The sequence below is a fragment of the Halichoerus grypus genome, chromosome 7 (assembly GCF_964656455.1).
Source record: "Halichoerus grypus chromosome 7, mHalGry1.hap1.1, whole genome shotgun sequence".
NCBI classification, from domain to species: Eukaryota; Metazoa; Chordata; class Mammalia; order Carnivora; family Phocidae; genus Halichoerus; species Halichoerus grypus.
In genome coordinates, this window is record NC_135718.1 from 98926103 (window position 1) to 98998191 (window position 72089).

The 72089-nt window shown below is 38.2% G+C and overlaps 1 long non-coding RNA gene across 2 annotated transcripts; it reads left to right on the forward strand.

Annotated features, from left to right (window-relative positions):
- Positions 1-7221: 7221 nt before the first annotated feature.
- LOC144382487 (uncharacterized) lies at positions 7222-36805 on the forward strand. 2 transcript variants are annotated; one of them, XR_013449483.1, is made up of 4 exons: positions 7222-7366; positions 32832-32927; positions 35802-35873; positions 36412-36805. It is a non-coding gene; the product is annotated as an uncharacterized LOC144382487 (long non-coding RNA). The 2 variants fall into 2 exon arrangements; XR_013449482.1 differs by lacking the exon at positions 32832-32927.
- The last annotated feature ends 35284 nt before the right edge of the window (positions 36806-72089 follow it).

Below are 72089 nucleotides of genomic sequence, written 5' to 3' on the forward strand. Positions count from 1 at the left end.
TGTATGGCCTGGGAAGCAGGGACCTCCTTAAATGCCCACAGACCTGTCCTTGTACTTAACATCCTGTTCTGTAGTTGCCTGTTAAATTGCCTGCCTCCCTATATAGACTGTAAACAGCATCTTGTACATCTTTGTATCTCTTAGGGCTAGGACAAGGTATAACACATAGAAAGCACACAACAAATGGTAGCATGCTTTGGTAAGCATTTTAAAAATAAATAAATGAAAGGCCATACTCTACCACATACCCTAGGGACAAGCTCTTCACCTGTGTCTCCTTGACTCCTATCTCTGTCTTGTCAAGTTGAAGGTCATTCAAAATTTATGCTCCTTGAACATTTCCCAGGAGACATTTCCTCTGTGCCTCTGGAAACCTTTCCCTCCTCAACTTTTTTCCAGTTTTTTTTTTTTTTTCTTTTTTCTCCCTGTGATTTTTGAACAGTTGCTCTGTCTTGTGAGTTTTCCCTGGGGTCTAAGCCACTGTTAATTCCATTTGGTTAAATTTCCACTTTGGATATTGCATTTTGCATCTCTAGAAATTTCATTTGGTTCTTTTTATATCTTCTATTTATCTCCTCACTATGTTTGGATTTTCTTTACATCCTTGAACATATGGAACATATTTATAGATGTTTCAACGTTCTTGTTCACTAATTTCATCATCTCTGTTGTTTCTGGACCTCTATCACCATCTTTGTGACATTTTTATGTACTCCTGTAAGGGAGAAAATTGAGGCGCGAGTTCTTCCATAAACATGCCCACTGCTTTCCTTATTCCCTCCCACCCCTCCTAAAACGTCACTCCTTCCCACTGCTTTTGACCCCATTCTTTCACATCTCCTGATATGTTCTCCTTGACCCTTTCCTCCTGGTCCTCAACTTTTTAATGGCTGTTTTTCTTTTGGCATAAAGATATTTTATACCTTCCTTGTCTTAAAACAAACTAAAATCAAATAAAACCTTCTTTGACCACCGTGTCCCCCTCTAGCTACTACCTTGTGATCCAGCTTCCCTTCACAGACAAGGGTCTCCAGAGAATAGTCTTCCCTATCCTCACACGGCAATGGCCCTTGCTATCTGCAGGGCCTTCCCACGCTACAACCACGTTTTTGCCCCTCCCCCATCCCGTGGCAGCACTTTGGCAGAAGTCAGCAAGTTTTGCTAAATTCAGCATATGGTTTTGGGTTCTTATCGTGGTAGGTTTAGGGATAGTTGCTTGCTTCTTCCTGCCTAAAATTCCATCTTCCCTTGGCCTCATTCTATTTTTCCTCCCTTTGCTCAGGTCCACTGTTTTTTTTTCTGTTTCCTTTATCTTTCAACACTGTTTCCACCGTAATGACTCCCACATCTGTAACCCAGACCTTTTGGGGCTGTTCTTTACAGGTGATCCAAAGACCTTATATTCACAAACTGAATTAATAGTTTACCCTTGAAATTTGCCCTCAACTGTCCCTTGGGTTGCCCAAATGAGGATTCACTGTAGTGGTTGCTGTGATGTGCCACCCAGATTCTCCTTCAGGATTGAAAGACGTACTTCCCCCACTGCTGAAGAGTTGTTGCTGGGCAGCCCTATAAGGCCTCTTCAGAGTTGCTTGGGTTGAAGAGAATTGCCTTGCTGAAGGTTGTACTGCTTTCTTGGGGCAGTCTTCATTCAGTGAACGACTGATACAGAAATATAAAATTCCAGCCTCTCCTCAAACTCAGGCTACTCGAAGGGCCATCTCAGTTTCAGAGCTCTTCATAGGGCTGGCGAGGCCTTCACGAGACTGCATCCGAGCCCAGCTTCCTTCTTGCAAAACCTGGTTTATTCCTTCTCCTCCCCTCCCCTCCCCTTCCACAGGTGTTAATGCCAAGAGTACTTCCTCGTAAACCTCCCATACACTAATCAATTCTGAGCCTATTTTGTGGGAACCCAACCTGTGATAGCCACCCTACATATCTCAATTTCATTTATTCCCTCATCCAATCGAATACCAAGTGATATAGATACCAAGCTTCGTAGTATCTACAAGGATGTTTTTTCCCTCAATAAATCTGTTTTCTGCTCTGAAATTTGTTTTCTCCAGCCACTCCCTCTGACACAACTTTACTTCAGATGCTCGTATATGTCTCAACAGTACTACTCCTGTAGCCTCCTAGTTAGTCCCTTTGCCTCTGGTCTGATCCTCCACCAATTGATCATTCAAGACTGCTCCCCATGGGATCTTTCCAGGATGGAAATGTAATCTAGCAAGTCATTCACTAAATAAGAACTTTCAATGGCTCCCCATGGCTGGCATTCATTTGTCTGTTCAGTAAGTCAGCCAGCGTTTACTAAATGCCCACCATGTGCCAGGCACTGTAATTCTGGCAATGCAAAGTTGAAGGAAATGAACAGAGTCCCTGCCCTCATGGAGCCTCTAGTAGAGGACAAATGATAAACAAAGGTATGTGTGGTAAACAAGCAGAAGCACAGTGGGCTTACAATCTGGTCAAGGAGAAAGACATGGATCAAACACTTGATCATGTAGGTAAACCAAAATAACATCTGTTATAAGCTCCACATAAGAGATTCATGGTGTTATAAGCACTTATGAGAGAAGTTCGATCTCATCACAGAAGCCAAAAAGAACTTTCCAAAGAAGTGACTTTTCGGGTAAAATGGAAGTGCTTTAGCTTGGAACACAAAACTCTGTATTCTGATCCCAACCTTCATTTATTTTTTATCAGTTCTTCCCAGACCCGCCTACTGCAATCCAGTCATCCTCCACTCACATCATATGGAGACTTGTGTGCTTCTGCTGTTCTACCTCGCATGCCTTTGTGACATTCACTTTGTTGTAATTCCTCTCCCTTCGGCACCACCACCTTCATAATCAAGTCGTCTCCTAATCATCCTCTAAAAACAAATACAATCATTACTTTCTCTAGGAAACAGTTCCTAATCCCTCAGTGTGACTCTGATGTTGTTCCTTAGCAATATTCTTTGCCTATATTCATATCTCTATCAAGTTTAACATGATACTTAATGCTATATATTTAAGTTTCTTGAGAACAGGATCACGTTTGAGGTTATATTCTCTATGCCTCATGTGGTATGTGACACATAACAGATAACATTTGTGACTGAGTAAATAAAATGAATGAATGAATGAATGAATGGAATTTGCAAACATATATGACCTCAGTTGTCCCTTTAGAAACTTAATCTAAAAGTTTAGCACTAAATCAGCTACACAGTGAGTATGATAAATAAAAGTCTTTAAGCAAGCAAGCTTCAGGCTTCCTTTAAACTTTTGAGAAGTGATTGTGTATTCTTAGATTCAATTTAGTCATTTAGACAGTCAAAAACAGATAAGCCATCCATTTTCCAGTCTAATTGTTTTGGTCACCTCATGTGTTGGTTTTTTTGATGATCCTTTCCATTTCCATGCAATGTATCAGTCAGCAGTTAATCCAGGGATTTACTGCAAGAGAGTCCAGGTTCAAATACTGTATTTATGCTTCTGTATTTTATAGAGCACAGCTTGATGGGATCCCAGCTGCTACAGTCCATCCACCAAATGATGTTAATTTCAAGGAATGAAGGGAAGATAATCTAGGTACCATTTGGTTCTTAGCTGGAAAAAGATTGACAATAAACAGGCCTTTCTAGATCAAATTGTCAAACTAATATAAGTAAATCACTGAATTTACATGGAATTCACCCCAAAATTTGAAGGAATTCAGGGGTGACATTCTAAAACTATAGCCATTCTCCAAAAAACATTACCAACAGCTCCACAGCAGAAGGTAGTCTTCCCTCTACAGGACATTTTCCAACAAGGGACTGAAGAGTTGTCTCAATTCCATATTGAGGAAGGACATAGAATCTCTGATAAATGGAGAAGACTTTGGAGAAATAAGCAAGCATAACCTCCTGAGAGAAAGGTAGCCTGTTTCCTGCCAGGGAAAACCTTGGCTAACTAAATTATTTAAACTTTTTTTTTGGATGGTAAGTTGAAAGGCAGAGTAAGAATAACCAAAGGATATATTTTAATAAAAGTTCCCCCCCCAAAAGCATTTGGATATTTCTAAATTTTAACAATTAATAAAATAAGTGGTATTATTGGAGGAGCTTAGGGAAAGTGTCCACAAATAGAAAAAAAATCACCCAAATCCTCATTTTATCCACCTTGCGTTTTATCTTACCAAAACACACGTCAGATCATGCCTCTTCCTTGATTAAACTTTTAGTAGTTTTTCATAATAAAACATAAGAAAAAACGGGAGAATAGGAACAGAAGTACTATCTATGAAATACTAGCATATCTACGTGCCATTTCATTTAGCTTTCAAAAGCCAATGGTGAGGCTAATGCTGTGATGCTATTCCCATTGTATAGACGGGTAAACTAAGGCACAGTGATGATAAAATATTTGCTCTTATTCCTATGGCCAATAATAAGAAGAGGAACATGAATTTTAACACAGGAGTGATTGCAGTACATATTTTTGGTATTGTAATACAATGATATTTCAGAACAGGCATGTAACCCCCTTCTGCCCAATGAAACATGAGGAAAAGTCTACTGCAAGGTGAGGGCAGGGCTTAAGAGAAAGGCTTCATGCTATGCGTTCTTCCCTAGAGCATTTCCTTCTGAAAATCCAATGTAGCAGACTCAGTTAACATCAGGTATCAGGCAATCATGTACTTCCAGAGGTGAACCTGACTGGTAATCAACTGGGGTAATTCATTTCTCCAGAGATATATAAGAATGGGCATGTCGCACTGTTTTGCCCAAAAAGTTATGAGGAAAATTCTGTTTGGAGGGAGGTAATGGTCCAGGGAAAGATTTCATTTTGCATTTAAAAAAGAAAGCATGAGGAAAAACTACTCTTTCTTATGTTTAGATTTGCCATCATCATGTGATGCTTACAGCTGTGGCAGCCATCTTGGCACCATGAGGTTAGTCATCCTAAAAAAGATATGCCAGCGTGCTGAGGAAGGCATGGTGGAGCTACAGAAAGAACCTAGGTCCTTGGCTCAGTCGTTAAGCATCTGCCTTCGGCTCAGGTCATGATCTCAGGGTCCTGGGATCGAGCCCCACATCGGGCTCCCTGCTCGGCGGGAAGCCTGTTTTCCCTTTCCCACTCCCCCTGCTTGTGTTCCCTCTCTCGCTGTGCCTCTCTCTGTCAAATAAATAAATAAAATCTTAAAAAAAAAAAGAAAGAACCTAGGTCCTTGATTGTATAGTCAAGCTGATAAATTTACCAACTTAGCACTCCTTTAACTCTAGATTTCTGTTATGTTTAAAGCGTTTTGGATTTGGCCTTTTATTACCTCCACCTGGAATGTCCTAACTGATAAAACTCTTTATTTTCATCCTTGCAGATACTGGTGGTCTCTTCCCTAGTCCATGTGTATATGTGTGTGTGTCTGTTGAAAGGACAATGAAGGAAGGAGAATCAAGCTTCCTATCAAAGTCCTTAGGAAGTTAATAGTTTCAAATAATTATAAATCTGTAGAGAAAAATTTCAGATGAGTTTTGAGGACCAGAAATTCAAAACTGAGAAAGGATAAGTACTACATAGTAGAATGGAAATATCTTCAGTATGAAGTGTGTATGTGTATTTTCCCTCCTCTTTTATGGTTCATTTTTATTAACAAATCAAAGACCAAAAAACCTCTAACTAAAAAGTTATTGGGTAGTTTTCTTTCAGGGTTAGTTTTAGGGCAAAATTCAAAGGCAGTAGGAGCTTCCAAGCACAAGCATCTTCATATGGCATCTCCTTTCATGCTCAAAGTCAACTTACTTCTCCACTAGCACAGAAAATGCAAATAAAATATGTCAGAACTGGAGATACCCCAGAGTAGACATTTGTTGATTGTCTCCTCAGAAGTCCCCCTACTCCTTTCCCAACTGTCTCTGATTTCCATTTAAAGATTCATGTATTCCAAGGAAACTGAATCCTGTCTCTGTGCCAGATTTGGAGCATGTATGCCCTACATTCAGGCAGTAAATACATTTCATCCTCCAGGCCATTGTGATGATTAAAGCGGCCAGTTTGCTATCTGAGCTGCTTCAACTCTGGTAACTTTCAAAATGATTGTTGGCATTCCAGTGCAAACACATTCTCTCTTTCCTGTTACATGAAGTACCATGGAGCTCTGAGACTTTGGCCACCATCTTGGAACCAGCTTCAGGGTGAAGCTGATATCAAAACTGAGTCGTTGGTGACATTGTTGAGCATTAAATTAAACCTTATCTGAAGCCAGATCACTTATGGAATTTTCCATTTCATGATCTAATACATTTCCTTTATTTTGAAGCCAATTTTAATTTTTTTTTTTTTTTTTGTCATTTACAACCTAAAGCCTCCTAAATGATGCAATCTGTTGGAATTACCCGGTGCTTTCTTCCCAACTGACAAAGAGAATTGAGAAAATGAGGCCCACAGAGGGGAACTGACCTATCCAAGTTCAAATAGGTGCATAGTTGTGATCTGGTACTAGAAGACAGACTTCCTGTCTTCTGGTCTGTTCGTTTCTCATAAACTTCTTGGCCCACAAAACTATATAGATTGATGCTATTTTCTAGCTAAATTAGGATGCCTGGCAGCCTTTCACTTACAAAACTAGTGAAAAATCTGTTCTTATCTGTGGCTACTTACACTCTTTGGATATGTAGCATTAAGAAGTTTTTGAGTCTGTGGAATGAAATCATAATGGGCCACCCTGCTTTTCTAATCTCTTCTTAAACCTATATGTTATTTGCATTACTGAGTGTCTCCCTTGTGAGGCTAGACACAAGGTATGTGGCAAGCTCCTCAGAGTATTTCCATAGCAACCAGCAGGCATACAGAATACTTTGCTGAAACACAGGGTTTAGGAATAGGTATAGAGTCCCAAATCTGAATCCCCCCCAATTGCACACATTTTTCCTTATGTGTATACATCTATGTGTATATGTACACATGTGTATGTGTGTGTGTGTGTAAGTGGTAGACATCAAAGAATATAACTTGAGCATCTCTGTGACTAATCCTCACTCACCTTCTCTTTCCCTTCCTCGCTCTCTCCAGTGCATCACTTTACCACGGGCATGATGTTTTCAAGTCCCCCCCCACCTTGAGACATGTCACCATTATTTGAAAGGAGAAAATCTTCTGTCTCTTTTAGCCAAGCATGTGTCATGTGTAGTGGTTGCTATGGAAATGCCTGAAAAGAGATCTCAAAGTAAAAAACAATCTTTTTGTCTAAGCAACGAGTATGGAATGAGTTACTTTCTGAAGCAATGTCTTACCTGTCATTGACGTGTACACCAGAAAGCTTGGATTTTCTAACCAAAAGCTTGGATTTTGTAACCATGCCAGCAAAAGGCATTGTACTTCCTGAAGCCCCAAAGGTGAGTCTGAGGCCCTGCTTCTTTCACAAGAAATTATTTCCCCCAGGTGACTTATCGTTCCCCACCTTATTCTCAGAAAAAGAACAATCTTCCCCATTTCCCCTAAGCACTTAAATATAAACTATTCTTTTTTTTTTCATAAATTCAACAATATTTGTGCTAGCCCTGGAGAGCAGGACATTAACAGGGAGGCTACATATGAAGTTCCTGGTAATGCCTGCCCTGCGAAGAGAGAAGGAAGGGGGTGGGGCTGTGGTGTTAACAACAGTTTTATTTCTTGAACAAATCATTCTGAAGTAAATGTGAAAATGGTTAACATTTTTAAAGTTTCTGTTGTTGATTACACGAGTTTTTGCTATTCTTGGTTCTCTTTTGTATTTTTCAATGTGAAAAACAGTTTGTAAACACAAAAGGAATTCTGACCAGACATCTGACTAATGTGTACTGAGTGGTAAGGTGAAGGGAAGTGAAGGGGGTCAGTGAGATTGGACCATTCTTGCAAGACATTTGGTAGGAAAGGGGAAGAGAAAGATGGGCTGGCAGAAGGATCAGGGCTGAGTCCTATGCTCTGGGAAAGACATGAGCATATTTAAATGCTAGTAGGAAGGATCTCATTGAGAGGGAGGGTCTGAATGTGCAAGAGACAGAAGAGAAGTTGTTCATAAAAAGATAAAGTGGAAGGGCCAAAGCACAGAGGGAGGAACTGGAGTTGGGGTGCACAGGAGGCATCTAACCTTACATGAGTAAGTTCAGAGTTAGTTTCTATGGTGGAAAGCGGAGGGTCTTCTGGTTAATGGGTTTTTGTGGCAAACATGCACACGCACACATGCACACACACACACACACACACACACACACATATAAAACTTTATGGAGGTTAGAGGTCGATTGTGGTAGCTCCTTATTGCTAAGCTTACAGCAAAGGTGATCTCACTGCTGCAGTAGTATCTCCTGGCTCTGCTGGCCCCGGAAATGCTGCAGCTTCTGTGTCCTGCCCTCTCGTTGCCTCTAGAATCCAAACATTTTTCTTCCCCCCATCTCTACAACCACTGTTTTGCTTCAGGGCATCATCATCCTTTCTGTAGATTATCTAAACAAGTTTTCCTAACTGACCTTCCTATTTCCAATCCAGTTTGCACAGTGAAACAAGAATTCTACTGCTGAAACACAATTCTATTAAAAGAATTCTTGTGGTTAAAACCCCTGCTGAGTTTTCTTCAAGATGAAAGTCAGCCTCCTACAGCCAGCCTACAACACACTTCATAATCTAGATGGAGCCTGCCTCTCTCATCTCTCCTCATGGCATACTCTTTCCCAGAATCATATGGAAATGCTACACCTCAAATTTCCCCATGTCCTCTCTTGTCTGTGGGCGTCTGCACTTGTCCCCTCTGTCCTGTTCACTTCTTCCCACTTCCTAACTTTCACCCAGATGACACAGGATTTAGATGGCTTTCTTCTTCTTTCTTCTGGCTTTCTTCCATAAACCTCTCCTGATCCCCCAGGACTAGAGTGGTTGCCTCTTGAAAGGGCACCAAAATCGTCCTCTGTCATTGATCTCTGTCTTTGTCGTTAATCTCTGTCTCACTCTGGATTTGTATACATACTTTAAGACAAAATCTGTGTCATGTTTACCACTGTATACTTAATATCTTGCACAGCGTCTGGCTTATGATAAGCATTTAGAAATTATTTGTCAGCTAAATGAATGAATAACTGAATGAATAATTCTTTTTCAGAAAGTGAAATTGTCACTTAGGATGATCAAGGTCTTTGCCTAAAGTCCCTTCTTAAGTAAATAAATAGTAAATTTGAGTCTTGAGGTTTCTTGCCCTACCCTTCCCCTCCTCTCTTCTCTTACCTGCATCATCTCTTGCCCTGGTAGATTTCATCCACATGGCTAGCCATCTATATATTGATGACTAACAAATGTATATTTTCAGCCCACAGCTCTTTTCAAGTCTCCAAAGTCACATCCAGTAGTCTAGTCAACATTTCTTCTTGGGGATTTCAAGCTTAACATCATCTGACTAATTTAGTCTCTTTTCAAAGCCTCATTGAAAGTCTGATTGACCCGACATGGATCAGGTGACTATTCTTGTTCCCAAACAGTGATTATGGTTACATGAACACAGAACGATGGGAACACAGAGAGAAATGGCCCAACACTGGCAGGAGGGTCAGAAGAGACCTCCTAAAGAAGTTATATGGAAGAGAAATACTTGTAACAGAATTCTCAACATTATCCCTCCATCTTTGGATCCAGGAAATCAGTTGGTCAATTAAGAGCACCATCCTCAACTTGGTTGGAAGACATCCCTGACTTTGAAATAGGAACATTTGACATTCCAATGTAGACTTCTCCAGAAGAGCCATCCCATCATCCTATCTTGGCTCCCAGCTCAACCCCTCTGCAGCAAGTCCTGACTCCAAAACCCTGTGGGAAACTAAACTACAAGATCATAGCTTGAAAATAGAGTGTGCATCTGGTGTGGATTGTTGTTTTGGTTTAATTAGGACTTGCTGTTTCCTGAATTCCTATAATTTCATTTGATGAATTGTGTTAGTTACTTGTTCTGTAGTCTTTGAACATGTGGCATTTATCAGGGGAAATGACTCCCTCTTTCCCCTTTGAAAAGCATCTTTTGCTGCATAAAAAAGGGCAAATACGTTTGGTTTTTTGTGTTTTAATTTGTTTGTTTGTTTGTTTTTTTGCTATCTGTAAAATTACAAATGCTGTGATAGACATTAGCTTCTCTGTAGGAATAAGGGCCTGGCTCCAGTATGCATTTACCACGTCCAGTTCAACACACTCCAATGTGCACCTATGTGTGCACAGCACAGCGTGAGTTATGAAGATGAGTAAAACAGTCTTTACTCTTTCAGGATTTCCCAAACCAGTTCAGGAGACAGATCCACTGACAAGTAAGTACAATACTAGACAGACCAAGATAAGAGCCGTAATAGAGATAATTATCCCTTTCATTTGTTTATCCTGGTTCAGTTTACAAAGAAATTCCATGTACATTACCTCATTTGACCTTCACAAGAGCTCTATGAGGTAGGTGTCATTATTGTCATTTTAGAGTCCTAGATAAGCAAGGCTCAGAGAGATTAAATGTCTTGCCCATGTTCCCACAGCTAGTAATTGGCATATGGGTCTTGTAAATCCCATTCTAGTACGATAGAAGGACAGGGGTGGGGGAGAATAGTTTAAACTGAAGCAATACAAGAAAGTCTCATGGAAGAGGTGTGATCTAAATTGAGAGCCTCTACCTTCTGGATTAGAAATGAAAAGGAAAGGAATTCCAGAGAGAGGAGAAATCTAGAAGTAAAGAAATCTGTGAGGTGGGTAGTTTGGGGATCTATGACCTTCCAGTTGGTACCATCATAATTAATGGAACAAATATAAACTGAGGACTATATTAAGTACTTTTACACAAATCAAAAGAAAGCTGTTCTTACCCTCAAGGATTATGCAGTATTCAGGGAAACAGAAACATAAACCAAATGAGATTAATACAAGAGAATACTTAAATAGTGGCCCTACTGTGAGATACACATAAGTACTATAGAAGTACAGCTTTTATTTTTGTTTGTTTATATTTCATTTTGTTGCTGTATTGATTGGCTGCAGGGAAGGTGGTTTTAAAAAGTGTGTGGAGATTAAATTGCTCTAATGAAATCAATGTTTTAGGGAGCTATTAGACATTAAGTCAGGCTTTGAGAATGAGAGCTATTTAAAAGCTCTGAGTAAGCCAGGGCTGCCATGCTCTGTGCCCAGCAAGCGTTCTCGGGGTGGATGTGGGGGCGAGCCATGCTGCCTAGCAGTGCTCACTGGGCTTGAAGAGAGATTGGCGCATTGGAGGAAAATGAGGTGAGCAATCTGTGTGAGGTGCTGAGCTGTGCTGATTCATGCACCTTGACACAAACTAACCCCTTGGAAGAAAGGGGGCAAGAGAAACTGGAGGAAGATTGCTGTCTCTGGAGGCAAGGCTGGCCAGAAGTGTAGCAACTGAATATTGACGGAGTCAGTGTATTCCTGGCAGGTTGCTGGCACACATGGAGCACAATTCACTTAATCTTTACCTAGGCTTTCTGAAATAGATCAGACAGGTATCCTAAATGCATTTTACAGGCAGTAAACACTTTCAAGGGAGTTACATAACCTACTCCAAGTTGCATTATCCGGCTGCAGCAGAGTGGAATTTCAAAACGAGGTCTATCTGATCTCCAAACCCACAGCAAGGGTGTATTAACAGAATAAGAATTTTATATTAAGTTTTCTTAGTTCATTATTTTATTAGTGTGGCAGGGATGTCATGTTCAAGTTCCCAAAGTTTGGGGAAATTATAAAGAGTGTTGTGATCAGATTTGGGAGACTGTATGTGGCATATGTGTGTGTGCGTGCATGTATGTGTATACACATGTGTGTGCGGGGGCAGTACCTAGAGGGATATATTTAGTTAAAAAACACTTTTCATTTTTTTTTTTTAAACATAAGATGAGAAAAGCCCATTTGTGCTCTGGTGGGAAGGATAGTAAAAGATTGGTGATAGGAGAGAGAGGGAAGGCTAAGGAGGCAAATTCTGACCAAGGTCAAAGGCATGGGTCCCAGAGTACAAGTGGAGGAAAGGAGATTCTTCTTCCACCTCAGAGGAGGGAACAAGGTGGCAATAGGGGAGGTGTGGGGACCTCATAGTGGCACTTCCAGTGTCTGCCTTTAGCTAGGTTTATTGTTATTATTGTTGTCTTTTTGTCTGTTTGCCTCCACTTAACCTTTTTGTTTCATTTTTACAGCTTTATTGAGGTATGCTTGACATACAATAAATTGTACATATTTAAAATGTACAATTTGATAAATGTTGACTTACACATAAACCCCCGAAACCATCACCACAAGCAAGACAATGAACAGAATAAGATGACTTATTTGCCATCAACCACCTGAGTTTTTTTGTGTCCCTGTGTGATTTCTCCTTCTAGCTCCCCACCCCATACCCTAGACTACTTAGGTGAATGCTGATCTATTTTCTGTCACTGTGAATTTGTTTGCATTTTCTAGATGTTTATATAGATGGACTCATACTACATGTACTATTTTTTGTCTGGCTTCACTTATTCACTTTCACTCAGCATGATTACTTGAGCTCATCCACTGCATGTATCAGTAGTTCATTCTTTTTTAGTGCTGAAGAGTATTCCATTGCATGAATGTACCACTATTATTTTATCCATTCACCTGTTGAAAGACATGGTGTACTTTTCCAGTTTGAGGTTATTACAAGTAAAGCTGCTCTGAATATATTCATGCACAAGTGTTTTCTGTATATATGTTCTTATTTCTCTTGGGTAAGTGCCTGAGAGTGGAATGACTGGAATAGATGGTAGGTATATGTTTAACTTTTGATGACACTGGAGATTTTTTTCCCCCAACGTGCTTAAACCATTTTAGACTTCCACCAACCAAGTTCCCATGCTTCCTCTCCATATGGACACATGCTATGGACAGTCTTTTAAAAATTGTAACCATTCCCTTCTTCACATCAAAAACTAAGGATGTACTGTATGGTGACTAACATAACATAATAAATAAATAAATAAAAATTGTAACCATTCTCATAAATGTGGGATCTCATTGTGGTTTCTATTTGTAAGTCCCAAGAGACTAATGATATTGAACATCTTTCATGTGCTTATTTGCCATCCATATATTTTTTTTGGTGAAATTTTGTGTAGGTCTTTCCCCCATGCTTTTTATTTTCCTTGTTATTGGGTTTTGAGATTTCTTTATGTATTCTGAATACAAAATCATAATCAGATATTTCATTTGCAAATATTTTCTCTCCAATTGTACCTTGTATTTTAATTTTTTTAACAATGTCTTCCACAGAATAAAAGTTTCTCATTTTTATGAAGTCCAAATTATCAATTGCTTTCTTTTATGAATTAGTTATTGGTGTCATATCTGAGAAATATTTGCCTAACTCAAGTTCACAAAGATTTTCTCTGGTTTTCTAACAGAAGATTTAATAGACTTAGTTTTACATTTAGGTCTATAATCCACTTTGAGTTAATTTTTGTATATGCTAAGGGATTTGGATCTAAGTTCCTTTTTTTTTTTTTTACATTTAGATAATCAGTTGTGTCAGCACCATTTATAGAAAAGGCTACCTTTTTCATTAAATTCCCTTTGCAATTTTGTCAAAAAACCATTGCCCATGTATATATGGGTTTACTTCTGGACTCTGTTTCATTGATCTATTTGTCTATCTTTTCATCAATACTACTTTGACAACTATAGCTTTATAATAAATCTTAAAATCAAGTAGTATAAGTCATCTGACTTTGTCCAAAGTTGTATTGGCTATTCTATGAACTTTCATATATATTTCAGAATCAGCTTGATAATTTCTGTAAAAAAGACCTCCAAGATTAATGGGATCCTATGAAATCTATACTTCAATTTGAGAATAATTGGCATCTTTTTAAAACTTTATTTTGGAATAATTATAGATTCATAGGAAGCTGCAAAGATACTACAGAAAATCTTTTGAGTGTCCTTCAGCCTGTTTACGCCAATGAATGATTACATAATTGTAGTACAATATCCAAATCATGGATATATATTGGTACCAATATAATATTTGGTACCATAAGTATGTGTAGTTCCGTCTTTTTATAACTCATGCGGGTTTGTGTAGCCATCACCACAACCAAAATACAAAATTAGTCCATCACCACAAAGATCTCCCTTGTGCTACTCTTTTATAGACATATCAACTCACCTCCCCTACCATCTCTGGCCTCTGGAAATCACTCATCTGTTTTCAAACTCCGTAAAATTTTTGTTTTGAAAGTGTTACACAAACGAATTAATACTGTATGAGACTTTTTAAAAGATTTTATTTTTTTCAAACAGTTTTAGGTTTACAACACATTTGAGAGGAAGGTTCAGAGATTTCCCACATATACTGTGCCCCCATATGCATAGCCTTCCCCATCATCAACATCCCTCACCAGAATGGTACCATTTTTGTGAAGGCTGAATCTACACTGACACATCATAATCACCCAAAGTCGATAGTTTACCTTAAAATCCACTCTTGGTGTTGTACCTCCTATGGGTTTGGACAAATGTATAATGACATGTACTCGTCATTATAATATCACATGGAGTATTTTCACTGTCCTAAAAATCATCTGTTCTTCTTATTCATCTCCCTACTTCACTCCCTCCACTTCTGGAAACTAATGTTTTTATTGTGTCCATAGTTTTGCCTTTTTCAGAATGTCATGTACTTGGAATCATACATTATGTAGGCTTTCAGATTGGCTTCTTTTACTTAGCAATGTGCTTTCAAGTTTCCTCCATGTCTTTCCATGGCTTGATAGGTCATTTTTTTTTATTATTATGTTATGTTAATCGCCATACAGATAGATCATTTCTTTTTAGCACTGAATAATCTATTGTTTGGTTGTTACACAGTTTATCCATCCACCTATAGAAGGGCATCTTTGTTGCTTCCAGGATTTGGTAACTATGAATAAAGCTGCTATAAACATCCATGTGCAGGTTTTCTTGTGGACAAAAGTTTTCAACTCTTCTAGGTATATATCAAGTACTGCAATTGTTGGATCGTATGGTAAGAGTATGTTTAGTTTTGTAAGGAACTGTGAAACTGTCTTCCAAAGTGGCTCTACTGTTTTGCATTCCCACCAGCAATGAATGATAGTTCCTGCTACTCTGCTTTCTGGCCAGGATTTGGTGTTGTCAGTGTCCCAGATTTTGGCCATTCTAATAGATGTGTAGTGGTATCTCATTGTTGTTATCATTTGCATTTCCCTCGTGACAAATGATATGGAGCATCTTTTCATATGATTATTTGCCATCTCTATTTCTTCTTTGATGAAGTGTCTATTCAGATCTTTGACCCACTTTATAGTTGAGTTGTTAGATTTTTGTCAAGTTTTAAGAGTTCTTTGTATATTTTGGATAACTGTTTTATCAGCCACATCTTGTTTTTTGTGGGTTTTGTTGTTGTTGTTGTTTTGTTTTTTCTTTTCTCCCAGTTTGTGGCTTCCCAGTTTGTGGCTTGTCTTCTAATTCTCTTGATATGTTTCACAGAGCAAAGTTTTTAATTTGAATGAAGTCCAGCTTATCAATTATTTCTTTCATGGATCGTGTTTTTCATGTTGTATCTAAAATGGGGATCACCATATACAAGATCATTTAGGTTTTCCTCTATGTTACCTTCTGGGGGTTTTATAGGTTTGCATTTTACATTAGGTCTGTGATCCATTTTTGTGAAGGATGTAAGTTCTCTGTCTACATTCACTTTTTTTGCATGTGGATGTCCAGTTGTTCCAGTACCATATGTTGAAAAAAATCACCTTTGCTCCATTGTACTGCTTTTGCTCCTTTGTTAAAGATCAGTAGGCTATATTTATGTGAATCTGTTTCTGGACACTCTATTCTGTCCCATTGCTCTATTTGTCTCTTTTTTCACCAATACCACACTGTCTTGATTAGTGTTGCTTTATATTAGGTCTTGAAGTGGAGTAGTATCAGTCCTCCAATTTTGTTCTTCAATATTGTGTTGGCTATTCTGCAACTTTTGCCTCTCCATATAAACTTTAGAATCAGTTTGTCAATATCCACAAAACAATTTGCTGGGATTTTAAAATTGCATTTAATTTATATATCAATTTGGGAAGAATTGACATCTTGACAATATTGAGTTTTTCTATACATGAACATGGAATATTTATTTATTTATTTAGTCCTTTGATTTCGTTCATCAGAATTTTGTAGTTTTTTTCATATAGATATTGTATATATTTCCTTGATTTATACCTAAGTATTTCATTTTGGAGGTGCTAAATACATGTTATGATTTTTAATTTCAAACTTAGTTATTCATTTTGTATATAAAGTAATTGACTTACTGTATATTAACCTTGTATCCTGCAACCTTATTATAATTGCTTATTAGTTTCAGAAGTTTTTTTGTTGATTCTTTCAGATTATCTAAAGAAATATGACGTTTGTAAACAAAGATAGTTTTATGTTTTCTTTCCCAATTTATATACCTTTTATTTCCTTTGTCTTGCTTTGTTGCATTGGCAAGGACTTCCAGTATTTCCAGTACTGCGTTGAGAAAGAGTGGACATCATAGCCTTGTACCTTATCTTAGTGGGAAAGCTTTGAGTTTGTCACCTTAAGTTTTATTACCTGAGATAAATTGCACTTGGTTGTGTTATATAATTCTTTTTATACAGCAAATCTCAGATATATTGCAGGTTTGATTGCAGACCACTGCAACAAAGCAAATATTGCAATAAAGTGAGTCAAATGAATTTTTTTTGTTTCTCAGTGCATATCAAAGTTATGTTTACACTATACTACAGTCTATCAAGTGTGCAATAGTATTATGTCTAAAAAACAATTCTCATACCTTAATTTAAAAATATTTATTTGCAAAAAATTCTAGCCATCATCTGAGCTTTTAGCAAGTCACAATCAGCAATCACTGTAAATTATATACTATATACCATACAAACCATACACCATAACAAATACAATAATAATGAAGTTTGAAATATTGTGAGAATTACCAAAATGTGACATAGAGACATGAAGTGAGAAATGCTGTTAACAAAATGGTGCTGATAGACTTGCTCGATGCAGCGTTGCCACAAACCTTCAATTTGTAAAAAATGCAATATTCGTGAAGCACGATAGAACAAAGCACAATAAAACAAGGTACGCTTGCTCTTATTTGGATCCAGGATTTTTTCTTTATCTTTGATGATATATCTTGGTATAGTTTTTTGGCATTTATCCTGTTTGATGTTTGCTTCCTAGAGCTGTGATTTGATGTTCAGCATTAATTTGGGGAAATTATTATTAGTCTTTATTATTTCAAATATTTATTCTGTGCCTTTCTCTCTTTCTTAACCTGATATTACCATTGCATCTATGTTATACCTTTTGTAGTTGTCCCACAGTCCTTGGATATTCTGTTCTGTATTATTTATTTTCCAAATATTTGGGATTTTCCACAGATCTTTCTGTTATCTATTTGATTTAATTCATTTGTAGTCATAGTACATACTTTGTATTATATATGAATTTTTGCAAATTTATTGAGATTTTTTTATGGATCAAAATATGGTGTGCCTTTTTCTTTGTGCATTTGAAAACAGTGCATCATCTGTTGTTGTCGCCTGGAGTATTCCATAGATTTCTAGATTTATTTATTTGAGAGAGAGCATGAGCAAGAGAGCACAAACAGCGGGAGAAGCAGATGGAGAGGGAGAGGCAGACTCCCCGCTGAGCAGGGAGCCTGACATGGGGCTCAATCCCAGGACCATGGGATCATGACCTGAGCTGAAGGCAGATGCTTAACCGACTGAGCCACCCAGGTGCCCCTAGAGTGTTCCATAGATTTCAATCAAATCAATAGCTGATAGTGCTGCTCAAGTCTTCCATATCCTTACTGATTTTCAACGTATTTGTTCTATCAATTATTAAGAGTGGGATGTTGAAATCGCTGACTATACTTGTGGATTTGTCTCTTTTCACTTTTAGTTCTTCCAGCTTTTGAAGCTCTTCATTTAATTTGAACGTTTGTTATCAGATGCATAAATATTTATGATTTTTACATCCTCTTGAAAATTTGACTCCCTTTCTATGAAATGGAACTTTCATCCCTAGTAATATTCTTTGCTCTGAAGTCCACTTTGTCTTATGTTAATATAGCCACCCCAGTTTTCTTCTGAGCAGAGTTTATAAGGTAAATCTTTATACATCCTTTTACTTTTAACCTATTCATGTCTTTACATTTAAAGTGGATTTCTTATAGGAAGCAAATAGTTGAATCTTGCTTTTTAATACAATCTGATGACCTCTGCTTCTTTTTATTTTATTTTACTTTTCTCTTTGTGTAGAGTTGACACACAATGATATATTAGTTTCAGGTATGCAACATGGTGATTTTACTTCTGTATACATTATCCTATGGTTATCATAAGTGTAGCTACCATCTATCACCATACCACACAATTACAATATCATTGACTATATTTCCTATGCTGTGCCTTTTATTCTCATGGTTGATTCATTCCATAACTGGAAGCATGTATTTCCCACTCCCTTTCACCCATTTTGCCCATCCCCCCACCCCTCTCCCCTCTGGCAGCCCTCAGTTTATTCTCTGTATTTATAGGTCTGATTTTGCTTTTGTTAGCTTGTTTATTCATTTGTTTTTTAAATTCCACATATGAGTGAAATCATATGGTATTTGTCTTTCTCACTCTGACTTATTTCATTTAGCATAATACCCTCTAGGTCCCTCCATGTTGTCACAAAGCACAATTTCATCTTTTTTTGTGGCTGTGTAATATTCCATTATATATTTTGAATATTATATATTATATATTTAATACATATTATATATGATATATAATGGAATATATATTATATATTCATTTATATAATATATAAAATATATAATGGAATATATATACATTTTATATATAATGGAATAGTATATATATCATAGCTTCCTTATCTGTCTATTGATGGACAACCTCTGCTTCTTAATCAGCATCTCTAGCTGATTTACAGTTAATGTGTATTGATATGCTTGGTTTTCATTCTAACATAATGTCATTTGATTTCTTTTTATCTCATTTGTTTTTTCCCCCATTTCTCTCTTTTCCTACCTCCTTTTGGATTAATTTTCCTATGATTCTATTTTATCTCATTTGTTAGCATTTAGCTATAAATTTTCCATTTTTTGGTTATAGTATTCACATTTATAGTATTTATAGTATTCACATTTAAACTGTCAAAGTACGAATTCTAGTAATATTGTATCATTTCATATAGAGTATTACAAATGGAAGTATCCTCCCACTTCTCCCCGCCCAGGCTTTGTAGTTCTTATTTTGTACAATGAAGATTTGCTCTACTGTCTTCACACTTGCATTGTTTCCAAATAGAAGTCTTCTGTCCTTATCTTTTGTTCTCTGTACATAATACACCTTCTCCCCACTCCGTGGGTATTTCCACATTTTTCTCTATGTCATTAGTTTGAAGCAATTTGATTATGATACACAGAGAAGATTTCTGCCATCAGGAAGACCTGATAAGAGGTTGTGTATGGTTGCAGTCCATATGTGGCACAGGGAAGGCCCCAGTGGTCATGCAGAAATGAGATGAGAAATGCTACCAGCAAATATTTGGAATAAGAGCTGGCATGAAGATGAGAAGGAAAAAAGAAAAAAGAAAAAAGAAAATGGGGAAGAATTTTTTTTCCTCTCCAAAACAGAAAAGATTGATGTTTAGTTCTCTGTTATATCAGAAGTGTAGGCATGAGAAAATAGTGACAAATCAGGGTGGATTTTTGTTTTATGCAAAGAATAACTTTTCAATAATCAGTGTGATAAAAATATGTTAATTAAGAGCTTAGTACCTAAAACCTTCACGAAGAAAAGAACTCACTTTCACAAGTTTGCAAATATTTACCTTCCCAGAGATTGTAGATTACACTAGATTATCCCCTGAGCTCTTCTTTCTGAGAATCTATCAATTTATGAAGACAAATACATATGAAAAATATTTCTTGGGGTGACTTAAAGGATCTTGGAAATCAATATAAGCTGATATTGCAAGTGAATTTCAAAAGAGTAAGGTCACAGGGATCCTATTTCACCAAGGGGACTTTCATTTTAGACCTGCTGTATTCTGTCTGTGTGACCTTGAGCAAGTCACTTAACCACTGAAACCTTAATTTCTTCAACTACAAAATGAATGTAATAAAATTATTGTTCCTTATCCAAATAAGTGGAGCATTACAAGATCAGATAGCACAATGCTTGTAAAAATACTTTGTCAGCTATAAAAGACTATGCAAATATTAATTCTAATTATTCAAATAAATTAATTAATGTAGCTTAAGGGGGAAGTGAAGGTTCATGAATGCACCAAATTTATAGCATGCAATAGATATGTAACAAAAATAAAATAGAGAAGAAATTAAATCAGACCTAGAAAGGATTGAGTCCACTGGCTGCTTTCAGGTGGCAACTTATATACACCATTCCACAAACATATAGTCTTTGAATTGCCAATGCTACAGTCATCCATTTCTGGTATGAATAGAAGCAGATAAGACAGGAGGAAAACCATTCTCTTTAAAAAATTTGATTTATTCCTATTCCCCAAATTATGATAGGAGATTGGTTGACTATGCATTCCACACACAGAAAACAGGAGTTTTTACTCAAACCAAGAAGGACGTAAAATTTTTTTCCCCTAGGTCAGCAATACTATTGTGATGAAATACACTGTATATAAAAGTTTGACCCCTGGGGCAGAGCAAGATGGCGGAGGAGTAGGAGATCTGGATTTTGTCCGGTCTCAGGAATTCAGCTGGGTAGGGATCAAACCATTCTGAACACCTACAAACTCAACAGGAGATCAAAGGAAAGAATAGCAACAACTCTCTGAACAGAAAAGCGACCACTTTCTGGAAGGTAGGACGTGCGGAGAAGGGAATCCGAGGCGATATTCGGGGAAAATAGACGGCGGGGGAGAGGGCCTCCATTGACCGCTTCTGGCAAGTGGTAGAGCAGTGGAGCACAAAATCAGAGCTTTTAGAAGTCGGCTCCACTGAGGGACGTCTCTCCAATGGCTAAGCGGGGGGTGGAATCCTCGTGGGACAGGGTGGTCTCAGGACCCTCAGGGTCACAGAAAGACCGGGGGTGCCTGAGTGCGGCAGAGCTCCCAGGTATTGGAGCGGGGAAGCCGGCTGCAGAGACGGAGCCGAGGAGTGGACTCTCAGCTCGGGGTTGCCATAAACCGTGATCCACGGCACAGTCGGGCCACCGTTCCTCCAGCAGGGACCCAACAAGCGGCAGATCCGGGGAGACTCCCCTTCCTCCCCCGGGAGGAGCGGCGTGGGAGCGCACCACAGGGATCTGCTGGGTTTGGAGACTCCACACCGAGTCGGGTGCCAGAGATAGAAACGCTTGGTCACAGGCCGGGTGAGCACGGAATGTGGCCGGAGACCGGGGAGACGGGACTGACTGACTGCTTTTCTCTGGGGGCACACTGAGGAGCGGGGCCCCAAGTTCTCGGCTCCTCTGGGTGGAGATTGGGAGGCCGCCATTTTCACTCTCATCCTCCAAAGCTGTACAGAAAGCTTGCAGGGAACAAAAGCTCCTGAGAGCAAACCCGAGCAGACTACTTAGCCCAGACCGGGCAAGGGCGGGGCAATTCCGCCTCCGGCAAAGACATTTGGAAACCACGGCAACAGGCCCCTCCCCCAGAAGATCAGCGAGAACAGCCAGCCAAGACCAAGTTTACCGATCAATGAGAACGGCAGAACTTCAGCCAGCGCTAGGGGAATACTGCACATAGAACCCATGCCTTTTTTACCATGATTCTTTAGTCTTTCAAAGTTAATTTTTTTTTAACTTTTTTTTTTTTGAATTTTTCTTTTTCCCTATTTCAACCAACATCTTATCAATCCCTTTTTTAAAAAACATTTTTATTTTTCATTTTTAGAGTCATATTCTATCCCTTCATAGTAGTTACTCTTATTTTTGGTATATATATATATATATATATATATATATATATATATATATATATATAATGTTCTCTCTTTAAAATTTTGGGATACAGTTTATTCTGACAGACCAAAAAACATATATATATATAAGTTTTTCTTTCTTTAAAATTTTGGGAGGCACTTTCTTCTAACAGACCAAAATACACCCAAAATCTAGTGTGTGGCACTGATCTATGCCCCAGCCTGATCATATTTGATCATATTCTGTTTTTTTTTCTTTTGTTTTGTTCTGTTTTTGTTTGCTTTTATCTTTTTCTTTTTCTTTTTTTTGTATATATATATATCTTTTTCTTTTTCTTTTTTTTTTTCTTTTTTCCCTTTCTTTTCCCCTGGCTTCAGGTCTTTTCTGATTTGTTTAGAGTATATTTTCTGGGGACGTTGTTACCCTCTTAGCATTTTGTTCTCTCATTCATCTATTCTCCTCTGGACAAAATGACAAGATGGAAAAAATCACCTCAACAAAAAGAACAAGAGGTAGTACCAACTGCCAGGGACCGACTCAATATGGACATTAGTACGATGTCAGATCTAGAGTTCAGAATCATCACTTTAAAGACACTAGCTGGGCTTGAAAAAAGCATGGAAGTTATTAGAGAAACCCTTTCTGGAGAAATAAAAGAACTAAAATCTAACCAAGTTGAAATCAAAAAGGCCAATAATGAGGTGCAGTCAAAAATGGGGGCGCTAACTGCTAGGATAAATAAGGCAGAAGAGAGAATGAGTGATATAGAAGACCAAATGATGGAAAATAAAGAAACTGAGAAAAAGAGAGATAAACAACTACTGGATCACGAGGGCAGAATTTGAGAGATAAGCGATACCATAAGACGAAACAACATTAGAATAATTGGGAACCCAAAAGAAGAAGAAAGAGAGAGAGCGGCAGAAGGTATATTGGAGCAAATTATAGCAGAGAACTTCCCTAATTTGGGGAAGGAAACAGGCATCAAAATCCAGGAGGCACAGAGAACCCCTCTCAAAATCAATAAAAATAGGTCAACACCCCGACATCTAATAGTAAAACTTACGAGTCTCAGAGACAAAGAGAAAATCCTGAAAGCAGCTCAGGAGAAGAGATATGTAACCTACAATGGTAGAAACTAGATTGGCAACAGACCTATCCACAGAGACCTGGCAGGCCAGAAAGGACTGGCAGGATATATTCAGAGCACTAAATGAGAAAAATATGCAGCCAAGAATACTATATCCAGCTAGGCTGTCATTGAAAATTGAAGGAGAGATAAAAAGATTCCAGGACAAACAAAAACTAAGGGAATTTGCAAACACGAAACCAGGCCTATAAGAAATATTGAAAGGGGTCCTCTAAGCAAAGAGAGAGCCTAAAAGCAACATAGACCAGAAAGGAACAGAGACAATATACAGTAACAGTCACCTTACAGGCAATACAATGGCACTAAATTCATATCTTTCAATAGTTACCCTGAATGTAAATGGGCTAAATCAAAACACACAGGCTATCAGATTGGATGAAAAAACAAGACCCATCGATATGCTGTCTGCAAGAAACTCATTTTAGACCCAAAGACACCCCCAGATTGAAAATGAGGGGGTGGAAAACCATTTACCATGCTAATGGACACCAAAAGAAAGTCTGGGGTGGCAATCCTTGTATCAGACAAATTAGATTTTAAACCAAAGACTGTAATAAGAGATGAGGAAGGACACTATATCCTACTTAAAGGGTCTACCCAACAAGAAGATCTAACAATTGTAAATATCTATGACCCTACCATGGGAGCAGCCAATTATATAAGGCAATTAATAACAAAAGCAAAGAAACACATCGACAACAATACAATAATAGTGGGGGACTTTAACACCCCCCTCACTGAAATGGACAGATCATCTAAGCAAAAGATCAACAAGAAAATAAAGACTTTAAATGATACACTGGAGCAAATGGACTTCACAGACATATTCAGAACTTTCCATCCCAAAGCAACGGAATACACATTCTTCTCTAGTGCCCATGGAACATCCTCCAGAATCGATCACATCCTAGGTCATAAATCAGGTCTCAACTGGTACCAAAAGATTGGGATCATTCCCTGCCTATTTTCAGACCATAATGCTTTGAAACTAGAACTCAATCACAAGAGGAAAGTCGGAAAGAACTCAAATACATGGAGGCTAAAGAGCATCCTACTAAAGAATGAATGGGTCAACCAGGAAATTAAAGAAGAATTAAAAAAATTCTTGGAAACCAATGAAAATGAAAACACAACTGTTCAAAATCTTTGGGATGCAGCAAAGGCAGTCCTAAGAGGAAAGTATATAGCAATACAAGCCTTTCTCAAGAAACAAGAAAGGTCTCAAGTACACAACCTAACCCTACACCTAAAGGAGCTGGAGAAAGAACAGCAAATAAAGCGTAAACCCAGCAGGAGAAGAGAAATAATAAAGATCAGAGCAGAAATCCATGAAATAGAAACCAAAAGAACAGTAGAACAGATCAACGAAAGTAGGAGCTGGTTCTTTGAAAGAATTAACAAGATTGATAAACCCCTGGCCAGACTTATCCAAAAGAAAAGAGAAATGACCCAAATCAACAAAATCATGAATGAAAGAGGAGAGATCACAACCAACACCAAAGAAATACAAACAATTCTAAGAACATATTATGAGCAACTCTATGCCAGCAAATTAGATAACCTGGAAGAAATGGATGCATTCCTAGAGATGTATCAACTACCAAAACTGAACCAGGAAGAAATAGAAAACTTGAACAGACCTATAACCACTAAGGAAATTGAAGCAGTCATCAAAAATCTCCCAACAAACAAGAGCCCAGGGCCAGATGGCTTCCCAGGGGAATTCTACCAAACATTTAAAGAAGAATTAATACCTATTCTTCTGAAACTGTTCCAAAACATAGAAATGGAAGGAAAACTTCCAAACTCATTTTATGAGGCCACCATTACCTTGATCCCCAAACCAGACAAAGGCCCCATCAAAAAGGAAAATTACAGACCAATATCCTTGATGAACATGGATGCAAAAATTCTCATGAAAATACTAGCCAATAGGATCCAACAGTACATTAAAAGGATTATTCACCACGACCAAGTCGGATTTATCCCTGGGCTGCAAGTTTGGTTCAACATCCGCAAATCAATCAACATGATACAATACATTAATAAAAGAAAGAACAAGAATCATATGATCCTCTCAATAGATGCAGAAAAAGCATTTGACAAAGTACAGCATCCTTTCTTGATCAAATCTCTTCAGAGTATAGGGATAGAGAGTACATACCTCAATATCATAAAAGCCATCTATGAATAACCCACAGTGAATATCATTCTCAATGGGGAAAAACTGAGAGCTTTCCCCCTAAGGTCAGGAACGCAGCAGGAATGTCCACTATCACCACTATTCAACATAGTATTAGACGTCCAAGCCACAGCAATCAGACAACAAAAAGAAATCAAAGGCATCCAAATCGGCAAAGAAGAAGTCAAACTCTCACTCTTTGCAGATGATATGATACTTTATGTGGAAAACCCAAAAGACTCCACCCCAAAACTGCTAGAACTCATGCAGGAATTCAGTAAAGTGGCAGGATATAAAATCAATGCACAGAAATCAGTGGCATTCCTATACACCAACAACAAGACAGAAGAAAGAGAAATTAAGGAGTCAATCCCATTTACAATTGCACCCAAAACCATAAGATACCTAGGAATAAATCTAACCAAAGAGGCAAAGCATCTGTACTCAGAAAACTATAAAATACTCATGAAAGAAATTGAGGAAGACACAAAGAAATGGAAAAACGTTCCATGTTAATGGATTGGAAGAACAAATATTGTGAAGATATCAATGCTACCTAGAGCAATCTACACATTCAATGCAATCCCTATCAAAATACCATCCACTTTTTTCAAAGAAATGGAACAAATAATCCTAAAATTTGTATGGAACCAGAAAAGACCCCGAATAGCCAGAGGAATGTTGAAAAAGAAAAGCAAAGCTGGCGGCATCACAATTCCGGACTTCCAGCTCTATTACAAAGCTGTCATCATCAAGACAGCATGGTACTGGCACAAAAACAGACACATAGATTAGTGGAACAGAATAGAGAGCCCAGAAATGGACCCTCAACTCTATGGTCAACTAATCTTTGACAAAGCAGGAAAGAATGTCCAATGGAAAAAAGACAGTCTCTTCAACAAATGGTGTTGGGAAAATTGGACAGCCACATGCAGAAGAATGAAACTGGACCATTTCCTTACACCACACACAAAAATAGACTCCAAATGGTTGAAAGACCTCAGTGTGAGACAGGAGTCCATCAAAATCCTAAAGGAGAACACAGGCAGCAACCTCTTCAACCTCAGCCTCAGCAACTTCTTCCTAGAAACATCACCAAAGGCAAGGGAAGCAAGGGCAAAAATGAACTATTGGGACTTCATCAAGATAAAAAGCTTTTGCACAGCAAAAGAAACAGTCAACAAAACCAAAAGACAACCGACAGGATGGGAGAAGATATTTGCAAATGACATATCAGATAAAGGGCTAGTGTCCAAAATCTATAAAGAATTTATCAAACTCAACACCCAAAGAACAAAGAATCCAATCAAGAAATGGGCAGAAGACATGAACAGACATTTTTCCAAAGAAGACATCCAACAGACACATGAAAAAGTGCTCAACATCACTCGGCATCAGGGAAATCCAAATCAAAACCTCAATGAGATATCACCTCACACCAGTCAGAATGGCTAAAATTAACAAGTCAGGAAATGACAGATGTTGGCAGGGATGCGGAGAAAGGGAAACCCTCCTACACTGTTGGTGGGAATGCAAGCTGGTGCAACCACTCTGGAAAACAGTATGGAGGTTCCTCAAAAAGCTGAAAATAGAGCTACCATATGATCCAGCAATTGTACTACTGGGTATTTACCCCAAAGATACAAATGTAGGGATCCAAAGGGTATGTGCACCCTGATGTTTATAGCAGCAATGTCCACAATAGCCAAACTGTGGAAAGAGCCAATATGTCCGTTGACAGATGAATGGATAAAGAAGATGTGGTATATATCCACAATGGAATATTATGCAGCCATCAAAGGAATGAGATCTTGCCATTTGCAACGATGTGGATGGAACTGGAGGGTGTTATGCTGAGCGAAATAAGTCAGTCAGAGAAAGACATGTGTCATATGATCTCACTGATATGAGGAATTCTTAATCTCAGGAAACAAACTGAGGGTTGCTGGAGTGGTGGGGGGTGGGAGGGATGGGGTGGCTGGGTGATAGACATTGGGGAGGGTATGTGCTATGGTGAGCACTGTGAATTGTGCAAGACTGTTGAATCACAGACCTGTACCTCTGAAACAAATAATGCAATATATGTTAAGAATAAAAAAAAGAAGAAGATAGTAGGAGGGGAAGAATGAAGGGGGGGAAATCGGAGGGGGAGACGAACCACGAGAGACGATGGACTCTGAAAAACAAACTGAGGGTTCTAGAGGGGAGGGGGGTGGGAGGATGGGTTAGCCTCATGATGGGTATTAAAGAGGGCACGTTCTGCATGGAGCACTGGGTGTTATGCACAATGAATCATGGAACACTACATCAAAAACTAATGATGTAATGTATGGTGATTAACATAACAAAAAATAAATAAATAAAAATTGTGTTCCACGGGAAAGAAAAAAAGTTTGACCCCTAGTGGATAAATCAGGCATAAAATCTAAGTCATAAACTAAAGGCAAATATGAATGCCAAAGAGTTAGGAAGGAGATCCACCTAGCAGTATTCTTTGTATACTGAAAGAGCTTCATGAAACTATTTGGTAAGGCTGTCTGATTTTTCTGTAGTTCGTTTTTCTTATTCTCTGCAGAGCCAATATAAAATACACCCACTCTTAAAGATGCTTCATAGAAGTTTCCCAAATGAAATTTTTTTCCAATTCCTCTGGCAAATTCTAGTGATCATCCACCTACCATCTGACTCGTATTGAAGCATGATGTTCACCAGTCAGAAGAACACAGGATTGTGGCAGATCTTAAAGTTTATTCACCTTTATTTCTTGGCATTCTTCATGTTCTGTATGTCAAGTACTGCTCTGTGAACTTTACACATACTAACTCATTTAATGATTAATCATTTAATCATCCCAGTAACATTTGTTGAGCTTATACTGAGTTCTTATGAAATATTAGACCCTGTGCTTGCTGTAAAATTGTCCTTCCCTCAAGGAACTCATAGTGAATTAGGTGAAATAGACATATAACACAATGTATTATAATGATCTGTCTAAAAGCAGTGATTAAATATGCAGAAAGAGATACAAGCTGAGCTTCAAGCATGAGCCAGTTGGTGGAGCAGGGACAAGGGTGAGGGATAATGAGCCAAGAGTGAAGTGGGGCTGAGGTGGTGGTGAAGAGGATGTTTCAGGTGGGGGTGGGCAGGGGGAGAGCAGGAACAAATGCACCGATTGATAAGCAGTATGAGATGTATGGGAGCCACAAACAGCTGTGTTGCTGGAAGATAAAGACTGAGGCAAACAGTGCAAGTGATGAGGCTGAAAATATGGACAGGGTTATGTAAAGGAGCTCAGTCCTTGACCTGTGTGGAAAATGGAAGTCCACTAAAAAATTTTCGTCACAGGAATAAGAGGTCAGACTTATACTGTATGTAGTTCATATAATTTAGATAGTCTGGTGGCAATAGGAGGTACATGACTGGGAATGTACCATGAGTTTGAGCATCTACTATTAGAATAAATATAAGCCCAATAAGGAACAATATTATCAGTATAGTAAACTGCTGTATAGCTTCTTGAATCTACATTAATGATGAATTAACTATACCAAGGAAATCTTAGCTTTTTTAAACTTTATTAAACTTCAAAATTTCCTTCTTTGTTGTTTACTTGGATGAAGCCATGGTTAGGCCCATTTTTTGTTAAAGACTAAAGAGAATTGGAAAGAGTCAGACCTTCTGTCTCCTGGTCTTGTCTTGGCCATTGACTAGCTGTGAGTCATTGGAACAAGGCTCAAGTTCTTCAACCATTAAATAAATGGATTGGAATAGATGGTGCTTAAGTCCTGTTTAAACTCAAAGGTTCTATAAAGTAGTTTTTATTCTTTTTTAACAGTTTCTTAGTCTCCAAAGGGAGTGGGTGACACATATATAAGTACCTTTATATATCTTAACTCTTAGTGTTTGTGAGTAGGACAAGCGGTGTGAATATGTATGACAATTAAACCTCACAGATCTGCAACACGAACATTGTAGATTTAAACACACATACGGTACTCATACTAAATAGTACATAATACATTTTTGTATATGCCAGGATACTAAACTAGCTATCCAGAATATGCTTATGTGCCAACACAGTGAGTCAAATCTATATTTTTTAACTTAAAAAATTGTTTTGAATTCCTTTACTTAGCCTTGGAAGATGCTCTGATTAAATCTGTAATTTGGAAAAAGGTGAAAATTTGCTAATGGCTTTTGTCAAGAAAAAATTCAAGTAATTATTAACTAAAATTCTATTAACATTTAGGATTGTCAATAATAATAATTTCTTGAAATGTTCTATTGAGATAGAAAACAAGCAATGATTGCTATAAAATGGCAATATGTTTCAGTAGCATATTTAATTTTTATTATACAAATTTCATATCAGGAAGTTAAGTTGCACTTTGCTGAAACTTGATAATAATTGCAGGGACTTAATTAAGCCAAGAAATGATTATTCTTCATATTCAGATGTAAATAAAGGCCCTTTATGGTCCAGATTTATGATCTGGATTGTTCTTTCTCTTTAAGAGTATTCATACACAGGAACCAAACCATCTAAGCGGCTGGTCTTTGGTTCTGCTATTGGATGTTTTCAGCTCAGCTGACCTATCATCTACCACACAAATTACTGAAAAGGATAAAACAAAGGACTAACCATGACGCTGTCCTAAAATCAGGAATGTGATGCCTTGTCAATAACTTGGTGTCTACGTTTATTTTATAAAGGGGAATTCAATTATTCTATTGCCAATTATGTAGGCTGTCCGTTTGTTTAAAATAAAGACCTAATTGTTTATTTCCTCCTCTGGGTATCAACTGAAACTCAGGCAGTTTTCCTTGAACAGCATGAATGTATGTGGGCACATATGGACTGACACACACATTCTCTCCAAGAGAAAAGAGGGCAAGACTATACTTTCAGGGATCATTTCTATAGTTCGAAAAGAGGGCAAATTCCATGTGAGGAACCCATGGTGGGAAACAACCAAGTAACATGGACCCGGGTGTATGTATAGGCAATCATAAGCTTGCCAGTGACTGGCAGAAGATCAAGTGGAAATGCCTTCCTGGAAGAGAGAATGCCTTGTGCAAATATCAAAGTGTTGCTTCTGAGAGGGGCAATTTTTGTATTGCTGTTGGCAGGGATGGATACTCATTCAAACTGTTCAAAGACCCTACAGAAAGCTTGGCGTATTCTGAACTTGGCAGGAGCTGGTTGGGACTCTGGCATTTATCCCCTTCCAGTCCTTTAAAACTGACATGACGCCTCCCTGTCTCCAGTGTCAGACTGACTGGCCACTTGGGGTGGTCACTTTCAGGCCACTGTGACAGGAGCAGACCTCAGTGGTTTTGTATTCGGTGCAGCCAGGCGGCATCTGGAGCTGAAACACAGTGAAGACCGAGAGAAGCTGCCATTAGCTGGAAAGTTCCTACCACATTCAATTGCCTATGTTCAGTGGTCTCTCAAGTGGGGTGCCAGCTCCCAAGAGTAAAGATGATCCAATAGGGTGTACAATGAGATTATTAGGATGGTATTTACATTAACTTACATTTAATTTCTGCTTTGTGTATATTCTATGATACATACTATATTAGTACGATTGTACATGTATTATAAATAAACACATACATTTTTTGGGGGAATAACCTAAAACATTTTTATGAATAGGATGCATAGTCAAACACACTGGGCTTTTTTCTCAAGTTAATATATACATTTCTTGATGAGGCTCTTCCTTTGTTTCTGGAAAAGTTCCTCAGATTCCAGAGTCCTGTCTCTTGGCCACTCTTTCTCATTGTTATTGATCATCTTTTTGCAAAAATACCACCAACATCTATTCGTGTTCTATAATCTGTCACTGTTTTTTTTAGGAGCTAGCTCTTCAAATATTTAATTTTCAAAAATATAGAGTAAGGTACAATTTACTGGGGACTCTTAACTGAGTTTAATGATATTAGGAATTTGTAGGGGAAGTGAAAAATGATTAGGTATTGCAAGATGCAATATGTCCTGGACTACCTTAAGGGGCTTTATTTTACCTATGTACCAGCACTATAAAAATCAAGAATAAAATGAGAATGTGTGAGTATGGACAAAGTATTTGGGTAGTCCTAAGAATAAAAAAGTAAACAGAGTAAATGGTAAAAAAAAAAAAAATACAAAATTAAGCAAACACCTGATGCATATGAACACAAAACTCTCATGAGTAAGTGCTATTATTGGAAGAAATACAATAAATCTTCCATGTATTTTTGAAAATTATTAAAACAGAAAGATGTTTCAGTAGAATTCAATTCTATTTATCTGCACTGTTAGCTGAAATTGCCTCTATCACTGTGTGTTGAATCCTGCTACACTTTCCCCCAAAGGCCTCTCTGAGTTACCAGCAGAGTGAGGAGAGTCCTATGGTTGAAAAATATCCTAATCATTGTCTTTACATAAAATTGGAAAGGAATGGGAAAGGATGTGAAAATAAAACAAATTTAAAAAGAAGTCATCATAATAGAGTGACAAGATTATACATGATTTTTTCCTTAACATTTTTATCTGAATGTGCTATCACAATTGTCTAACCAAATAAAAAAAAAACAAGTAAAATTGAGATTTGGCAGTACTAATTGTGGTATTCGGCTGGTCAGTAAATACCTACATGTGAATTTAGTTCCAGCAGAGGGAAGACATGCCCAAAGGTATGAGCGTCACTTATCAGATATAGTATAAGTTTACATAGAACATGTGCAACAGGGGCACTTGGGTGGCTCAGTCATTAAACATCTGCCTTCAGCTCAGGTCATGATCCCAGGGTTCTGGGAGCGAGCCCTGCATCAGGCTCCTTGCTCAGCTGGAGCCTGCTTCTCTCTCTCCCACTCCCTCTGCTTGTGTTCCCTCTCTCACTGTCTCTCTCTCTCTCTCTCTGTCAAATAGATAAATAAAATCCTAAAAAAAAAAATGAACATCGGGGTGCAAGTGCCCCTTCTTTTCACTACACCAGTATCTTTAGAGTAAATACCCAGCAGTGCAATTGCTATGTTGTAGCTCTATTTTTAACATCTTGAGGAAACTCCATACAGTTTTCCAGAGTGGCTATACAAGCTTGCATTTCCACCAACAGTGTAAGAGGGTTCCCCTTTCTCCATATCCTCACCAACATTTGTTGTTCCCTGTCTTGTTAATTTTAGCCATTCTAACTGGTGTAAGGTTGTATCTCATTGTGGTTTTGACTTGTATTTCCCTGTGGCAAGTGATGTGGAGCATTTTTTTCATGTGTTTGTTAGCCATTTGTATATCTTTTTTGGAGAAGTGTCTGTTCATGTCTTCTCCCATTTCTTGACTGGATTATTTGTTTTTTTGGGTGTTGAGTTTGAGAAGTTCTTTATAGATCTTGGATACCAGCCCTTTATCTATAATGTCATTTGCAAATATCTTCTCCCATTCCATAGGTTGCCTTTAGTTTTGTTGTTTCCTTTGCTGTGCAGAAGCTTTTTATCTTGATGAACCCAATAGTTCATTTTTTTGCTTTTGTTTCCCTTACCTTTAGAGATGTGTCTTGCAAGAAGTTGCTGTGTCCAAGGTTGAAGAGTTTGCTGCCTGTCTTCTCCTCTAGGATTTTGATGGATTCCTGTCTCATATTTAGGTCTTTCATCCATTTTGAGTTTATCTTTGTGTATGGTGTGAGAGAATGGTCCAGTTTAATTCTTCTGCATGTGGATGTCCAATATTCCCAGCACCATTTGTTGAAGAGACTCTTTTTTCCATTGAATATTCTTTCTGCTTTGTTGAAGGTTAGTTGACCATAGAGTTGAGGGTCCATTTCTGGGCTCTCTATTCTGTTCCATTGATCTATGTGTCTGTTTTTGTGCCAGTATCATGCTGTCTTGATGATCACAGCTTTGTAATATAGCTTGAAGTCAGGCATTGTGATGCCCCCAGCTTTGGTTTTCTTTTTCAACATTCCCCTGGCTATTCAGGGTCTTTCCTGGTTCCATACAAATTTTAGGATTGTTTGTTCCAACTCTGTGAAAAATGCTGATGGTATTTTGATAGGGATTGCATTGAATGTGTAGATTGCTCTGGGCAGCATAGACATTTTAACAATGTTTATTCTTCCAATCCATGAGCATGGACTGTTTTTCCATTTCTTTGTGTCTTCCTCAATTTCTTGCATAAGTGTTCTGTAGTTTCTAGTGTACAGAACTTTTACCTCTTTGGTTAGGTTTATTCCTAGGTATCTTATGGTTTTTGTTGCAATTGTAAATGGGATCTATTCCTTAATTTCTTTTTCTTCTGTCTTATTGTTAGTGTATAGAAATGCAACTGATTTCTGTGCATTGATTTTGTATCCTGCCACATTGCTGAATTGTTGTATGAGTTCTAGCAATTTTGGGGTGGAGTCTTTTGGGTTTTCCACATAAAGTATCATGTCATCTGCAAAGAGAGAGAGTTTGACTTCTTTGTCAGTTTGAATGCATTTTATTTCTTTTTGTTGTCTGATTGCTGAGGCTAGGACTTCTAGTTCTATGTTGAACAATAGTGGTGAGAGTGGGCATCCCTGTCGTGTTCCTGATCTTAAGGGAAAAGCTCTCAGTTTTTCCCCATTGAGTATGATATTTTCTGTGGGCTTTTCATAGATGGCTTTTATGATATTGAGATATGTTCCCTCTATCCCTGTACTTTGAAGAGTTTTAATCAAGAAAGGATACTGTACTTTGTCAAATGCTTTTTCTGCATCTATTGAGAGCATCATATGGTTCTTGTTCTTTCTTTTATTAATGTATTGTATCACATTGATTGATTTGCGGATGTTGAACCATTCTTGCATCCCAGGAATAAATCCCACCTGGTCATGGTGAATAATCCTTTTAATGTGCTGTTGGATCCCATTGGATAGGATCTTGAGCCAATAGGATCCAAGATCCTCACCAAAATACATTTATTGATTTTCATGTGCTTATTTCTTCTCTATGTATACAGAGGGTTACCCTGCTTTCAAAGCACATTTAATATCAAAAATCCATATTTGCCAAACAACCTAAGTGAAAGAAGAATATTGGCTTTATATGTAACTCCCCTAAAGCTCTTCCTTTAAACACAGAGCTCTTCCTTCATGTCATCGATTCATTTTACATGCTGTTTTTTCAGGAGCTCAGTGACTGAATAAGAGTACAGATCAAGATCCTCTCACGCTTTCACCCTTTGGCTCTGCATGTTTGTCACCATTTACCTAGAAATCTCCTTTCATATCCATCATCAAAAATCCATATCCCATTTCCTTCTCAATAATATCAATGTGGCAAGTGAAGGCTCGTTTTACTATTCTTCAACTTGAGATACACAAACTTCATTTTCTTCTCTGTAATTTTCTGCATATTTGTTTAGACATTAAAAAAACTCACTTTTCATGCTTGTCTTTACCAACAAAAACAAGCTAATTCCTTTTCTTTATCTACATGATCAATGGACATGTGAGCTTTTTGAAGCCCAATTCTGAGTGTGGACTCTGGTAAATTGAGAACTGTCATTCCTGTGTAGGAATATGGAGAAGATGAAGGTTTCACCAGGTTCATTAGCAGTGCCATGATCTTGTGCCTTCACAGCTTTGAAAAGTAATGCAATTAAAAAGATGAGATCCAGATATGACTAATGTTTCTGATCAGCTACCATAACGTTTGTTCTGATGCTAGGCATTTTCACATTTTCACATTAAACCAGAGTTTAATCCTCACAAAAAAATCCTAAGAGGTGAGATTAGTCCCATTCTACTCATGAAGACATAAATGCCCACTGATCATATATGGCAGAATCATAACTCAAGCTTCGAGCCCTGACTCCAACTCCCAACTTCCTGTGCATCCTGTCACATTTTCACTTGTAAACCACCAGCCCAGGTGGGCTTCAGATGCTTTTTAAAGCCCCTCAGGAAGGGCTCCCTGCTAGTCTGTTGATAGAGCAAAGTTAGCAGCCTCGGGGCTGCCTTCATCAGATGAGGACTTTCCTGTCACAAGCCTTAATTAACTGAATTCCATTTGTCCCTCCTTAGTGCTCTTGTATCACACTGGGTGTGGAAATCACTGCCATTCACAAATGTAGCATTCATTCACTTCCACTACTCAAGAGAATATCTGCCTGCCTTAGGGCTTGAAGTTCCCAAAGGTTAATTTAGGGTCATTGACAGTAGTTATTAAAAGTGGAAATGTGTCGGTACAAGAAGTTTAATAATACCAATGAATACAACACAATAGTACATCAAACATATACAAAAAATTAATTAAATGAATAAGACTATTATGTTAATTTTATACTTTATTTGTATACTTTATTTATATATTAATTATATAATTACTACTTTATATCATTACTATACAAATTATATGAATATTATCTTAATTGAATTAATAAGCCAATTATCTAGCAAGGTTCAGAGGTAATGTCATCTGAGATATTTGGGGTGTGGTATGCATTTGTTTTTATTTTAATTTGTTTTGTTGTTGTTGCTTTTGTGTTTTTTTAGAGAGAGAGAATGAGAGAGAGAGAATTACCAAGAAGGAAGAAATATGGGCCTACTTGAAGCATTTAGAAGCAGGTGAAGTATTCTGAGAATTTTAGACCTTGTAAAGGACGATTCAGAAACACCACTCCCCCCAAAACAGAACAACAAAATTTTAAAAATTTATTCTCATGGAAATTTAATCTAGTTTGGGTAAAGTCATATAATAACAAAAATGAACAGACAAGTTATATACATACACAGGATATTAGGAGGTAAGAATAAAATGCAGGTAAGAAGGTATGGAGGAGAATCAAGTACAGAAGGAGAGCAGGAATGCACTGCATCTAAGCCAGCCAGTGAAAAAGTTAGAAAACTCCTAAATTGTTTTCTGAAGAAAAACTTGGTAATTTTTTTTTTTAAAGATTTTATTTATTTATTTGAGAGAGAGAGAATGAGAGACAGAGAGCATGAGAGGGAGGAGGGTCAGAGGGAGAAGCAGACTCCCTGCTGAGCAGGGAGCCCGATGCGGGACTCGATCCCGGGACTCCAGGATCATGACCTGAGCCGAAGGCAGTTGCTTAACCAACTGAGCCACCCAGGCGCCCTGGTAATTTTTTTTTTTTTTTTACAGACAATTGTTCATTTCATTTGGATGATTAGATTTATCGTCATGCCCATGTGCTCAGAGAGGGGAGAAAAGACTCTGGAAGAGAAGAATGGGGGATACTTTTTTTTATAACTTATCAATCTATTTTCCCTTATTTCCCTTATTTTCCCTTCCCCAAAATACTAATCAAAGAAATTGCCCAATTTCACAGACTCTAATAAAACAGTAGAGCCAAGATTCACAATACAGCCCTGTGGTGCCCCATTTTTTTTTTTTTTTAACTTTGTCTACATAATGCTGTCTTCTTGAGAATGTTCATGTAATTTTATAACTTTCTCCAAAACTGACTAGAAAGAAGAAAAATGATCTTTTATTTAGCATAAACGTCAAATGATTTTGGCACAGGTACACTCAATACTTCTGCTATCCACTCCTTCTAGGCTATAGTGGTTCTAAGTTCTGTTGGCATTCATGGGAGATAGGAAGGAGGTAGAGAGTAAGTCACCACTGCCATCTTGGGTGTGCTGGCTGCTGTGGTGACACTCTTGCAGAACTTCTTCTGCTTGCATGCCCCCCACTATTCTTGTTCCAGTCAATAAATATTTTAAATGCATCCTTCTTTGAGAACTTTATAAACATGACCTATATTCATAGTTACTGTGTACATGAATCTCATCAGATCATAAATATTACTCCATCTCCTTGAAGTCTGGGTACTCGGCTGCTGAGGTCCCCCAGAAAGCCTCAATCATGACCCCTCATGATGCCCTATATACTTGTATGTCTCTGTGCTTTATGGACACAAGGACAGGGTATGTGTTGTTTATTCCCTTTGTTCAGGCAGCTAGACATGAATAACTATGGCCCTGTCATCATCATAGTGATAAAATAAGCAGCCTGAAGTCTGACACCTGAGCTCCCACAGGAATACCTGTGGTGGTATGGTAGGTGATGGGGGAGGGTCGAACAGGCAGGAGAGAATCAAAGAGAGATGTGTGTGTGTGATGTCAGGTAATGAAAGAAGTGCATTTATTGGCTCAAAGCCTGAGGGAGTATCACCTTTCTGTGTACAATAAAGAACAAAGTTTACTTAGTGAACTTGCCCTAATACACTGTGGTGAATTTTTCAAGATTCATAGTAGTGTTCCTGCCAGTAGAAATAGACTACATCCTTGAAATCAGGGAAAAGAGAAAGTTATGGCTTGTCCATTTTAGAATGAAAATTTTAAGACAGCAAGCCTACCTGATGGATAAAGAGTTTAAATGGTGGCCTTTTGGCAGAAGAGAGAGAGCACCTGAAATTTCTGACCTCTCTGGTTGGCATGGCAACAAGGAGACTAAGTTGCTCCCAGGTGGAAGCAGAGCCAGATGCTGGCAGCTCAGACAAGAAGCCTTTTCCTTCAGTGATCCAGGGGGAGAGTCCCACACATGCAGAGCTCTGTGGGGCCTCCCTGGAGACTCCCATTCCCTGCCTTTAATGTTTTCTAAGCAGAGCACATCAGCTCCATCCAGCTGCTCTCCTGGAGCCTGATTGCCTTGCACTCACATGCTGTATTAGTGTTCTAGGGATTCTACAACAAAGTACCACAAAATGGGTGGCTTAAACAACAGAAATTTAATGTCCCATAGTTCTGGAGGCTACAAGTCTGAGATCAAGGTGTTGGCGGGATTGTTTCCTTCTGAGGGCTGTGAGAGAAGGCTTTGTTCCAGGCCTCTGTCCTTGGTTTGTAAATAGACATCTTCTCCCTGTTTCCCTGTTTCTTCATCTTGTCTTCTATGTGTCTCTCTCTATCCAAATTCCGCCCCCCACTTTTAAAAAAGATTTTATTTATTTATTTGACACACAGAGACAGTGAGAGAGAGAGCACAATCAGGGGGAGAGGGAGAAGCAGGCTCCCTGCTGAGCAAGGAGCCTGACATGGGGCTTGATCCCAGGACCCTGGGATCATGCCCTGAGCCGAAGGCAGCCGCTTAATGATAGAGCCACCCAAAAATTAACAAGTCAGGAAATGACAGATGTTGGCGGGGATGCGGAGAAAGGGGAACCCTCCTACACTGTTGGTGGGAATGCAAGCTGGTGCAGCCACTCTGGAAAACAGTATGGAGGTTCCTCAAAAAGTTGAAAATAGAGCTACCATATGATCCAGCAATTGCACTACTGGGTATTTACCCCAAAGATACAAAAGTAGGGACCCAAAAGGGTACGTGCACCCCGATGTTTATAGCAGCAATGTCCACAATAGCCAAACTGTGGAAAGAGCCAAGATGTCCATCAACAGATGAATGGATAAAGAAGAGGTGGTATATATATACAATGGAATATTATGCAGCCATCAAAAGGAATAAGATCTTGCCATTTGCAACGACGTGGATGGAACTGGAGGGTATTATGCTGAGCGAAATAAGTCAAACAGAGAAAGACATGTATCATATGACCTCACTGATATGAGGAATTCTTAATCTCAGGAAACAAACTGAGGGTTGCTGGAGTGGGGGGTGGGGTGGGAGGGATGGGGTGACTGGGTGATGGACACTGGGGAGGGTATGTGTTCTGGTAAGCACTGTGAATTGTGCAAGACTGTTGAATCTCAGATCTGTACCTCTGAAACAAATAATGCAATATATGTTAAGAAAGAAAAAAAGAAGAAGAAGAATGTAGCAGGAGGGGAAGAATGAAGGGGGGGAAATCGGAGGGGGAGAAGAACCATGAGAGACAATGGACTCTGAAAAACAAACTGAGGGTTCTAGAGGGGAGGGAGTTGGGAGGATGGGTTAGCCTGGTGATGGGTATTGAGGAGGGCACGTTCTGCATGGAGCACTGGGTGTTATGCACAAACAATGAATCATGGAACACTATATCTAAAACTAATGATGTAATGTATGGGGATTAACATAACAATAAAAAAATTAAAAAAAAAATGATAGAGCCACCCAGGTGCCCCCAAACTCCCCCTTTTTATAAAGACACCAGAAATATTAAATTAAGGCCTAAACTAATGACTTCATTTTAACCTGATTATCACTATAAAGACTCTGACTCAAATAAGGTCACATTCTGAGGTCCTGGGAGTTAGGACTCCAATATAATCTTTTTTTGTGGGGGGAGGGACACAATTCAATCCCTAACACCAGCTAAGTATATTTTCATGTTTCCTTACACTTCCCTCTGCTATTTTTACCTGGTAGTGTGCTTCCATCCTCCTATTGTCACCCAAAATACAAGAATGTAGGACTTCAAGAAAACCAGAGGAAAATCAGATGCTTAATTTTTATCAAAAGAGTTGGTGATAGGTAGAGGATGATGAGGGAAGGCTCAGACCAAGAACATGAGTATGTCTTTGTCCTTTGATCTTGTGAGTGGAGATCACTAAATAGATCTGTCCAGGAAAATCTCCAAGATTCAAGATGGCCTTGACCATGTAGGACATGTGGTGAGGTCAAGCCAATGGGTTTGAACAGCCACAAGAAAAGTTATGGGAAAGATGTGAATTATAAAAAAAAAAAATGTTATTTTTGTGTTGTGGAATCATCTTCTCTCATAGCCTTTAAAATTTTAATTTTGCACCTTGAGGGGTTTGCAGAAAAGAAGACATCATGGGACAAGTTGGCAACAGCATTGGGCATGGAATCAGACGGCCCTAGTTTCAGTTAATGCACCCACCCCACCTAGATTCCAAATTCTGCCACTTAACAAGTCATGTGACCTTGAGCAAGTTACTTAATTTCTCAGAGCTTTGTTTCCTTTATTTGTTAAATGAAGAGGAAAATACATGCCTGTCATGTTTGCAGTAGGATGATGAATTTTACAATTTAAAATATAATGAAATCACAAGAAGACATGTAATATACAGTCACTAATGGGGTTATTATGGATATAGAGTCACTGATAGCATTATTATGGAGGTAGAAGTATGATTTAGATCAGTAATTTTCAACTTCAGCTGTGCACAAGAATCACTGGGAAGTTTTTAAAAGCCCAGATGCCTAGGTTGCACCCCAACTCTATTAAATAAGAATATCCAGAAGATTCAAATTTGAAGCCAAGTTTGAGAACCACTCTTCTAGATCACTTATCTGAGTTTAAGTATACTGTGGGCTAAGAAAATATCTGCTTAAACCATTAAAATTTCCATATACATATTATATATGTATATATGTTATACATTATATAATATGTAAAATATACATAACACATACATATATACATAATATATCTATGGAATTCTTAATGGCTTGAATATATATATGTATGCACTCAATATATAATATATAATATAATAGATAAAGAGAATCTATAAAATATATATGTATATATTATATATAAATGTACGTATCTATATTACATATATATATAGAGAGAGAGAATGCTTTAATAAAAATTTTAGCTACTTAAATGTATTTTTAATCATTTATAACTGAAGTGAAATTAAAATCACATTTATCAATTAAGTTAGGATATATTTACTTTGGTTGCTAGGCAATTTTTAGATTTTAGAAATTAAGAAGCTTCAGATGGAAATGTTTAGCAGATTGAAGAAAACTATTCCGTTAATTGGTGTCACTATATGGACCAGTAAACTAGGAAATTCTGGTACTTTCCAAACCCCTAACTCTCTAATGATAAAAGGCCTTGATACCTTTCATTTCTCACCTCTTTAGGTTTACTTGCTACCCTCCTATTATCTAAATGTTTGTGTCCCTTGCCTAATTCATACTTTGAATACTAAACCTGAGGAGGTGGGCCTTTAGGAGATGATTAGGTCTTGAGAGCAGAGCCTTCATAAATGATATTAATGCCCTTATAAAAAAGGTTCCAGATAGATCCCTCACTTCCTTCCACCATGAGAGGATACAACAAGATCTCTGCAACAGAAGAGAGCCCTCACTCAACCATGCAGGCACTTCTAGCCTCCAGAACTGTGAGGAATAAATTTCTGTTGTTTATAAGCTATCCAGACTGTAGTATTTTGTTATAGGAGTTATAGCAGCCAGAATGCACTAAGACGTACATCTTCCTACCTGAACTTCTGGTCCCCTTCCAGCAAGGAAGAGCACACCTCCTCTGAAGTCATTTTGTGGTCACTTTGAGTGATGCAGGTCACATTAGGAGACCAGAATATAAACCTAGTAATGAATGTAATCTTATATCTTGAGTATCCCAGTGGTAGATATGCTTGCAATGCAACCCATAGTTGCAGAAATTCTTTTGTGGATATTGTCAATTTAATAAGCCAAGATCTGGGTTGAATTCAGCCATCTTCAGAAGGTCAGTATCTTCCCCATGGCAGATTGCTGCCATGAGCCCTTACAGACATCCTGACAGAGAAAACTCAGCCACTCTGACTCTGACTATAAACAGAGTATGGGACATATACTACATGGTAAGATAGAAGGAACGTGTGATGGAATGTCCAGCCTCAGATTCCTTATCCAATGACCTGCCAAGTGGTTGACATTCTTTAAGGATTGCTTTGAGTTGAGAATTGAAGAATGTAATGAATATGTAAATATATTATTTAGGAAGAGTTAATATTGTAAACCATTATTGATCATCCATTCCTTAGAACAAATTAGTTTATTATGTTTGTTAATCAGTCAATTTATAAAGATTGAAAGAATAAATGGGAAACCATGAGAGTCAGTGAGGGATAAAATGTAATAGATTGCTCTGCTATTTTTGTAAGAAAAGAAGAGCAATGACATTCATATATGTATTGCAGTGAGCTTAGGAGATATGTTTCACTGTCCATTGATGTATTGGGCTTAAGCAAGAAGTTCCATAATGCAGCATTAAAAGAAGAAATTTTAGGATGTCAATTGCCTGTGTCACTGTAGGCAAGCTGAAGGTGGGTGAACAAGCTATTTGAATGGAAATGCCTTAACAGAAGGGGAATCCAACTCCTTGCTCCTGGAGGGGTAGCTCCTACTATCGCACAAAGATGAGATGCCACATACTGGGGTTAACGGTGGAAGGTTTTGGAATGACCTTCACTGATGAAAAGCCTTCAGTGGCTTTTCCTTCATCACCTGGATAACATGTAAGCCCCCAGCCTGGCATAAATGGACTTCCATGATGGGTACGGCCCCAGTCCTCAGGGGATGTACTTTTTGCTTTAGCACCACTAATCTGTAAACCTTTTCTATCTTGTGCTCGTTTTCTCTATTCTGCTTGTCTCACTTCAGTTTACCGTTTAAGACCCAATTTGGACATCACTTCTCTTAAGAATTCCTTAACTCTCCTAGGTCCCAGGAACCCCTTCCTCTTCCTGTAAGTCCTGATGTCTATCTCTTATTATTACACCTACAGCATAGGTTAGGTGTCTGTCTCTCCCATTATTCTACAAAGTCTTTGTGGAGAGGAACTATGCTTTATTCATCTTTGTGTCCTAGAGCCTAAGATAATAAACAAACAATTGGATGGAGGGATGGAAAGATTTGCCTGGTTGAATTCCAAACCTGTTTGGAGACTCTTTCATTATTATCCATGATTTGGTTAGGCTAAGACATGAGAAGTGGGTGCAGAGTGGGTGTGTAGAACTTGTATCAACATTTTGATTGTTCCTAAATTACTATAGTTGAATCTTAGTTGGAGTCTCTGAAACGATTTTTTTTTTCAGCTTAAAAATTTACTGGTTCTAGAAGGTCTTTTGGGATTAACCATATCTCTATTTCCTCTAGTTTCTTTTTTTTTACAAAAATTATTTAAGTAATTGGTATACTTTGCATTTTTTAATATGCTGTTTGTTGATTGTCTTCTAGTTATATATATATTTTTGTTTTCCCTAATTATAAAGTAAGCCTCTGAAATTTCCCTTCTAACGTTTTGGTGTCTTAATACTGCAGCATAGTGATTATGAGCCTATCATGTTTCATACCCTAGGGCTGTATTTTCTCATTGCATGCTCTTTGACGTTACTTAACCATTGGCACCTCATTTTCCCCCATATATAAAATGGGAATAATACTAGTTCTTATCTCAGAGTATTGTTATAAGAAATAAATGAATAATATTCCATTGTATATAGTATACATGCCACATTTTCTTTATCCATCACCCATTTATGGTTCCTTAGGTTCCTTTCATGTCTTGGCTATCATAAATAATGTTTCAATGAATACAGGGGTGCATATATATATTTGAATTAGTGTTTTCTTTTCCTGTGGATACACACCCAGAGTAGAAATACTGAATCATATGGCAGTTCAATTTTTAATTCTTTGAGGAATCTCCATATTGTTTTCCACAGTGGCTGTACCAATTTACATTCCTACCAACAGTTCTCAAGTGTTCCCTTTTCTCCACATCCTCACTGACACTTCTTATTTCTTGTCTTTTGGATAATAGCCAATCTAATGAGAGTGAGGTGATATCTCACTATGGTTTTGATTTGCATTTCCCTGATGATTTGTGATATTGAGCATCTTTTCATGTGTCTCTTGGCCATCTGTATGTCTTCTTTGGAAAAATGTCTATTCAAATCCTCTGCCCATTTTTTAATTGAAACAGATTTTTTTGCTATTGATTTGTATTAGTTCTTTGTATATTTTGGATACTTAACCTCTTATCAGATGTATGATTTACAAATATTTTTTCCTATTTGGTAAGTTGCCTTTTCATTTTGTTGTTCATTTAGTTTGCTCTACAGAAGATCTTTAGTTTGATGTAGTTCTATTTGTTTAGTTTTTGTTGCCTTTTAGTTTATTTTTGAGTTTTAGTTTAGTTTTGGTTGCCTTTGCTTTGGTATCAAATCCAAAAAATAATTGCCAATAGCGATATCAAAGAGATTACGGTCTATGTTTTCTTCTAAGATTTTTAAGGTTTCAGGTCTTATGTTCAAGTCTTTAATCCATTTTGAGTAAATTTTTGTGTATGGTGTAAGATAGTGGTCTAATTTCATTATTTAACACGTCTGTCTAGTTTTCTTTTTTTCTTTTTTTTATTATGTTATGTTAATCACCATACATTACATCATTAGTTTTTGATGTAGTGTTCCATGATTCATTCTTTGCATATAACATCCAGTGCTCCATGCAGTACGTGCCCTCTTTAATACCCATCACCAGGCTAACCCATCCTCCCACACCCCTCCCCTCTAGAGCCCTCAGTTTGTTTCTCAGAGTCCATAGTCTCTCATGGTTCGTCTCCCCCTCTGATTCCCCCCCTTCATTTTTCCCTTCCTGCTATCTTCTTCTTTTTCTTTTCTTTTTTTAAAAACATATAATGTATTATTTGTTTCAGGGGTACAGGTCTGTGATTCAACAGTCTTGCACAATTCACAGCGCTCACCATAGCACATACCCTCTCCAATGTCTATCACCCAGCCACCCCATCCCTCCCACTCCCCACCACTCCGGCAACCCTCAGTTTGTTTCCTGAGATTAAGAATTCCTTATATCAGTGAGGTCATATGATACATGTCTTTCTCTGATTGACTTATTTTGCTCAGCATCATACCCTCCAGTTCCATCCATGTCGTTGCAAATGGCAAGATTTCATTCCTTTTGATGGCTGCATAATATTCCATTGTAGATATATATATATATATATATATATATATATATATATATATATATACCACATCTTCTTTATCCATTCATCTGTCAATGGACATCTTGGCTCTTTCCATAGTTTGGCTATTGTGGACATTGCTGCTATAAACATCAAGGTGCATGTACCCCTTCGGATCCCTACATTTGTATCTTTGGGGTAAATACCCAGTAGTGCAATTGCTGGATAGTATGGTAGCTCTATTTTCAACTGTCCAGTTTTCTAAAACCATTTATTGAAGAGACTGTCCTTTCCTCATTGTATATTCTTGACTTTTTTGTCATAAATTAATTAAGTCTCCCTCAATGAATGAATGGATATAGAAAATACACACACATGCAATGGAATATTATTCAGCCATAAAAAAGAAGGAAATCCTGCCATTTGCAACAAAATGTATGGACTTGGGGGTATTATGATAAGTAAAAAAGTCAGACAGAAAAAGACAAAAACCATATGATCTCACTTATAAGTAGGGAGAGAAAACAACCCAGAACTCATAGAAACAGAGAAGATTGGTGATTGCCACGGGTAGAGGGTCATAAGTTAATAAAATGGGTGAAGGGGGTCAAAAGGTACAAACTTTCAGTTGTAAAATAAATAAGTCATCATGAGATATAATGTAGTTAATAATACTGTATTGTATATTTGTAAGTTGTTAACAGAGTAGATCTTAAAAGTTCTTATCACAAGAAAAAATGTGAAACTATGTGTAGTGATGGATATTAACTATACTTATTGTGATCATGTGTATACCATATATATATATACACACACAAATATTATATTTGTATATATCAACATATGCAAGTATTGATCATTATGTTGTACATCTGAAACTAATATAATGTGATATGTCAATTATATCGCAATTTAAAAAGGGGGAAAAAAGAAAGAAATGGGAGATGCATGTTACAACATGCTTAGAGCAGTGCCTAGCATGTAATCAATGAAGGTTAAGTCTTTTTATTATTGCCTTCACGTGATAATTGGTAATGCTTTATATATGTTCAGTATTTTACAAAGCTCCCTTTATGATGAATGGAAAAGAACTCACATTGGAACACATTATTAGGGAATTTCAGAACACTGACTATAAGGACATCCTCAGTGTTTTTTGAGATAGGAAACAAACAAGCAAACAAACACAAACAAATAAAAAAGGTCACACATAAACAACTTGAAATAGAATGGTACTGAATTTATCAACAACAAATCTAGCATTTAGAAGATAATGGAGAAAAGCATTTCAAAGACTGAGAAAAATTCCAACCTACAGTTGAATACCCAGATAAACTGTAACTTAAAAAAGAGAGTAGAATAAAGAGGTTTTCATTTATATGCAAAGTCTCAAAACATTTATCCCCCTTGGACCTGGTCTTAGTTCATTTGTGCTGCTATAATAAAAATATCCTAAGTCTATGGCATGGGGTAGCTTAACCAACAGAAATTTCATTCTCATGGTTCTGGAGGCTGAGAAATCCAAGATGAAGATGCTGGAAGATTTGGTGTCTGGTGAGAAACTGCTTCCTGGTTCATAGACAACTGCCTTCTTGCTGTGTTCTCACATGGTGGAAGGGGCAAGGGAGCACTCTGATGTATCTTGATAAGGATACTAATCCCACCCAAATGGGATCCCACCTAATCACCTCCCAAAGGCCTCTCTTCCAAATACCATCACATTGGGTATAGATTTCTAATATGAATTTGAAAAAGACACAAACATTTGGTCAATAGCAGATTCTTAATTAGAAAGTGGCTAAAGAAGGGTGCTTAGTGGCACAGTCAGTTAAGCATCTGACTCTCATTTTCAGCTCAGGTCATGATCTCAGGGTCCTGGGATTGAGCCCTCCATCAGGCTCTGTGCTTAGCACGGATTCTGCTTGAGATTCTCTCTCCTTCTCCCACTTGTGCTGTCTCTCTTTCTCTCTCTGTCTCTCTAAATAAATAAATAAATGATGAAGAGAAAGCCCAAGAAAATGGCTATTTAGTGGGCTAATGAACAACCAGTACACATAGGAGCAAAAGGGAGAAAGGTTCCAGAGGTGATGTTTTCACACACACAAACAGAAAAAAATTTTTTTACACATTTTGTGATATACTTGACTATGAAGAGAGGAATCTTACAGATCTGATAGAGGGTTTGGAAGTGAATTAGTAACAGGACACTGAAAACTAAGCAAATAACTACAAAAGTGATGATTAATTCCACTGACACAGAAAAATCTAGATGAGAAATATAATGTAATGTAATATAATGTAATGACTCCATGTAGTCCAGCTATTAATATAATCATAACCTGAATATTGATGTAACCAAATTTGTGACAATAATATATTCAGAATAAGGGAATGGGGGAAGTGTAAATGTGCAGAGGGGACAGGGAGTAAAAGAGTTAAGTCCTCATTTTCTATTGTAGGAAATCAAGTAAAATTGAAAAATCAAGAAATAGCAATGCAAGTATTTTTTCTAGCAAAATGGAGGTAAATAACTAGAAAGAGCTAAAGAATTAAAAGGTCACATATTTGGAGTAGAAATCAAAATTGGAAAAAGAGCTGAGAGCCACTGTTTTTTATTTTAAACCTTATAGCACTGCTTGAAATATTGGACTATGTATACATATTATTTTGACACACATTAAAAATTGAGAACTGTGAATCAAATCAAATACATCAATATTTAATGATAGGGTGTTTTAAGAAGTTTTAATGCAAGTTTTTTTTTTCCTTTATAACAATTGGGCATGATTGTGTAGAAATCGAAATCTAATTATATATTTGAAAAGCATCTAATTTCTTCCTTTCATTTTTAAGAGAAATCATAAATTGTCATCTTCTTCTTTTGCCTATTGGGATGCTGTTGATGGTTCTAGTAAATGCTTAGCTTGGGAAACTAGAACATAAAAGCTCTCCTCTTGGCATGCATTGGGATGTGAATTATCAAGATAGGAGCAGAATGTTCTGAGTTAACCCCAACCTTTTCACTAGCATTTAACATTCATTAATGCCATCATCACTACCAAAATGACTGTAACAAAGAGATTACATTAACCCAGGGCAAAATTGAGGAGTATTTGGAATGTTGTTTTTTTTTTAAAGATTTATTTATTTACTTATTTGAGAGAGAATGAGAGACAGAGAGCATGAGAGGGAGGAGGGTCAGAGGGAGAAGCAGACTCCCCGCTGAGCAGGGAGCCCGATGCGGGACTCGATCCCGGGACTCCAGGATCATGACCTGAGCGGAAGGCAGTTGCTTAACCAACTGAGCCACCCAGGCGCCCTGGAATGTTTTAATTAGGTTTATGGACTAAAGCCAACAAAACTTCCACCTCTTCCATTAGCACACTTTCTCAGAGTACATCTAATGAAAGGAAAGCATTTTTTTACATTTGTTAAAAGTCCTTCCTAAGTTTCACATATTCCTAAATTTCACACTTTTCCTGTCTTGGGAAGACAAGAAAAACAATATTCTAGCAATGGCAATATTCCATCAAACTAATTGTCAGGACAACTGGGAAAAAGATATGTTGACTCTAGTGTACATTTATGTATAAAATGAGTGGATATTGTCATAGTATGGGGACTTTAACAATAGAAAGAAAAGCACAATCTCCTGTTGAGTTCGTAGGTGTTCAGAATGGTTTGATCCCTATCCAGCTGAATTCCTGGGACCAGACAAAATCCAGGTCTCCTACTCCTCCACCATCTTGCTTGAAAATCTTGCAATTTGCAATGACTTGGATGGAACTGGAGGGTACTATGCTGAGCAAAATAAGTCAATCAGAGAAAGACATGTATCGTATGACCTCACTGATATGAGGAATTCTTAATCTCAGGAAACAAACTGAGGGTTGCTGGAGTGAGGGGTGGGGTGGGAGGGATGGGGTGGCTAGGTGATAGACATTGGGGAGGATATGTGCTATGGTGAGCACTGTGAAGTGTGCAAGACTGTTGAATCACAGATCTGTACCTCTGAAACAAATAATACAATATATGTTAAAAAAAAGAAGAAGAAGAAGATAGCAGGAGGGGAAGAATGTAGGGGGGGGAAATCGGAGGGGGAGACGAACCATGAGAGACTATGGACTCTGAAAAACAAACTGAGGGTTCTAGAGGGGAGGGGTGGGAGGATGGGTTAGCCTGGTGATGGATATTAAAGAGGGCACGTTCTGCATGGAGCACTGGGTGTTATATGCAAACAATAAATCATGGAACACTACATCAAAAACTAATGATGTAATGTATGGTGATTAACATAACATAATAAAAAAAGAAAGAAAGAAAAGCACAGAGGAGAGAGAGAGGAGAAAACGTAAGAGAAAAAGTTAAATAGGGGGAAGAGAGAAATAACAGGACTGGGAAGGAAAAGAGAAGGGAATGAAGGCAAAGAATAGCAGAGATACAGGTAGAACCTGTACTGTGTGCATGGCCATGCCCCCAGCCTCTCTTGTATTACCTAACAACCCAACAATTTTTCTGACCTCGTTGCTTTGTCTGTAGCCAACTGGACCTAGATAGTCCAATTCTAACCCAGACCCAACCTCTTTACTTATTGCCAGAAAATTCCTTTCATAGACTTTTAAAGACCTTTTATGTACCTAACCAGGGACCATAAGACCCAGGACACAAGACCACAAGACCCAAGACAATGGGCCCACAGCTTCACCTGTTCTTTGATAAATAAGTGGATCTGGCCTTTCTTCTATTCTCACTCTAGGGGATAAGAGGGAGAATATACCACAAGCTTTCCTCCTTCTAGAATGGCCCAATGTAAAGGTGGTAGGGCCATGTACAGGGGTGAGAGGGATATGTGTAGATGTGTGTTGGTGTGGTATGTTGTGGTATGTGGATCTGTTGCTATGTGTCTGTGTGTGTCCATGTATGTGTCTTTAAGTTCTGAACACTCTCCTAATATCTTGTGGTCCTTGACTGTGAGTTCACACAGAAGGGTGAGGCTTTAAAAAGTCAAGTAGGAACTCTCTCTCCAAGGGCAGACTGAGTTGGCAGGGCTCACTCACAGGGTGATAAGATTGGGACACAAATGGAGATCCAACTGCTCCCAAAGGTAACTATGATCAGTGTCCTAAACCTAAACCTGTGAATATACTATGCTGTGTACAAAGAGAAATTAAAATTGTAGGTGGAATTAAGGTTGTTAATCAGTTGACTTAAAATAAGGAAATTATCCTGGATTATCTGGGTGGGTCCAGTGAAATCACAAGCACCCAGTGAGTCCTTAAAAGTGGAAGAGGGAATTAGAAGAGAGAATCAGACAGATGGCAGCATGACAAGGACTTGGTCTTGGGGAAAAGCTGAAAGCTTTTCCATAAGGTCAGGAACATGACAGGGAGGTCCACTCTCACCACTGTGGCTCAACGTAGTATTGGAAGTCCTAACCTCAGCAATTAGAGAACAAAAAGAAATAAAAAGCATCCAAGTCAGCAAAGAAGAAGTTAAACTTTTACTCTTTGCAGATGATATGATACTCTATATAGAAAACCTAAAAGACTCTACCTCAAAATTCCTAGAATTGACACAGGAATTCAGCAAAGTTGCAGGACATAAAATCAAAGCACAGAAGTCAATTGCATTTCTATACACTAACAATGACGCAGAAGAAAGAGAAATCAATGAATCAATCCCTTTTGTACAATTGTACCAAAAACTGTAAGATACCTAGGAACAAACCTAACTAAAGAGGTATAGGATCTATACTCTGAAAACTATAGAACACTTATGAACAAAATTGAGGAAGACACAAAGAAATGGAAAAACACTCCATATTCATGGATTGGAAGAACAAATATTGTTAAAATGTCTATGCCACCCAAAGCAATCTACACATTCAATGTAATCCCTATCAAAATACCATCAGCATTTTTCACAGAGCTGAAACAAACAATCCTAAAATTTGTATGGAACTGGAAGAGATCCTGAATAGCCAAAAGAATGTTGAAAAAAAAAACCCCAAAGCTCGTGGTATCACAATTCAGGACTTCAAGCTCCATTACAAAGCTGAATTCAGTTAAGACTGTATGGTGCTGGCACAAAAACAGACAAATAGATCAATGGAACAGACTAGAGAGCCCAGAAATGGACCCTCAACTCTATGTCAACTAATCTTCAACAAAGCAGGAAAGACTATCCAAAGGCAAAAAGACAATCTCTTCAACAAATGGTGTTGGGAAAATTGGACAACCACATGCAGAATGAAACTGGACCACTTTCTTACACCATACACAAAAATAGACACAAAATGGATGAAAGACCTAAATGTGAGGCAGGAATCCAACAGAATCCTAGAGGAGAACAGAGGCAGCAATCTCTTCAGTTGTAGAAGCTTTTTGCTAGACACGTCTCCAAAGGCAAGGGAAATAAAGGCAAAGATGAACTATTGGGACTTCATCAAGATAAAAAGCTTTTGACAGCGAAGGAAATAGTCAACAAAACCAAAAGACAACCGACAGAATGGGAAAAGATATTTGCAAATGTCTTATCAGATAAAGGGCTAGTATCCAAAATCTTTAAAGAACTTAACAAACTCAACACCCAAAAAAACAAATAATCCAGTCAAGAAATGGGCAGAAGACATGAGCAAACTAAAGACATACAAATGGCCAACAGATGCATGAAAAAATGCTCAACATCATGGGACATCAGGGAAATACAAATCAAAACCACAATGAGATACAACCTCACACCAGTCAGAATGGCTAAAATTAACAAGTCAGGAAACAACAGATGTTGGCAAGGATGCAGAGAAAAGGGAACCCTCTTACACTGTTGGTGGGAATGGAAACTGGTGCAGCCACTCTGAAAAACAGTATGGAGGTTCCTCAGAAAGTTGAAAATAGAGCTACCCTACAATCCAGCAATTGCACTACTAGGTATTTATCCAAAGGTACAAACATAGTGATTTGAAGAGCACCTGCACCCCAATGTTTATAGCAGCAATGTCCACAATAGCCAAAATATGGAAAGAGCCCAGACGCCCATTGAGAGGTGAATGGATAAAGAATATGTAAGATATATGTATATATATATATATGAAAAAAAAATATATTACTCAGCCATCACAAAAATTTAAATCTTGCCATTTGCAATGACATAGATGGAACTAGAGGGTATTATCTTAAGCAAAGTAAGTCAATCAGAGAACTACAATTATCATATGATCTCACTCATATGTGGAATTTAAGAAACAAAACAGGATCACCATACAGTACATCATTAGTTTTTGATGTAGTGTTCCATGATTCACTGTTTGCATATAACACCCAGTGCTCCATGCAATATGTACCCTCCTTAATACTGTATTGTGACTAACATAATAAAATTAAATTAAATTAAAAAAAAGAAACAAAACAGGATCATAGGGGAAGGGAGGGAAAAATAAAATAAGATGAAATCAGAGGGAGACAAACCATAAAAGACTCTTAATCATAGGAAACAAACTGAGGGTTGTTGGAGGGGAGGGGGGTGAGGGATGGGGCAACTGCATGATGGACATTAAGAAAGGCGCTTGAAGTAATGAGCATTGGGTATTGTATGCAACTGATGAATCATTAAATTCTACCTCCGAAACCAATAATGCACATATGTTAATTAAATTGAATTTAAATTAAAAAAAAAAAGTACTTGGTCTGATGTTGCTATCTTTGAAGCTGGAAGAAAAGGGCCATAAGTTAAGGAATGTGGCAAACCTTTAGAAGCAGGAAAAGGCAAGGAAACAGACTGTCCCCTGAGTGCCCAGAAGGCCAACACCTTTAGTTTAGCCCAACGAGACCCATTTTGGATTTCTAAGCTCCATAATTGAAAGATAATAATTTTTATTATTTTAAATTGACAAGTTTGTGGTCATTTGTTACAGCAGCAGTCAGAACTAATATACTTCCAACAGAAGTACGTGTAGACCTTTTCTTTTGCCCAGAAGTTTCTCCAGAAAGGAGAGAAAATAATCATGACTTCTTGAAGTCTGCGAACCAAGCAGGGGGTCTTACCATTCAGTTTGCAGACTTTTCTTTAACCTCCTGTTTTGTATGGCATTGCATCCCTCCTTGGCACCCGGGGTGTTTGCAGGCAACCCTGTGTTCAGTCTCATTGTATAGAAGTAATTGGTACTTCCAATCCTGAGCCTTTATAGGGTTGTATGGTATAAATCAGTTTGTTGTGGGCTTTCCTCACCCCCATCTTACTTTGGGAAGCTTTATTTGCTTTGTTATATCAAATCACTTATTATTCATGAATTCACTATCTATCATCTAAAATTGTATTGACATTTCTAACCTGCTGTCACTGTCTTCCTAGGTGCATAGATTATAATGTTTTTACATTTCATACCCATTTTACTAAGATTTCAGAAAGGAACAGAGGCAAACAGGTCATTCAATTCATATGCTTAACTGAAATTCTTTTTATCTCCCTTTTGTATTTTATAAGTTAGAAAACAGAAAATGAGTGGCTAAACAATTTATGAAATTTTAAAATCCAGTCCTGACGGACATCCAAGTCCATGTTCACATGAACTTATGACCCAAAGCAATTGGGGTCTGGAAAGCAATTGCAGTTGAGCTTCCCATATTGGCCAGTAACAGCTCCTTGGCTTTCTTACATGTGATGATGCTGCACAATGATACCTTGACTTGCTCAAAATGCATTTTATTAAATCATCAGGCACAGAAATCTTTGTATCTGAAAAGTGGCTCTCCAGATATGAACCACACTTCCCAGCTTTTCTTTCCCCTTTTACCTAGGTCGCTCCAAGTGACTGGTTCATATCAACAGAATATAAGCAGAAGTGAGGCTGTAAAGGTTAAGAAGCTGCTTGACTTTCCCCATTCTCTGTCTTCTCTTACCTGCCTGTTGTTGGAGGTTGATGAGCAACTTCAATGTGAACTAAAGGCAAACTTTTATTGTATTAAGCCACTGGTAATGTTTAGCTTGTTTGTTATAGCTGCTAGTATTAACTTAATTACCACTTCTGTGCTTATTATGCAAAGCCAAAGCATGTCACAGGGCAAAATCTATTCAGAGGAAGGAAGCCTTTTTGCTTCTCACAAAGTCTCTTTCTGCCAGCCAAGTTATATAGCTTTGGATTGCACCTCCTCCAGATGGAATATTTTTGCCAAGTTGCACAAAGGTGATATATAGGTTAATAATAGCCCTATAGGAATTAACTATCAATTACTCTCCATGAATGAGGAAGTTCAGCAAGTCTCTGCCCTCTTGGATGTATCATTCATAGATACAAGAAACTGGATAATTTAGAACAGTCCAGCACAGTGGTCAAGAAGTGAATGTGATCATTGGACAAGTAAGTGATGTTTGGAAAATGGTTTAAAATCTTGGCTCTCTGTGTGAGAAAATGAGATTTCCCCTCCTTGTTTAAAAGCTAACTCTGATAAAACACATGAGGGACAGATGAATCTGGTCACAAACCAAAAGCTAAATTTTCCAGCCTGATGTAATTGTTCCAGGAAAAGTACAATGCTGTGGGGAAATAAGGAATGGCTAGACAGAGAATTCACTGAGCCCTTTGCAAACTGAGTTTGCTTACACATTTTAAGCTAAAAATAATCTTTAATGTGTCCTTTTCCTTCTTATCCAAATTATGGCCTGCTGGTTAGGTGGGCAAAACACATTTTCATATGGTCCTTCATTTAATTGTAAATCAGCATCTTGGATGCTCAATGGATACTTAGAAAACCCTGAAACTTAGAGGAAGAATATTAAGAGAATGAAGAGGAAAGAAGAAGGAACTGAAGAAAAGGAGACTGAAGTTATGATTCTGAGCTCTACTTACACAAGGTTTTCCTGAATGCCCTGCCTGAGAGTGCATATTCATGGGATCCTTGCTTGACTGAACCAGGGGCTGAGTTTTCCATCACTGGAAACATCCAAGCAGTCTGGGGGGGTCCTTGTTTCAGAGTTAATACTACTTAGAGTTGAAAGTTAGAGGAAATGATTGGTGTGGACTCTTCCAAACCTAAGACTCAATGACAAAACAAAATGGCCACCAACGTGCGTGTTATGTGGGGACGCCCCACAGGATAGCCAATTTTTCTGAGCTCTGGGAAGTCAACCCACAGGAAGATGGTGGGTGTGATATGGTATGGAGGATGGAGGATAAAATTTGCCTGCTGTAGAGACACAAACAGTTCTTTTATTTAAAGCAGTAATTACTTCCTTGGCTTGCCCACATCAGGCTGTCAGACTTTGAGCTTTGTTGCTGCTGTGCCATTGTGAGAATCAAATTACTAAAAAGGTCAGCATCATTAATATGTGGTTTGAAAGGAGTGAAAATGCCAGACAGAAAACCTGTGAGCATTTAGAGCCGTGAGTCAACAGCTTTGCTCTGGTTTGTTTATTTTACTGATACATATTACTATATGCTCCAAGATGTACATATCAAGATCATAAGCCTAAGACCACCTATGGAAACTTGCAAATCATATGTTCACCTAACCCTCTTGATCCTGAATGGAACATACACTGAGACTCTTCCTGATGGAAACTCTGGTGGTAGAGACCCTGCCCCTCTTTTGTCTCAAAGGACAATTATCTTGAGACATTCATAAGTACTTGAGCATGGATTAATTTGCTAGTTTAAAATTTGTACACAGGTGGGAATATTGTATGCAATAAATGCCCACTGAAGAAGTTCTGGGACTCAAGATGAAGACTTCAAGGAGAAGGCCAAAAATCTGAGTCATTATCTCAGCTGAACCACAGATATTTTCTGTGACCTTAGATCAGTCACTTCACCTAGAAATCACTATTTTGTAGAATGGAAATTGCTCTCTTTTTGATGTGACTTGAGAAAAAATTGTAATATGTAACTGGTTCACAATTAATAATCAAGATTTTTTCCTTCATATAGTGAGATCCATTAACTATCAGTTTAACATCATTTCTTAGAGATTAAATTAGTTCAGAACAATAGATAAGTGATAATTCTCAAGATTGCTAAGAACTATGGCCTATACATCAGAAGACCTAAATTTTAGTCTCATGTAACTTGGTGCTGCTCAGCTGCTAGATCGATTCATGAGTTTGGATAAGTTGTGATTGTTTGCTTATTTGCTTACCTATGTGTTTGTTTTTACCTCTCTAGGCCTCAGTTTCCTTGTTTTTAATGATAGTATTAGATTAGATGATTTCCAAGATCCCTTTCAGCTTTAAAATTCTGTTACTTCAAAGGAGACTATGTAAATGTAGTCCCATGCAGTATAACATATTTTGATTACCAGCTTGTCACGGTGAACAGAATTCCCACTATTTGAACCATTGTTTTTGACCATGAGTTTCAAATTGGTCAGGTGTTGCCTCCTTTAAATATGTAACACCAGAGACAAACAACTCATTACAGTATAATTTTTTGGCCATTTGTTTATCAAGCAAATTAGCTATGGATCAGCAGACAGTAGGTTCTTTAAGAATTGAGACCCAAGAACTGTCAATACTAATGCATATATTGTGTTCCAGAATATACATGTTGCCTGGGCAAGAAAAGCTAATGACAAACTTCTTGCTTCACAGTTTTGCCTAGAGTGGACTTGATTCTCAACTTACTTTGAAAATGTAAAAAAGACATTAGTCATCATGAAAATTATTTCTTTGGAAAAGAAAAGACAATAATGAGTAACATGTTATGATAAGAAATGTCAGTAATTAGTAATAATTACTACTGGTTAAAATCATTAATATTATTACTCATACTATTTAGTAAAAAGTAGAGAAAGAGAGAACAAAGTCATGAAAAATTACTTTAAAGAGACCAAAAGCAGAGAACTTCATCTGTTCACTTTTTCTTAAAAGATATTATTTATTTATTTCAGAGAGAGAGAGAGAGTGAGGGCAAGCATGAGCAGGGGGAGGGGCAGAAGGAGAAGCAGATACCCAATCCCAGGATCCTGGGGTCATGACCTGAGCAGAAGGCAGATGCTTAACCAACTGAGCCACCCAGGCACCCCATTCGTCTGTTCACTTTCATATGCACTTACTAAAATGATGGACTCTTCCCCAGAAATTTTGCATTAGCCTACTTGTTTCTCAAGATCTATGTGAAATAACATTTCTTCCATAAAACCATTGATTTTCCCAATGAAATATTATCTTTCCTATATTCAGTTAAACAAGCATTTGTGGAGGGCAACTCTAAATCAGGCCCTATGCTCAATACTGTAAGAACTGAACAGACTCCTGATCACTCCATTTTCTGAAACCTTCACAGCATTTTGTTTATACTAATATGTAACAGTTTGTTTATACTTAAGGCATGTACTATGTTCTAACTTGCTTAGGATATGCTTTTTTACCTGAGACAATCCTTTGGACATATAATAGATGTTCAATAAACATTTGGAGAATTAAAATAGAGGTAGTAATCACTCCCAACTGTAGGCCATTAAGCAATATTCATAGATAAATACTATTATCTCTAAAATTATAATGTAATTGAATGAGAAAATAAAATTTCATCTATTAAAATTTAGTTAATGAGCCCTTTGGGGATAATGCTTGTTGCATACACCTCTATTACTAATGTGAATACTTATATCTCTTTAAAAACATAGGTTAATTCAGGCAAAATAGCAATCCAGACTCACAAACTGACCCTCCAGACACTGCCCTGTGAATCAAATGTTCTCAAGATAGCTGAGGATCAGAAAGACACCAAAAACAAACTTGTAAATTCATAGCCTTGCCTATGAACAATGAAAACTCTATAAATAACCCTTACAAATCAAATCAAATCTCTGCAAGCCTTGGGCAAAAGTTGGGGGATTACCTAAATGGACATTCTATGTGCAAAACAGGGGAAGTGGGAGACTTGAGACTGGGCCCACAGGTTGGGAAGTTCCCTAAGCTATGACACAGAAAGGGGTCCTAGTTAGGTCTTGGGATGCTTCCCTGAGGGCAGATTTCCATCCATTGTTAGACACTGATGTGCCTAACAGAGAAATGGAGATCCAGCACAGGTAGCAGGGTGTGTGTGTGTGTATGTGTGTGTGTGTGTGCGCGCGCGTGCAAGCGTGCGCACACGCAGGAAGGGCTGTACCAAGATATAAACAAATAGCTGAGTGTTAACTCTTGTAAAGGGCTTAGTTAAGGAAAGCGTTTTACCCTCCTTCAAGCCAAAAGTAAGCCTGCCACATTTTCATGGATACAAGAGAATAGGCATTTTCTTGCACTGTATCACCCTATGGGTATTGAGATTTAAGGTACCAAGTGACAGTTACACATGTTACACAGTTACACATGCAGTGGATTGCACTCAGGTGCCCTGAGCTTAGGGGACCTGTATGTTTTCTAATGTGCAGTAAACTTTCTTGATTTTTGCTTTAGAGGAAGATACTATCTCGGTCTTCCAAATGTACTAGGAAAGATAATCTGGACCTGCAGAAACATGAGAGACTCATGTTTAAATGTCTCCCAACACATTATATTCTAGTGACAAAGACAAAAATATGAATTAATTAATTGGTTAATTAATTAATGAGTGAATGAATGGAACTAGATAGTAATAGGTGATATGAAAGGAAAAATCAGAGTATGGCCATGAAGATTGATAAGGAAGGCTATTTTCAGCAGCTTTGTTAGGGATGGCTTTTAGGAGAAGGTAATATTTGAGCAGAGACCTGAATAAATTGAAGGACAGTCATGTAATTACCTGCCTAAAGAGCATTCTAGGATGGAAGAATACCTAGTATTAGTGTTGAAAGAACAAAACATGCAGGAGGGGCTTGCTTGGTGTATTCGACAAACAGCCAGAAACCCAGAAACTCACAGCAGAGAGATGAGGGTAGAAAATGGGGTTGGAGGGAGTCAGGAGCCATATTATGCCCTAGTGTGCCCACAGAGGAATTTTCTTCAAATTTTGATAAGCTGTCATTTGACAAATAAATGAACAAGTGAATGAATGATTTTCCTTCATTTCCCTGAATTGAATGGCACTAAAAAGCTATGGGATGGGGGGTGATTGAACAATCTTCATGCTAAACGGTGGCCACTCCTGGATGGATCAGAGCCTCAAGAAGAAAGACAATGAGTGGTGGCAACAAAGATAAGAGACAATAGACCAAATACCTGGGTCCAAAGAAGAAAGGCAGGCATGGATCTTGAACTGGGTTTAAGTGTCTAAACAGTGAGAGGTCCCATGTTCCCCAAGAAGTGCACATGACCTAGACACAGCACAGTAACTGACCCCTTCTCCTCTCTCCATTCACCATGCTTTCTCTGGCTCCAGCTCTCTCTTCCATCTCTTCCTTGGTCTCCATCTGTACATTTGTCTCTTTCCATCTTCTTCTATTTCATTTCCTTTACACCTCATCTTGAGCTCTCCTTCTTGAATTCCCATTTCTCAAATCTCGTCTCACTGTCCCTCCACCTATCTTCAGCACATGAAAGCCTCTTTTCTCTCTCCTGCCCTGGTGCTGGAAGCCCTGTTTTACATTATTATCTGAAGCCCCATGGTTGGTGCTTCTCTCACCAGTTAGAGAGACCTTAGGAAAGGGGAAGAGCCTTCCCTCCTCCACTGGTTCCTGTAGTGGTAAAATGGCCTTCCCTTCTCTGGCTGGGGTCAGAGCATGGTGCCCCATGGGAAGATTGTGGGAGGGAAGGATCAGCTCCACTACAGCAATACCATAGTGGGAAAGACCCACTGCTCCTAGGCCCCATGGTAAGAGCCATGCCTGCATTCACACACAGTGTCTGGCAACTGATGAATATACTCTTATCATTATCATCATTATCTTGAAGTATTTGGCATGAACTTTTACATCTAATTAGACAGCATCTCAAAGGTGTTTTTTTTTTTAATGGACTCAAGGAGAAAAGTTGCTTTGTTTTGTTTTTTTTTTCTTCTTTTCACAGTGATTGCCATGGTAGTGTAAAAACTAGTTTCTGCATTCTTATCACCAAACCATAGAACTTGTGGTATACCAGATAAGCAGCATAATCTTAGATGATATTCCTAGACAAAAGCAACAAACTAAAGCATTGGGAGATCCAAAACAAGTGGCAGTCTTCTTGTATCTCCAAAAGTTGGCCACAATGAATCCTCATTTTCCTCTGCCTTCTGTTATAATTTTAAACCCACATTCCCACATGGCTGTCTCCTCTCACTGGTGTCATTTCTTGTCACTAGGACTGAGAAGTTGCAGTTAGATTTGTTCCTTCATTCACCAAACACCTCTTGAGAGCCTTCCATGTGCCAAGGACTGGGCTGTGTGCTGGCCGTCAGGCCTGGTGCACGTTCTCCAGGAGCCATAATCTAGTGGAGACACAATTGTGTATAGGTCAGCACAGTTCAGGGCTGCAGGCCTGAGATGGGGTATAAGCATAGCCCAGAAGAGGGGGCATCAGTTGTCCTAACATGTGGGGGTTGGGGTTGGGAAGGGAGTCAGAAAGGGTTTCAAGTGGTATATTATACTCATGTGAGCTGCATCTTGAATGAGGGCTATTTCCCAGGTGGACAGGTACAAAGTCGCAGAGGCAGGGAAGACTTAGCCTCATCAGGGAGTGCCAAGCAAGCCAGTATGGCAGGTGTGGGGGATGAGAAGGAAGGTGATGGGGGATGGGCCCAGCAAGAGATGAATCTGTAGAATTAATCAGCTGAAGGTCACTTCTGCAAGTGTTCCTAGAGGAATTATGTGGTAATATTGTTCTGGAAGAACTTACCAAGGACATCCCCTGTCTTTCTTATTTTGTTAGTTTGGAAGAATGAGTTATATTCTCTGCTGGAACAGTACACACACATATATATATGTACATATATAACTGTATACATATCCATATGTACACCTGCACATAAACACACCCCAGCTGCATCCCACCCAAGCACTGGAGGAAATTGGTAGATCGATGTTATTGCTTCAGAAAAATAAATGGATTCCAACAAAAGGATTTTATTTACATTTTTAAAGTTTGCTAGGGGTTTTTTCATTATAAAAATTAGCATTTTTTATTATGGAAAGTTAGAAAAAACAGAACAGAGAGAAATAAACATATTTACATCTCCCAGATAGTTATTATCAATATTTTGATTTTTCCTTCCAGCCTTTTTTCCTATGCACAAGTTTTATTTATTTGTTAACCTAAGTGTAAGCCTGAGTGATTTTTAGAATGTAAAGAAGAAAGTGGTTTAATGGGACTTCACCTCAAGTGGATCGTCACTCAACAATATTTATGGATTTTCTATTTTGTGTCAGGCACTGTGCTAAGTGCTGTATTAGAGCAGTAAACACAGCAGGCCCAGTGCCTGCCCATGCAGGTTACCGTGGAGATGGGAAGGCCTGGAAATAAAAGGGTGTCATGGGGACAGGCAAAGATTGACCAAACTTCTGGCTCACTTAGCAAAAACTCCCCACTGCCACTCACTTTGCCCCTTCTCTTCATATGAGTCATAGTCACTGAAGGCTCCCCTTGGAAGGGCCTTTGAGCTCTTGTATCCAAATAATCATGCTTGCTGGTAGAAACAAACAGGACATGTTTAGGGATGGCTTCTTTTCTCTTAACTTCTGACTTCTTTAAGCTACCCTTGCTCTGGCAGCCTGTGCTTCCCCCCTGCTACCTGTCCTGCCACTGGGGCTGCCCAAAGAACAGGAAACCAGAGGTGGTTCTGCCAAAGCCCTCAACCCCAGCAAGATTCTTCCTTCCTGCCAGAGCAGTGATAAGACACAGGGCCAAGGGAACAAGCCCCTCTGGGCTGAACACACCACGTGTTGTCCTTGTCTCAGAAAAACAAAGCCTTCTCTCCTCCTTCCCCACCAAAATAGCCAGTCCCCCAGCAAAGGAAATACACAAGTAAGCTAAGCACAGTCAGAGCTCCTTCTGCTGTTGGGAGACCGAGAATTACATACATACAGAGTTGGTAGTTTCAACACCCTCTTGCCAACTACAAATACTTCCTCCCTCAAGCAGCATGATACCTCACATTGTACCTTCAGAAAGTTCTGTTTTTTGAGTTAAGGAATTGTAGTTTCTACAAATCCCATACATCAATGAACTACCCATTAGTGACATTAAATTGCCTCAAACAATTATTAGCTACTGATCACATCATGCTAGCATGCACTAGATTCCATTGCAGCCCGAAAAGTAAGTATTATGAGACACTAGCTCATCATTGCTAATGGATACTTTGGTATGGCCCAGGTAGTCCTGGATGTGTTACCACAGTGTGGCCTCTGAGAAGCCAGAGACAGCGAGAGGATGCAGGAATCCTGAATGGTTGGAGGAGAAATATTGAAAAGCAAATTTTACTTCTGTTTTGCACCATACACATCCTAATAAATCAAGGTTATTCTTACAGTAACTGGTAACCCTGTGAACTTTAGAATCCATTCAGGCAATCACATTTCTCCATTGGTTGTACTGAAGGTCTTCGAAGCTAGGAAATTCCTTTAACTCAGGTTAAACATTACATATGCTTGCTTTGGATGGACAAACCCATAAATTGCACAGTAGAGTATGGGAAAAGGAACCTTGGACTTGGAACCGCAATATCTGAATTTGAGTCTTTTCTAGTGGTCTGACCTTCAGTCCTCTCTACTTCTCTGGATTTTAATATTATTCAAAATTGTGCTTTATTAGAATCTCCCACATAAAATATTCCTGAGTTTTCTTTTTTACCAGGCCCAGACAGAATTAGTTCACTCTTTCTTCTGTGGTCTTCCTGTGTTTTGTATGGATTTTTATCATAGAGATGTCAATATATATCATTTTTATCTCCCTCAATAAACTATGATTCCTGCAGGGCTCGTGGTTTTGATTTCCCATGGCCTGCCCAGCATTTGGCTTATCGGGCACACTCCATAAATGATCATCATGCTTGCCTGTCTGAACTACAACAAAAAGGCCATAATAAGCACTTCTCAAGGGCTCTCAGGAGGCTCAAAGGAGACAATATTCAAACAAGTGTTTCAGAAACCATAAAGCCCTGTGTGATGCTAAGGCATGGTCATCATTTGCATAGTGGTATTATTTCTCAGGGTAGCACAATTCATGAAAATCAAGGAACCAAAGGGAAGGGAACAGGAAGCAGTCAACAGTGATGAACTCTGAGGGCCAGACTGACAGGCAAAGGGGAAGGTGGAACCCAGGAGACTTTAAAGTCTTACTCTTGATCAGTTTTCAATATTAGAAATATGGATGATTTTTATATTGATATGTCAGTGGTGTTTTTTAAATTAAGAAAGTAAGTGCATGTAATACCTCTCAGCTGCTTCAGTATTTACCTGGGAAACCATGAATATATGTCAAACGTTAACTGAGACCAAAGCTTGCTGTGCTGTTTATTACATTATTTGTCAAGGATAATACTTTTCTCATTTGTACATTGCACTTTAAGGTCTCTTAGATGTTGTTTATTATTTACCTTATTATCACAATAATTGTGATGTTATTAGGGTAATTGCTACTAACTGTATTTAATAAATAGAGAAACTAAGACCAGAGAGATTTAAAAAATTGCCCAAGATTTCAAACACAGTGGACTAGTCAAGACTAAAATTCAAGGGACCCAACTAGAGCCCTTTGCAGTGGGTGAAATCCATGGAAAGGTCCCCAGAGATAGTTTTCTGTCCCTCTGTCCTTGCAGAGATCTGGGCTCCCAGGAAAGCTATTACCTCGAACATATGGCTTCTGATGTCTTGTTTACTGCTACTCGTTGTATCATTCACTGAGTTCCAATGCATGGCTGAAGAACACTACATTTAGAATCAGATAGCCTACTGGCTTGAATGAGCTGTATGACTTTGAGGATGATCACTTAACCTTTCTAAAAGTCAGTATCCTCACCAAACAAGAGTGACACCACCCCTCCCTGTCAGGGACCTTGTGAGCATCTAATGAGATAATGTATGTGAAATTGCTTTATAAACTCTAAGACATTTTGTAAATGTCTGGTATTTATTTACTTACTTTGTAGAGGCTAATTTGTAGAAGCACGTATTCCCAAGGACACCAAGAAGATAGGAAAATCTAGGAGAAAAAAGATAACTCTCAAGAGGAGGAAAAAAATATTCCCACTTTATGAGCTACCTCATTCTGTGGTGATTGGATCCAATATTATTTAATATCTATTTACTTTTCCCTCCTGGGGCAGTGATGTCTTCCCCCCCTGCATATCATTCCAGCTGTGACAGTCATTCATCAGTGTAGCCCTCAGAGCAAATAAATTTCACTCTTTGGGTCCTCTGCCTGCAGTTTCACAGTAGGGTAAAATGTGTTGTCAGTGTCTCTGTTGTTAGTCCCTGAAAGGGAATCATAAAAATATTGAGCCTCTTATTAAGTTCGGTAATATTCTTTTCACTGAAGAATACAGGGACCTAAAATCCTTCAATGTGTTGACTGAAAGTAGCTCTCTCTTTGGTGGTGGCCCCAAATTCTCTAACGGTCCTGCCACAATTATACTATACATCTGTAAGTAAAAGAAAAGGGAGAAATGTGCTGGGGAAACATGCAATTCAGTGGTCAATGCAGGGCATAGCACCAGAGACAGAAACCATCACAGAAAATGACAGACTGCATAGAGTAACCAAACTAAACCTAGGTCCAGAGCAGGAATGGTGGGAATTGAGGTGTGTTCAGACCACTACATGTCTACATAAGGCGACCCACAGCTTGAAAACTGCTCTTTTCTCCCCACCTTCAAGTAGCTTTCTGAATGTTGCTCTTATAACTTAACAAAGTTATAGGATACTTTCAATAGTCTCTCAAATAGTTGTTCTAATAGCATGTCCATGTATAGAAAATTTTGTTTCTCCTAAATTGATCCTTATTCTTCCTGTTTCACTTTCTTTCCTCTTTGAATTGCCTCAGACCTCCAGGACAGTGATGGAGAGAAACATTAGCTGACATCTTTGTTGTCTCTACAACTTTAAAGGAAAGATTCTAAGGTTGCAAGTGTGATGTCCACTGTATGCATTTGTTAGATTCTCTTAATCAAGTTAAGGAACTTCTATTTCTTTTATAGTTTGCTAAGTGTTGTTGTGTTTAACCACAGGGTGGTTGGATTTTTATCAAATGTCTTCTTTACGTCTATTGAGTTGCTTGTCTGATTTTTCTCCTTGAATCTGTTAATATGACAAGTTACAGTATAGTATAAATTTCTTTATGTTTATATATCCCTGAATTTCTGGAATAAACCCTCCTTGATCATGATGCACTTAAAAAAATAATAAATAGCTAGGTTCAGTTTCCTTATATTTTATGAAATTTGTGTTTATGTTCGTAAATGTGAGTTTGCCCTCAAACATCCTTTCTGAAACTATTCTTGTCTGTTTTGCCATCAAAGTGAGGACAGTTTCATGAATTGGCTTGGGAAGTTTTCTCTTACTTCCTTTTCTCTGGAAAAGTTCCTATAAGATGAATAGTATGTGTCAAATTCTCTATTTGATGGGTCAAATGTTAATACTAATATTAAAATATTTTTATTTTCATCTTCCTTGTGATTATTTGGGCAATTCTAATATGAGGACTCAAGTCTTTCTTCAGCCCAGAAAAACTCCAAGCCAGTATCTTTGTGAATATTATCTCATCTCTATTACTTTCTAGCTGATATATATTAAATCTTCTAGTTGTAACATCCACATCTTTAATCTCTTTATCATAGACCCTGTCTCTATCACTCTTTCCTGCATTCTGGATGAGTTATTCAGATCTATCTTCCATTAGTTAATTCTGTCTTCAGCTGCATGTTCTTTACTGTTTAACCCATGTTTTGATATTTTAATCTAATGACTAAAATTTTTAATTCTAAAAATTGTATTTGTTTTGGCTTTTCTTCTTCTACTATTTTTCTGGCTTCTGATTTATATTCCTTTGTTTAATGTTCTAAAATGAACATTCTAAATGCATTTGTGTTCTCATTCTCTTTTTCCTGAGTGACTGTTTTTCTGTGCATGTTTTTGCTAAGTCTTGCTTGTGTTCACGATAATTTTATCCCTGAATTCCTCATCCCTGGAGGTGGTTTCATTGGGGAGTCTGTTGTGCTGATTTGGCACAATACCTACAAAGGGCAGGGCACCTACAAAGCACTTTCCCATTTGTTTCTGCCAGGACCTCAGGGCTTTCGCCAGAGCTAGATGAGTTTTGTGCTAATTTCTAAATCTGGGGTTCCTGCACCACATGGGTAGGGTAAATTTAGACTCTTCACCCATTCCTTACGTAATTTTGAGATTCTGAATTCTTATGGTGGACATTTTTTCCATCGAGGGCCCCAGTGGGGAGCTACTTCCTTGTCAGTTCCTTGAGTTAGTGTAGTTTTCCTAATCAATCCCTTTTCTATGGACAGTATATGCTTTCAAAAATCTTAGCAATAAATAGGAGAGATGGCATTACAGCTGCTCATCTCAAATGGCTTCAGATCTAATAGCTCATCCTCTGCAAACATAAAAAGCCCACTCCCCATCCCCTGAAACTTGTCTCCAAAACCAGTTGCAGCTTCAGGAGATCATTCCCTTTCTTGACTTTGAGGTTCTCTCTATTTCTGCTACTTGTGGATTTTCCCTTCTTCTGAGCTTAGCAGTATAACTTTCATTGGCATATTTTATCCAAATTTTCTGTGTTTCGAGAATGAAGACGTTCCCTCAATTAAATTTCCATTGTCTTCCAGCTAGAGTTTGGGCAGTGCTCTACCTGGATGCATTGCCTATAGGTTTCAAGTACAGTCAGAGAAACACCTGCAGCACTCTTGAAGCTCTGCCCCAGCTACTCAAATTGATGGTTTAGCCTGAGTTTCCAGTGTGAACTTCCAGTTGGCCTAATGAGCTTTGTTTCCAATATTGCAAAATTGATTTGATCATCTTAAAACCTTTTTCCTTTAAATTATGAGATATCTCAAAGTTTCTGGATTTTGTATTGAAAGTCATGGGTTTTTATGCAGAAAGACCTTTGGTAACTATGTCATCAGTGCCTCCTATGAACTGTGTGACCCTGAAAAATTCAGTAAGTCCTCTGAGCCTTTGTTTCCTCATATGGTAAATAAGGATAAAAAATAACTCCTCTGTAGAGTTATTGTGAAATAGATATATTTCCTGTATAGGACGATGTTCTACTTCATTCAATTTGTATAATTATTTATTGAGCAAATATTTTTGGAAGGCATCATATTTATGATACTATTTACTCTTCTGATGTCTAGGATAGCTGTTGGTTTTAAGTCACTAGATTAGAGTTGTCAGATTTAGCAAACAAAAATACAGGACACTAAATAAAAGTTAAGTTAAATTTGAATCTCAGATAAACAATGAATAATTTTTTTTTTTTTTAAAGATTTTATTTATTTATTTGACAGAGAGAGACACAGCGAGAGAGGGAACACAAGCAGGGGGAGTGGGAGAGGGAGAAGCAGGCTTCCCGCGGAGCAGAGAGCCCGATGTGGGGCTCGATCCCAGGACGCTGGGATCATGACCTGAGCCGAAGGCAGACGCTTAATGACTGAGCCACCCAGGCGCCCAACAATGAATAATTTTTTATCATAAGTATGTCCCACTAAATTTTTGGTGCATTTAATATTTGGCACATTCTTATACCAAAAAAATAACTTGTTGTTTATCTGAAATTCAAATTTAATTGGGCATTCTGCATTTTATCTGACAACCAACCCTACGCTGGATCCACATCTTCTAATTTGAACAGTAATAGTCATTTGTGAAAAGCTTCCCACGTATGTGGAGATCTGATTTTGCCAGTGCCCTATTTTAAACCAGAAAGTTAAGTTCAGCTGTATTTTCATAGAGAATCTCTGTTCAAGGCATAGGAATTTTTTAATCTAATGGTTTAGTCCTGCAGTTGAATTCCAGACATTATTTTTGTTTCATTTGTCCTTCCTGTAGATTGAACCACCCATGTCTGCAATGACACCAGTAGAGCATAGGATTTTCAGACATCCTATACGGCACCTGATTTTTTTTTTTTTTAAGATTTTATTTTTTTGGCACAGAGAGAGACACAGCGGGAGAGGGAACACAAGCAGGGGGAGAGGGAGAGGGAGAAGCAGGCTTCCTGCGGACGCTTAATGACTGAGCCACCCAGGCGTCCCTTTCTTTTTTTCTTTTCTTTTTTTTTTTTTTTAAAGATTTTAACAGCACCTGATTTTAAGAGAAAGGTGACTGAGCCCTCAGCACATGGTAAGTTAGGAAGTCGGTGTTCAGAGAGGGACTTTTCCTTATCTGTGTTTCCTGACGGCTCTGTGGCCTCTGATGATTAAAGGCTTTAAGTCACAGCTGTGTTACTAACTAGCTAGAGAGCCCTGGAAAAATAACTTTCTCTTCCAAGAGTCTGTTTCCCATCAGAACATCTATGGGTAATCATTCCCACCCACATCAGGGACTGCAGTGCTCTGAAGTGGGACAGCATATTATGTACAAATGGATAGGTCTCTAGGACCACAATTGAAACAACAAAGATTTCCAAAACACAAAAAACAGAACAGGGACATGAGCCACTAGAAGAGGTGAATTGAATCTGTGCCCTCTTGAAGGACCCTGAAGTGGTCCTTCTTGGTCTGGAAATAGGGCTACATTGTCAGACTGCTCATTAAGGTCTCTACTCAATAGGTGCCCTCTCCCTATGCCCCACCAGAGGCTTTCTCCCTGCAGGAGAACTTTTCATTTCCTCCCGCTCTAGCATCTGTACCTTGTCACTGGGAAGTGCCACTTCCTTTAAGCCCAAGGCCAGAGAGGTGCTGCTGTGTTCACAGAAGCAAGGAAAACAAGTGTTTCCCTATAGATATTTCCATTTCTAGTGTATGCATCACCAAGATCCCTGCAGAGTTGTTGCCCATTACCAGAAACAAATTAAATCTCTAGAAAGAAACCATTCACTACATGCTTTTCTTTCCTCTATCTTCCTACCCTCAGTAACTAGAGAATATCAATATTGAACTTAATCATAAAATGGAATACAGCTCAGTTGAGAAAACAGGATCCCCAGAGAAAAGCAATAGAGCTGGATAGAGGGGGAAAAAGAAAGAAGGGAGAATGTTTCTGTATGACAAATTTCCTATTTTAGAGACTGGAATGGATTTACATTAAACTACCTTGCTCTTTGTGGCAGATTTATCCAAAAAGTTGTGAATAGTGAACTTCTTAGAAAACTGACTTGCATCTCACTGACAGCTCTTAAAATTGAAGTATTGCAGGTTCTCCATTTCTCTCTTCATTTGCAATGCCTTCTGAAACTTTGCATTTTTCTGCCATGTACTTAAAGTGAATCTCAATAAAATCAAGATTTTGTTAACAGTAAGCTGACTCATCATTTTTTCTTCCAATCCCCCAACATCTTCCACCCTTCGAGGTAGTTATGCAAAGTGGGTAGGAGGGAGCTTGGGACAGGTTATCTAGCCATTCTGTGCCTCCAAGTCTCCCATGCATGGGAGAATAATAGTACTTATCTGGAGATCAGTTTTCTTCTGTTATGTGCTCCCACAGCATGCTGTATTTCCCTTTTCGTCATACCCATTGCTTTTGTAATGAGTAGATTAGTATCCATATTCCCCAGGAACTATAAAGTCCTTGAGAGAAGGGACTGTGTCTATGTCTCTTTTTCCTGACTGTATCTCTGACACCTACCACTGTGCCTGACACACAGTACATAGCAATTAAATGTAGCAATTATTAGAGTTATTGTCTAGTGCAGGGATGACCCACACAGTTGATTCTTGTTATTCACCAAAGTTGTGTTCTATAAGGTCTCTGCAAACAATGAATTATGGAATACTAACCCATTTCTCTTAGGGGAAATACAGGGTTAGGTTCCTATGAGCCTCTGGCCACAACATTTTTATCAATAAATCAACATATAATCTTGTTTTATGTGTGTTTCTGTTAAAGATGCCTTACCTAATACCTGTTGTTGATTCATTACCATTAAACTCATAGCACTATAACTCATACATGTATGAACCTATCCAATGCAAGTGTGTTCTCTGGAAAGCACATCACAGTCTTGTGCTCAGGAACACTAGTCAGTACTGCGGCACTATGCTTGGGGGCCATTTTAAACAGTGAAATTGCCAGCAAAAAGCACAAAACACAAAAATATGGCACTAAATATGCAGCAAAAAAAGACACACTTACTTATAGTATGAGAGCTAAAGCAAAAAGGCAGGACATCCCTTTGTCTGATCTCAAGGAATGTGTGATCTTGGGGAATGTGTATGTTGAATGACTCAAATGTCTTTCAGCTTTGAACAGGTCTATGAATGACTGTGAAAGAACCATGAGTGTTGATTTTGGAGTTACAAATAAATTTTAGCAAATAGATGAATTTAGAAATATAGAACCATCAATAATGAAGATCGACTATACTAGGCAAACCTCAAAATCATGCCTTATTGTCATGCTATGCCTAAGGCAGACTTTGTTAAATGACCAAAACATTTCATCAAACATTTATTTTCTTGATGGGTGACGTACTGCATCTAGATGATGCAATGTAGTGCCATGCTAGAACTTAGGCTCTGAAGCCTGCCTGCCTGATTTCAAAGCCCATCTCTGCCATTTGCAACATCAGGCCATTTACTTAACATCTCTGATTCTCAGTTTTCTTATCTGAAAAATAAAGGCATTAATAGAATCTACCTAAAAGAGCTGCTGTGAGGATTAAGGAACACTTAGAAGATCTAATATATAACATGGTGACTATAATTGATGATTTTATTGTATAATTGAAGTTGATTAACAGAGTACAACTTAAATGTTCTCACCAAAAAAAAAAAAAAAATTAAGAAGGTACATGTGTAAGGTGGTTGATGCAGGGAACCCTTTCACAACATAGATGTGTATGAAATTATTCTGTTGTACACCTCAAATATCTTATAATTTTGTTAATTATACTTCAATTAAATAAACTTAAAAGCTAAAACATGCAAAAAGAAAAAAAAAAGAAAAACTTGGCCTAGTGGCTGGTACATAATGACTGCTCAGCAAATCTAAGCTATAACAATTTTTACTGGTATCTTACAAGTTTAAAGGGCATTTCTGGGCTGCTCCGTGGCTTTAAGCTCTACCAGGTTCTAATGACCATGCAACAAAGCTTGAAGTCTCATGAATTTCTATTCTTACTAGTTCTCTTTGCCTCTAAATTTTGTGTTCCTCTTAAGCTGAAAACACAGATAAGAGCTGTTTCGTTTTTTCAAGATGTCCTTATTTCTGCTTTTGCCAAGAGTTGAAATGTTCCAGTGTCCATGGCCTGCAGTAAACAGAAGCTGCTAAAGTTGCATCTTCCCCTTTCCCTACATCTGTCTGAGTTGGGCTGAGGAGCAGAGGTTGCAGAACCGAAACTACATAGCAAAGTCCTCCTCCCAGACAGCTCAGAACTGAGTGAACTAGCATGCTCCCACTTGGGCCAATCCCCACCTTCCTTAGCAGGGTGAGGACATGAAAGCTGGGCCCATGGTTAAGGAGATGGAAGGAAATAAAGTGATGGTTTAACCAGGGATCACAGCAGTAATGGAACAAAGAATCCTTAATCATAGTCTAGCCTAATTGCCTCAGTATGCTGGACACACCATCTCTAAGTCCTGTCTCTGGTTTTCAACCAGAAATTCTTGACTGGATTCCACTGAGACTGATGTGTGGAATTAGATGAGCCACAACTACAGGTTGGCCCAGTTTTTGCACCATAATATTTCCTAGGATAAAAAAGAACACAAACACCAAATAGTCGACACCAAGATACAAAAGGAAAATTAATAGGGAAGATAGTTGATGTTAATGTCTAAATATCAAACTGATCTTTCTCTGCACTGAGAGATGATATTAGAAGGAACCCATTTGGATATCTTGGATCTGCTTGGAAGCCCCATTTTCAACTGTTCATGCTTCAGTTGGCCTTTTTATAAAACAAAAACATATTCTGAATTAGAAATTACCTTTCCAGGATATTTGAAGAACTAACATGAAGAATTAAACAGTTTTGCTAAAATACATAATTTGGAACTTGACTTCTTGAGTTTCAGTTCCCTGTCAAATAAAGCAAAGACTAGATTATCTCTGAGACTATGTCAGCCCTCATAGTTCACAAGACAGATATATGACTCTATGGTTTACTGGATTAGACAGGCTAACTGCTGGCAGCCAATCCTTTTGTCCTATCAACTCTACCATCTATGACACTTTTCAGACCTATCTCCCTCTTTTCATTT